This window comes from Hyperolius riggenbachi, chromosome 1, assembly GCF_040937935.1.
Source record: "Hyperolius riggenbachi isolate aHypRig1 chromosome 1, aHypRig1.pri, whole genome shotgun sequence".
Taxonomy (NCBI): domain Eukaryota; kingdom Metazoa; phylum Chordata; class Amphibia; order Anura; family Hyperoliidae; genus Hyperolius; species Hyperolius riggenbachi.
In genome coordinates this window covers 45,887,833-45,959,921 of record NC_090646.1, presented here as the reverse complement: position 1 = coordinate 45,959,921, position 72,089 = coordinate 45,887,833, and the positions used below count along the sequence as shown (strand labels likewise).

The 72,089-nt window shown below is 46.3% G+C and overlaps 1 protein-coding gene across 1 annotated transcript; it reads right to left on the bottom strand.

Annotated features, from left to right (window-relative positions):
• Window positions 1-22,254: 22,254 nt before the first annotated feature.
• LOC137548772 (vomeronasal type-2 receptor 26-like) lies at window positions 22,255-54,561 on the bottom strand. The gene is made up of 3 exons (XM_068271170.1): window positions 54,531-54,561; window positions 53,210-53,446; window positions 22,255-23,162 (listed from the first exon to the last, which is right to left on the bottom strand). The coding sequence occupies exons 1-3, from the start codon at window positions 54,559-54,561 to the stop codon at window positions 22,255-22,257; spliced, it is 1,176 nt and encodes a 391-aa protein (XP_068127271.1).
• Between the last annotated feature and the right edge of the window lie 17,528 nt (window positions 54,562-72,089).

Here is a 72,089-nt window from a genome sequence, read left to right as displayed (position 1 = left end):
GAGCAACAATCACGGATGCGGGGCTCCGGCCCCAAGCAGGAGATGCCAGCGCAGTCTGCGTGCGATCTCCTGCAAACTGCAGCCCCAGGACTTGATGCCAATTGATGTTAGGCGGTCCTGGGGCTGCCGCTGTGGCCATGCCCATTGGCGTGGATCGCTCTTGATGTAGTTAAAGTCATAAAAATACACTGCCAGTGAGGAACTTATTGACACTTTACTCAGGTGACAGATAGGTTTATACTTTGCAGGGCCGGATTTGTACTTTTTACCGCCCAAGACCGGCTGTCATCAGCTGCCCCCCCTACTCCACAACTATTAACATCCTCACCACTACCCCTGCCGAACTGAAACATTCCCCCACAATAAAAGCAGAGATATAATGCCCATTTGGAGGCCGCGGAAGTGTATCTCCCACAGGAGCACTAGAGGTAGCGGCACACTTTATTATAAGCTATGTTCCCTGTACAGCATAGGTCTCTATGCACCCCAGAGGGCTTACAGGATCCACTGTGACTGGCAACATGAATGGCACGTCAGTAATTGGTGCAAGCACTAGTGCTTAGGTCGAAGATGTGCAAATCATTAGAATGATACAATGTTGCCTCCTGGGGAATTCTGTTTTTCTCTGGGAGAATGTACTCTCCCAAAACTGCATTGTGATGTGTGCATATACTGTATATGCAGTATTAGTGTGATATTTGCATGTGCATGGAGTACTTGTGTGTGTGTGTGGAGTATGTGTGTGTATGATGTGTGCATATGTATGGTGTGTGTGTGATGGGAGGAGGAAAGAGAGTGAGGGGGGGGAGAGAGGGAGGGGCAGAGAGAGGGGGAGAAAGAGAGGGAGGGGGCAGAGAGAGAGGAGAAAGAGATGGAGGGAGGGAGCAGAGAGAGAGAGAGAGAGTGGGGGAGAAAGGGAGGGGGCAGAGAGAGAGAGAAAGAGAGGGAGGGGGCAGAGAGAGAGAGAGTGGGGAGAAAGAGAGACGGGGGGGCAGAGAGAGAGTGGGGGAGAAAGAGAGGGAGGGGGCAGAGAGAGAGAGGAGAAAGAGAGGGAGGGGACAGAGAGAGAGGAGAAAGAGAGGGAGGGAGCAGAGAGAGAGAGAGAGAGAGAGAGAGAGAGAGAGGAGAAAGAGAGGGAGGGGGCAGAGAGAGAGAGAGAGAGAGAGAGAGAGAGAGAGAGAGAGAGAGAAAGAGAGGGAGGGGGCAGAGAGAGAGAGAGGAGAAAGAGAGGGAGGGAGCAGAGAGAGAGAGAGAGAGTGGGGGAGAGAAGGAGGGGGCAGAGAGAGAGAAAGAGAGGGAGGGGGTCAGAGAGAGAGAGGGGGGAGAAAGAGAGTAAGGGGGCAGAGAGAGAGTGGGGGAGAAAGAGAGACGGGGGGCAGAGAGAGAGTGGGGGAGAAAGAAAGGGGGGGGGCAGATAGAGAGAGAGAAAGAGGAGAAAGAGAGGGAGGGGGGCAGAGAGAGAGAGAGAGAGAGTGGGGGAGAAAGAGAGGGAGGGGGCAGAGAGAGAGAGAGAGGAGAAAGAGAGGGAGGGGGGCAGAGAGAAAGAGAGAGAGGAGGGCAGAGAGAGAGAGAGAGTGGGGGAGAAAGAGGAAGGAGGGCAGATAGAGTGTGTGTGGGGGGGGAGAGAGACAGGGGGGCAGAGAGAGAGAGTGGGGAGAAAGAGAGGGAGGGGGGCAGAGAGAGAGAGAGAGAGAGAGAGAGAGTGTGGGAGAAAGAGAGAGAGAGGGCAGAGAGAGTGGGGGAGAAAGAGAGGGAGAGGGCAGAGAGAGTGGGGGAGAAAGAGGGAGGAGGGCAGATAGAGTGGGGGGAAAGAGAGACAGGGGGCAGAGAGAGAGAGGAGAAAGAGAGGGAGGGGGCAGAGAGAGTGGGGGAGAAATAGTGACAGGGGGGGAAGAAAGAGAGTGGGGGAGAAATAGAGACAGGGGGCAGAGAGAGTGGGGGAGAAATAGAGACAGGGGGGCGGAGAGAGTGGGGGAGAAATAGAGACAGGGGGGCAGAGAGAGAGAGAGAGAGTGGGGGAAAGAGAGGGAGGGGGGCAGAGAGAGAGTGGCAGAGAGAGTGGGGGGAGAAAGAGAGATGGGGGGCAGAGAGAGAGTGGGGAGAAAGAGAGGGAGGGGGTCAGAGAGAGAGAGAGAGTGAGAAAGAGAGGGAGGGGGGCAGAGAGAGAGAGAGGGGGGGGAGAGGGAGGGGGGCAGAGAGAGAGTGTGGGAGAAAGAGGGAGGGGGGCAGAGAGGGGGGGAGAGAGAGAGGGAGGGGGCAGAGAGTGTGGGAGAAAGAGAGGGAGGGAGGCAGAGAGAGAGGTGAGAAAGAGCAGGAGGTGGAAAAGAGAGTGTCTTACCAAAGCTATCTCCTTCCTCCACACGCTGACTCACTCACTCAACCCCAGCAGTACGGCAGCTTCAAGACCTTTTGACCTCCCCTTCTGACCTGGCAGGATTCTAAAACTTCAGCTGCCAGAGTCACGAAGGCTGCCAAGTGCTGAATTACAGGGAGATGGAGATCCAGCTGACACTGAAGCCAAAGGGGATGCAGGCAGAATGCTCTCCTGTGACTTGAGGGGGAGAGGAAGTTGGGCAGCATCGCAGGCACAGAAGATTGCAGCAGAGATGGATGCCTGTTCTTTATGTCACTCTCCCTGGACGGAAGTAGAATTAGGGAGTGGCATACATCGATCGGGGTGCCAATTTGCACCCAGGCAACATGTGTTTCCTCTTGTGTGTTCCGCTTCCTGCCGCCAGTGCCCCTTCGGGAATTTTTTTATCCTCTGCCAGCCACTGCCTGCCAAATGTGAGGAGTCCTAACATGACAGACCTGGCCACCCAGCCTGCTGCCCACTGCAATCTGTAAACTTTTGATGCAGGGCGGCCATGGAGGTACCAGTTGTGGCTTCCTGCATGTGTTGTGTATCGGAGGAGGACAGTGCAGGCAGCGGCTGCAACTGGGCTGCCTGGAGGATAGTGCGGTTGGGCACTTTGCCTCCTCATTGTTTGAATCTGGCCCTCAGCCGCCCTAAACAAGGTCAATTTATCTGGCACCCTAGGCCAGTGTCTAGGTTGGCCTTGCCAGAAATCCGGCCCTGATACTATGCACAACATTCATTTTACAATATAGGCCCTGTCTGTGAGGCCTTATACAGGGGGCTGTAGTGAATACTAGATGCCAGTAGTGGTTCTGGAAACTCGGCTGTTTTTATTTTTGGGAAACAGAATAACACTTCACAAAGGTCAGGTGACAGATGGGTTTATACTATCTGCAACCATTTATTCACAATATAGGCCCTGCCTGTGAGGCCTTATACAGGGAGCAGTAGTGGATAGTAGACAATCCTAGTAGTTGTGGTGAAAAATTATTGGGTTATCTAGTTGGTTCACTACTAGGAACAGTAGACCGGTCTCCAACGGCTAACGTGTGCACTGGACACAGAGAACAGCAATATAATAATAGCAAGAAAAACAATATACCAGCCCCTATGAAGGCTATTATGCAAGGTACTGTAGTTATATGTTCAGAGTGGGGGAAATTTCCCCCCAAAAAATGACGTGGGGTCCCCCCTTCTGAGCCCTCTGTAACCCCTTGTCCCCCATGCAGGCTGGGATAGCCAGAATGCGGAGCCCCGGCCGCGTGGGGCTTCGCACCCTGAGCTATACCAGCCCGCATGGTCCATGGTATAAGGGGGCTCCGGGGGAGAGGGGAAGGCTTGGATGCCCCTCTCCCCTCTCCCCCAGAGCCCTTGTCCAATCCATGGACAAGGGGCTCTTCCCCACCTTCGGTGACCCAGGAGGAGGTGGGGACGACGACTCCCGGGGTGTAGGGGGGGTTAAATGCCGATTCATACGATTCAATTCCTTAAAAAGAACCGGCTCGTTCATGAGCCGTTTAGTATAGCTGAGAATGCGTCCTGTGCAGACGCGTAGTTGCCGGCTCCCGCTGTCTCCCCACCTGACTTCACCTATCACCCCCACCTAGGCTGGAACCCGGTGCATCTATGGCTAGGCTAGGTGAGGGTGAGGGTGAGAGGTAAGGAGGCGGGGAGGACAGCGGGAGGGGCCAGCTCCCGCTGTCACATTCTCTGCTATGTGGTGGTGCAGCGGAGATCTACAATCAACTTAATTGAAAATTGCAAAAGAAGAGGATACTGTATTCATTGAATAATTTCTGAGGATATTGGCGTGGGAATTTTTTTTAAAAAGGTACAGGAAAGTATTTCTGGTTAATTAAGAAAATTAAAGGACTTTTTTCGTCGTTGTGTTTTTATTTCATTTAACCCTTTGTGGAAACGGGTAAGGGGTACTTTGTACCCCTATACTCATTTCTCCTGGGTGGGGGGTGGGCATCTGGGGCCCCTTCTTAAAGGGGACTCCCAGATGCCACCATGAACCTCCCCCAGAGAGTCGTTGCCAACATCTCCTCCTGGGGCACCGGAGGTGGGGAAGAGCCCCTTGTCCATGGATTGGACAAGGGCTCTGGGGGAGAGGGGAAGGCTTGGCCGCCCCTCTCCCCTATAGCCTCCCCATACCATGGACCATGCGGGCTGGTATAGCTCAGGGTGCGAAGCCCCATGTGGCCGGGGCTCCGCATTCTGGCTATCATAGCCTGCATGGGGACAAAGGGTTACAGAGAGCTCAGAAGGGGGGACCCCACGTCATTTTTGGGGGGAAATTTCCCACGCTCTGAACATATACATTTTTTTTAATATTGTTTCCCACTATCTTTTTAACATATCCTGCAAATTTGGTGTTGCTAGGATATAAGAGGCCTCTGCTAAAGTCGGCGGGAATTGTTTCCAGCAGAAATGTCTTTTATAGATTGAAATGTAAACTATTTTTCTTTGAACTTTTAAAATTGATTTTCTCAAAAAGTATAAGGTCTTTTTCCTCTTGTTCCCACTGTTCTTCTTAACCTTTCCATGCAAATTTGGTGTTTTTGGCATTTAAGGGGGCTTTGCTATTAACTGTTAAAGTTGGCGGCGGTGGGAACATTTCCCACATGCAGCAGGAGATCTTCAAAATCTATTTTCTCAAAAAGCATAAGGTCTTTTTGATTTTTTTTCCTCTTGTAGCCAATGACCCCCTCCACATACCCTGTAAATGTGGTGTTTCTACTATGTAAGAGGGCTTTGCAATTAACCGTTAAAATTGCGGTTCCTCTCAAATGCAAACCACTGAGGTTCGCGCAAACAAGTTCGCCGGCTAACCGTTCGGGCCATTTTTTTTTGTTACTCAATCACACAAAAATGACTGATTGGATTTGAATGAAATTTGGCGCACATATAGTACATTACCTGGAATAACATATAGGATACTTTTAATCCCCATAACCAAAAAGTGGGTGGAGACAAATACAAATTTCACAGTGAAAATGTAAATGGCACCCATTCTTACACTGTTAGGGCTCATTCACACTAGAGGCGCTTTTGCCTTTTTTTATGCACTGGCAATTTTTTTAAATCACCCTGAAAGCGCTTACAACATGCTTTAAAGAGAACCTGAACTGAAAATAAAAAAATCAAAATAACCATACATAGGTCATACTTACCTCCTGTGTAGTCTACTTCTCAATCTCTTTCTCCTCTCTTGCGTCCTGCTTGTCCACTGTGATCAATGGAATTCTCCATGCTCCATTTTGAAAATGCCCATTACCCCATAACAGCTTCCTGGTCAGCACACTGTTAAACTGTAATATCGCCCACTTGAGCAATAGGGAACCATGGACATTACCTTGCACATTCAGTTGTAACTGACAGCTGCTGATACATAACTGACAGCAACTGGAATATTTCAGTTCTGACAAAATTTTGTCAGAACTGGAAGGGATCACTGTAAGAAGAAAATGGTGAGCTTCTGAGAGGAATTGATGGCAAGATAAGTATGTAATAGTCATTTGCAGCTACGTCATGGGCTTATTGTAAATAATTTTACTCCCTTCAGGTTCCCTTTAAGATGAGATAGTTCTCATTGGGGTGTTTCGTTCACTTGCCATTCTGATTTGCACTGTATGGGCCATTTTTGAGGCGATTTACCTCAATGGAAAGTATAGGAAAAATGCAAAACGCTCACAAAATCACTTTGTGCACTGATTGAGTTCGTGTTTTTAAGAATAAATAAATTGTATTTATTATTTTCCAGATCAAAGAGTTCACTTCCTGACTTGCGTCAAGGAGTGAATTAAAAAAATGCTCAGGAAACCTGCTAACAAAAACACTTAATCAAAAATGCCCATTGCACAGCTAGCGTCGACAATCGCAAAAAAAAAAATGATTCAAAAAAGGCCAACGCGAACGGCCATGCGAACAGAGCACAATGTGAATGAGGCCTTAATGGTAGGGTTCTCAAACTTTGCACTGTTGGTCGCTGGGTGACTGGGATTAATATTCAGAAAAGTGGGTGGAGCCTACAAAAGCCAATCAAAATGTACTTATTGATTCTCAAGGGGAATATTTCATTGCTGCCATTCTTGCACTGTTAAAGGGCACTACAGCTAAAAAATGTAAAATTTAAAATATTTACAAACATATACAAATAAGAAGTACATTTTTTCCAGAGTAAAATGAGACATAAATTACTTTTCTACTATGTTGCTGTCACTTACAATAGGTTGTAGAAATCTGACAGAAGTGACAGGTTTTGGACTAGTCCATCTCTTTATAGGGGATTCTCAGGAATATATTTATTTTCAAAAGCACTTAGCGAATGGCAGTTACTCTGTCCAACTGCCAGAAAATTGTGTAGGGAGCAGGGAAGCCGGCCAGCATCTTTGTATGAATTCTTTTTAGGGAAAATCTTTATAAAGAATAAAAGCCTTGCTGAGAATCCCCTATGAAGAGATGGACTAGTCCAAAACCTGTCACTTATGTCAGATTTCTACTGCCTACTGTAAGTGACAGCAACATAGGAGAAAAGTAATTTATGGCTCATTTTACTCTGGAAAAAGTGTACTTCTTATTTGTCTATGTTTGCACATATTTAAAATTTTACAATTTTTCGCTGTAGTGCCCCTTCAAACCTGGTACAGTTGCTCATTGTACAGCAGGAGACATTGGCAGCACTTCCAAACAGAGGTTGTACCTGAATTAACTACCTTCAATAGATGTGCAGAGCTCCACAATGTGGACAAAATTGCACAACTTGCATTCAAAGCAGGTACAGCAAAGGAGGGTGTTAGCTTCAGTATAAATAATATGTGTGTGAGAAAACGCGGAAAAGCTGCCGCGTGTGCTCGGAACAAGGCGGCTGATTCCGCGTTCAACGCGGCGGTTTGCAAGCGTGGGCCTACATCTGATAGTATGGCTAAACGCGGAGAAACAGCTGCATGCTCTGATAGCGGTGCGACTGGTTCCGCGTCCAGCGCGGCGGGTGGTTCACAACACATGTCTGGTGTGGCTGGGACTGATAGTCCACACAGGTTCAGAAGGACACGCGCGCGCGCTGAGAGGCAAAAATTTTATGACAGCCAGAAGGGAGTCAGCTGACCAAGCCGGTCAGCTGACATTGCAACCAGTTCCCATTGGTCCAGCACTTAGGGAGGCGCTGGATAGCGCTGTACTATATATACTGGGTGCTGGTCATTCTGTCTGCCGTTGCGATCACTACGTGGAAGCACTCAGACCTTTTGTCAGAATCTGTGTTGTTATTCTGTTATACTTTAGACTAGTTCCAGGGTGTTGATGATCACAGACCTCACACCTAAGCCTAGGGACTTGTATTACCATTCTGTTATACTTCAGACTAGTTCCAGGGTGTTGATGATCAAGGAACTCACACCCAAGTCTATGAATCTGTATTACCATTCTGTTATACTTCAGACTAGTTCCAGGGTGTTGATGATCAAGGAACTCACACCCAAGTCTAGGAATCTGTATTACCATTCTGTTATACTTCAGACTAGTTCCAGGGTGTTGATGATCAAGGAACTCACACCCAAGTCTAGGAATCTGCATTACCATTCTGTTATACTTCAGACTAGTTCCAGGGTGTTGATGATCAAGGAACTCACACCCAAGTCTAGGAATCTGTATTACCATTCTGTTATATTTCCGACTAGTTCCAGGGTGTTGATGATCACGGAGCTCACACCCAAGACTAGGCATTGTTTATTATCTGTTATAACTTTCTGCTTTCCTGACCACTCTTCTGATCACTGATTCGGTACCTCGCTATTTCTGATACTCTGTTGCCAAACCCTGCGTGCCTTAGGATTACCGAATCAGTCTCCTGTCTTTGTACTTTGTCTGTCCGTGTGTTGCCGACCTGGCTTGCCCGACCTCGAGAACTATTTTCTCAGTTAAGAGAGTTAAGAGATAGTTCACAGATCAGTCAGTGACATCCTGCCTTTGGTGTCACTCACGCTCTGGTCCTTCCTACCCCTAGCCTGGCTCCTCCCTGCGGGAGAGTCCCAGGTTACTGGAAGGTACTTGTTCTCCAGGACAGTATTGACTACTGCCCTGATACCTGCTCCCCAGGTAATTTCCTCAAAGTATTACTGTTGCACCAAACACTCATATTACTCAGGTATCCAGAGGTTAGTGATATATCTGATTATCGGTGATACTGCAGATCATCAATAATCAGGTATATATCTGCATTTTTGGTGATACTGCAGATCACTAATAATCAGATTATCTCTGTGTTATCACCGATCGTTACAATATGCACAAATTATTCCCTACCAGACTTCCCCACAGTGATGATGGGCCCTCTCAGGAAAAACCTATCGCTATTCTAACAATAAAACATAACATAATTTTTTCCTAGTGCTGCTAATCATAAAATGGTATACACATTTCTTCAAACAGACATCAAACAAATAATACCGCTCATAGGCTTTAACTGAAATGAAGACCAACAGAGGCATGCAGAGCACCATAGGGGCTAAATACACGCCTTGAATACAAATCAGATGCAAATTATGTACTAACCCCTATTCTAAAATGTGAATGCAAATTAAAGCACATGGAGGCAGCTAGCCATAAGTATACCTACATTAGTTATGTACAGCAGGAGACATTGGAAGCGCTGCCAATGTTTCCTGCTGTACAAAATTCATGTAAGTATAGTCATGGCTAACTGCATCTATGTGCTTTAATTTGCATTCAAATTTTAGATTAGGGATTAGTACATAATTTGCATCTGATTTGTATTCAAGTCCTGTATTTAGCCCCTGTGGGGCCCTGCATGCCTGTGTTGGTCTTCATTTCAGTTGCACCCTATGAACGATGACAGTTGGTCATTGGGTGACTGGGGTTCTAATTCAGAAAAGGGGGTGGAGCCAAAAACAGCCAATCAGGTTTATTTCATTTCAATGCAAATTATTAATGCCAAAGACTGCAAAGACAAATAAAAATTTCACTGGGGAAAATGTAAACTGCAGCCAATCTTACACTGTTAATGGTAGGGTTCTCAAACTTTGCACAGTTGGTCATTGGGTGACTATAATTAATATTCATAAAAGTGGGTGGAGAAAACAAAAGCCAATTAAAATTCACCGATTGTCAAGGGGAATATGTAATTGCTGCCACTCTTTCACTGTTAATGGCACAAGCCTCAAACCTGATACAGTTGGTGATTGGGGGATTGGGGTTTAAATTCAGAAAAGGTGTGGAGCCACAGCTAATCAGATTTGTTTAATTTCAATTGAAATTATTGATGCCAAAGACCGCAAAGCTCACAAACTAGGCCATTAAGTAATTATGACTTAGGGTTAGAAATAGTGGGTGAAGCCAATACAAGCCAACTACATACCCAGGCAATACCATGCCATCAGCTACTTTAACATATTTGTGTACACATACATACTGTATAAGATGTGCATTTGTCCAAGAATAAAATGCACTACAAATCACTTTTCTATGTAGCTGTCACTTACAGTAGGTATAATGAATATGATGTATGTGAAAGTCTTAGGCCATTGTGCCTCAATTCACTAAACTTATCTCCTGTCTTTAATAAAATTTTTAGAGTTGTTACCATGGTGATAAGGCATGTAGTATTCAGGAAACATTTTACCTCAGGCAAACCTAAAGTTAACTCTTCTGTCTTTAAGTTAACTCTCCAATCCTTAAAATAACTCCAGAGGTAAAGACAGGCTGTTAATTAACTGTGTGTGAAAATAACTACAGAGGAGGTAAATTAACTACAGAGGAGGTAACTTAAGGAATGAAGAGATAAAATAGCTCTCTCACTGTGTGGAGGTAAGTTTTCTCTTGCCTTATTATCTCCAGCATGATCTTAGTGAATTGAGGCCATTGTGTTGTGTTCCCTGTATAACAGAAATACAACGCAATGGAATGGAAGAGTAGTACTGCACATTATGGACGTATTGTATCATGTTGTACTTTATGTAATACAGTAAAGCATACAGTTAGTGATAGCCTCAATAATTCACCGGCGGGCAGTTCACAGCGAACTTGGGCTGTTCTACATTTGCGTTCAATGTGAGGTTTTTGGGGGGTTTTGTGTGTGAAAGGTTTGTGTTTATATATTTTTTGCATTAAAGTCAATGGCAGCAAACTTTATCAGTTAATAGCAAAGCCCCTGTACATGCTAGAAACACTTGCAAAGTATCTTAAGGTGGACACTGGGAACAAGAGAAACAACTTTTTCAAAAGACCTTGTAGTTTTGGAGAAAATTTATTTAAAAGGAAAAAAGTCTATATTTAAATGCGGTAATTGACAGATAATGTATCAACAGTGTCGGACTGGCTGGTGGAAAAGTTGAGGAAATCCACCTGCTGGCCAAGCAGCAGTAACCCGGTGTTATCACTCCCAGAAACCTGAAGCAAGTCTTCACTGTGAGCAGCAACACATGATTACTGCTGATTGGCCAGCAAGTGGATTTCCTCAGCTTTTCCACCTCCCAGTCCAACACTGTGTAACCTATTGGCAGTGTACATTTCCATATATCAAAAGAAAGAGCATAGAATTTCATGATGGCGTTTTCACTGGGTCAGTACCCCTGGAAACCCCGTGGAAAATATGGCAATGCTTTGGCCAGAGATAGCTTTACAGCGGCAATATGGCTGTATTAGGATCCCTGGCAACTTTACCTATGTTTGGAGCTATTACATTTTTTTGTTCAGAGTTTAGGATATAAAAAAATGAGGGTCTGCCCTCCTGAGCCTCTTTAACCTCTTGTCCCCATGCAGGTAGGGGTAGTCAGACTACGGAGCCCTGGCCGAGTTGGGCCTTGTACCCTGAGCTATACCAGCTGGCATGGTCCATGGTATGGGATGGGCTCTGGTGGCGAGGGACGGCCAAGCCTCCCCATATTCCCAAACCCCTTGTATAGTCCATGGATAAAGGAATCTACCCAGGAAGAGGTAGGGGCTGATTCAGCTCTTTTTTTTGGGGCGGGGGGGGGGGGTTGTTTGGTGGAAGAAGAGGAACCCCAGATGCCAGTCCCCTCCCCAGGAGAAAGGAGTATAGGGATGCAGATTACCCCTTACCCATTTCCACAAAGGGTTAAAAAGAAATAAAAACACGAGAAGTCCTTTATTGTTCTTAATTAACAGTAAATACTTAACTTAAAAAAAAAACAGTTCCCATGCCAATATCCTCTGAAATGGTCCCACACCAATATCCTCTAATGTTGCCAGCTTCATTGAAGAACTCAGCCGGCCGCCGCTACACAGGACTCTTCCCACCTCAGCTTTCAACTATACTAAGTATAGCTGAGAGCTCTGTCCCTCCCGACGCTCAACAGCCAGCTCCCGCTGTTGTCCCTGTCCCCACACCAATGGGTGCACCAGGTGCCTGCTAGAGATGGCCCGAACCTCCGATTTTAGGTTCGCAAACCGCATGAACTTTCGCGAACTGCAATAGACTTCAATGGGGAGGCGAACTTTGAAAAATAGAAAAAATTATGCTGGTCACAAAAGTGATGGAAAAGATGTTTCAAGGGGTCTAACACCTGGAGGGGGGCATGACGGAGTAGGATACACGCCAAAAGTCCTGGGGAAAATCTGCATTTGACGCAAAGCAGCGTTTTAAGGGCAGAAATCACATTGAATGCTAAATTGCAGGCCTAAAGTGCTTTAAAACATCTTGCATGTGTATACATCAATCAGGGAGTGTAATTAGTGTACTGCTTCACACTGACACACCAAACTCACTGTGTAATGCACCACAAACAGCTGTTTGTGTAGTGACGGCCATGCTGGACTGATGCGCACCATGGCGAGATTGCAGGCGATGGCGGTTTTCAAGCCCATATGGTCGAGCTGAGGAAGCTGAATGACAGAACAACAGTGACTGAGTGTCCAGCTGATCGAATTTGGTCTGTCCACAATGAAGCAACGACCTTATTAACTTCTTGTATGTAGGTAGGCATAGGTAGATACCCCAGTATAGGTAGATAGGCATAGGTAGGTGTCCCAGTATAGGTAGGTAGGCCTAGGTAGGTTTCCTAGTAGTTAGCTAGGCATAGGTAGGTGTCACAGTATAGGTAGGTAGGCATAGGTAGGTGTCCCAGTATTGGTAGATAGGTATAGATAGGTGTCCAAGTAGTTAGCTAGGCATAGGTAGGTGCCTCAGTAGTTATCTAGGCATAGGTAGGAGTCCCAGTGTATGTAGTAAGCCATAGGTAGGTGTCCCAGTATAGGTAGATAGGCATAGGAAGGCTTCCAGTAGTTAGCTAGGCATAGGTTAGTGCCCTAGTATAGGTAGCTAGGCATAGGTAGGTTTCCCAGTAGTTAGCTAGGCATAGGTAGGTGTCACAGTATAGGTAGGTAGGCATAGGTAGATGCCCCAGTAGTTAGCTAGGCATAGGTAGGAGTCCTAGTATAGGTAGGTAGGCCTAGGTAGGTTTCCCAGTAGTTAGCTAGGCATAGGTAGGTGTCACAGTATAGGTAGGTAGGCATAGGTAGGTGCCCCAGTATTGGTAGATAGGCATAGGTAGGTGTCCAAGTAGTTATCTAGGCATAGGTAGGTGCCCCACTAGTTAGCTAGGCATAGGTAAGAGTCCCAGCGTAGGTAGTTAGGCATAGGTAGGTGTCCCAGTATAGGTAGATAGGCATAGGTAGTTGTCCCAGTAGTTAGCTAGGCATAGGTAGGTTCCCCAGTATAGGTAGGTAGGCATAGGTAGGTGCCCTAGTATAGGTACCTAGGCATAGGTAGGTTTCCCAGTAGTTAGCTAGGCATAGGTAGGTGTCACAGTATAGGTAGGTAGGCATAGGTAGATGCTCCAGTAGTTAGCTAGGCATAGGTAGGTGTCCCTGTATAGGTAAGTAGGCGCCCCAGTAGTTAGGTAGGCATAGGTAGGTGTCCTAGTATAGATAGTTAGGCAGGGCCTGGCTGGCACAGGAATAGCAATTACCAAGGTCCAGCTGCAACAGATAGGGCTGTATAATGCACTGTCAGTGGGCAACATACACAAAAAAAAAAAACCCCATCAGGAGAACATTACCTCTCAAAAGAGCTGTTGAGGGGTGCTATTTTAGCAATAAGAATCAGCCTGGAGGAAGCTAACAAGCCTACAAGAGCCTAACTAATCTTTCCCTATAAGAGTCTGCCAGCAACTGTCCCTTCTCTCACTATTGCAGGCACAGGAGTGAGTGTAATGGCCGGCGCCCCCTGCCTTATATAAGGGGGGGGGGAGTGGCTCCAGGAGTGAGTGTAGCCTGATTGGCTACAATGTGCCTGCTGACTGTGATGTAGAGGGTCAAAGTTGACCCTAATGGTGCATTATGGGGGCGAACCGAACTTCCGCAAAAGTTCCCCTTCGCTGGCGAACGTGAACCACCGAATGTTCGCCTGGAACCATTTGCCGGCGAGCCGTTCGGGTCATCTCTAGTGCCTGCATGGGTGGGTACGATAGGTGTGGGCAGGTGGGGAGGACAGCAGGAGCCAGCAGATGAACGTTCGCATAGCAAGACGGAGCTCTCAGCTATACTGAAATAGCTGAGAGCAAAAGCATCTTTGAATTTCCCTCCAGGGCTCCCCATTGGTTCATTAACAGACTAATGGGGATCAGGAGGAGTGTCCTGTATGGAGGCAGCCGGCAGAGATCTTCAATCAACCTCACAACATTAGAGGATATTGGTATGCAGTGGCGGACACAGCCAGCAGTGGGCCCCTGTGCAAAATTGTAATTGTGGGCCCCCTATGCGGCAAAATATGGGCGTGGCTACAACCTGCGGCGCGCGAAGCGCGCCGCGGCAAAAATTAGTGGATAGAACCTGCGGCGCGTAGCGCCGCGGCAAAAAAAATGGGCGTGGCAATGACCGGATGAGGGCGGAGCTAACTGTAACTTAAAGCGAACCCGGGGTGAGGGTTTATTTCCTTTTAAACAATACTAGTTGCCTGGCGGCCCTGCTGATCTATTTGGCTGCAGTAATAAACTGAATTACACCAGCAACAAGCATGCAGCTAATCTTCTCAGTTCTGACAATATTGTCAGAAACCCCTGACCTGCTGCATGCTTGTTCAGGGTCTATGGTTGAAAGAATAAGAGGCAGAGGACCAGCACGGCAGCCAGGCAACTGGTATTGCTTAAAAGGAGAGAAATATGGCAGCCTCAATATTATTCTCACCTCAGGTTCCCTTGAAAAGTGCAACGCAAAGACAGTGGGCCCAAGTTTTGGTGACCCTTTCCCCAGAAAATTCACATAATTGTGCAGGTTTTCTCAAGAAAATACACATATATGCCCAGAAAATACGTGCAATCATGTCGGCAGATATGCCCAGAAAATACGTGCAATCATGTCGGCAGATATGCCCAGAAAATATGTGCAATCAAGTCGGCAGATATGCCCAGAAAATACGTGCAATCAAGTCGGCAGATATGCCCAGAAAATACGTGCAATCAAGTCGGCAGATATGCCCAGAAAATACGTGCAATCAAGTCGGCAGATATGCCCAGAAAATACGTGCAAACAAGTCGGCAGATATGCCCAGAAAATACATGCAATCAAGTCGGCAGATATGCCCAGAAAATACGTGCAAACAAGTCGGCAGATATGCCCAGAAAATACGTGCAATCATGTCGGCAGATATGCCCAGAAAATACATGCAATCATGTCGGCAGATTTGCGAAGAAAATACATGCAATCATGTGGCAGACCTGCCCAGAACATACACCTGCTAATATAAATAAAACAAAAACATTTACTCACCTGCAGCAGCAGACCTCCTGTCCCAGCCTCCATCCGGCGCGCAGCTCCCATGGGTGGTTGGGTGGATAGGTAGCCTAGTGGGTGGGTGAGTGGGTGGGTGGGTTGGTAGCCTGGTGGGTGGGTGGGTGAGTGGGTGGGTTGGTAGCCTGGTGGGTGGGTAGGTAGCCTGGTGGGTGGGTGGGTAGGTAGCCGGGTGGGTAGGTAGCCTGGTGGGTGGGTGGGTAACTAGCCCGGTAGGTAGGTAGGTAGCCCGGTGGGTGGGTAGGTAGGTAGCCTGGTGGGTGCGTGGGTAGCCGGGTGGGTGGGTAGGTAGCCTGGTGGGTGGGTTGGTAACTAGCCCGGTAGGTAGCCGGGTGGGTGGTTAGGTAGGTAGCCGGGTGGGTGGTTAGGTAGGAAGCCTGGTGGGTGGGTAGCCGGGTGGGTGGGTAGGTAGGTAGCCGGGTGGGTGGTTAGGTAGGTAGCCGGGTGGGTAGGTAGGAAGCCTGGTGGGTGGGTAGGTAGCCGGGTGGGTAGGTAGGTAGCTGGGTGGGTAGGTAGGAAGCCTGGTGGGTGGGTAGGTAGCCTGGTGGGTGGGTAGGTAGGTAGCCTGGTGGGTGGGTAGGTAGCCTGGTGGGTAGGTAGGTAGCCGGGTGGGTAGGTAGGAAGCCTGGTGGGTGGGTAGGTAGCCTGGTGGGTGGGTAGGTAGGTAGCCTGGTGGGTGGGTAGGTAGCCTGGTGGGTGGGTTGGTAACTAGCCCGGTAGGTAGCCGGGTGGGTGGTTAGGTAGGTAGCCAGGTGGGTGGTTAGGTAGGTAGCCGGGTGGGTGGTTAGGTAAGTAGCCGGGTAGCCGGGTGGGTGGGTAGGTAGCCTGGTGGGTGGGTTGGTAACTAGCCCGGTAGGTAGCCGGGTGGGTGGTTAGGTAGGTAGCCGGGTGGGTGGTTAGGTAGGTAGCCGGGTGGGTGGTTAGGTAGGTAGCCGGGTAGGTAGGTAGGTAGCCGGGTGGGTAGGTAGCCGGGTGGGTAGGTAGCCGGGTGGGTGGTTAGGTAGTTGGGTGGGTGGTTAGGTAGGAAGCCTGGTGGGTGGGTAGGTAGCCGGGTGGGTAGGTAGCCGGGTGGGTGGTTAGGTAGTTGGGTGGGTGGTTAGGTAGGAAGCCTGGTGGGTGGGTAGGTAGCCGGGTGGGTAGGTAGGTAGGAAGCCTGGTGGGTGGTTAGGTAGTCGGGTGGGTAGGTAGGAAGCCTGGTGGGTGGGTAGGTAGGTAGCCGGGTGGGTAGGTGGTTAGGTAGCCGGGTGGGTAGCTATCCGGGTGGGGGGCCCGACTCCTATCCTCCCTCCCTCCCTTCCTTCCTCACCTCGGGGGGCCCCCTCCCGATATGCGCGGCGGGAGAGCGAGCGGCAAATGCAGGAAGTCTTCAGGGCTCTCCAGGCATCCGCTAGAGGCCCAGCCGCTGAGTCTCCAATATGTCTCCAACTGGAGACATATTGGAGACCAAGCGGCTGGGCCTCTAGCGGATGCCTGGAGAGCCCTTCCTGCATTTGCCGCTCGCTCGCTCTCCCGCCGCGCATATCGGGAGGGGGCCCCCCGAGGTGAGGGAGGGAGGGAGGATAGGAGTCGGGGGGCCCCCCGGGAATAAAATAATAAAAAAAAAAAAATATAAAAAAAAATACTTAATGGGCCCCTGAAGAAAACGGAACTTCAGGGGCCCTCGTGCGGCGGCACGGCCTGCACGGCCGTATGTCCGCCCCTGTTGGTATGGGACTATTTCTGAGGATATTGGCATGGAAACTTTTTTTTTGCAAATGCAAAATTTTGATGTTCGCCCATCACTAGTTGACTCTAATAAGGGCTTCCAGGGGCTTGACGGCAAGCAAAGGGGGGAGAGAGGATACTCCTGCCTTGTACCTTTATTCAACAGCACCTTATCTGATATTCTCCAATAATCCTAAATCTAGGTGATGGGCCGCTATAGATTAGCTTCACCCAAATAAGAAATGTATTCCAAAGTCATTCTTCTTAAAACTTCCCAGAGATATTGCCACTGTCAAAAGTTTTAGTAGTGTCAAGCAACACAATGATTCTATTACCAATATTATCAGGAGGTAACTGAAAAGAAGACTCACCCAGCATTACTGGCCCTGGATCTGGATGACATAAAAACTAATTGGTTGGACATAATTAATTTCTCATTGACCGTGGAAAGTCAAGTCTGTTAGACAAAACCTTGGCCAACAGCTTCATGTCCATGGTCAGCAAACAAATTGGCCTATACGATTAAGACAGTACAGGATCTTTTCCAGTTTTTGGAATCAACACAATCAAGGCCTGTAGCAGTGAGTCTGGGAGTATGCTTTGATTGAAGGCTGATTCATACATTTTTAGCAGCTTTGTTTATATCCTATACTGATATAGTTTAAAAAGAAAAATCATAGGGAGGCCTTCCAGACCTTGTTGTTAGGAAAAGAGGCATTCACAGCTTTTAGCTTATCTATAGTTAGGAGAACATCGAATGTCTACCTATCTTTATCATCCGAACAGGTCAAAGAGACCAAAATATATATATTTTTTTACCCCTTAAACTTTGATCTAGCGACACATTTGAAGAGGTCCTGACTGAATGGGCCCAGGAAAAGAAAGGCACGCTTCAAATTTGTAACTGTTATAAGTGTAATCCCTACCTAGGCCCTCTCATACATTATAATGTTCAATCTAGTCAACTTTTCTTTTCTATGTTTTATGTTCGATTTTATTTGCCTTTGTTGTAATTTGAATTTACACTTGCTTGTACTTCACTGACTGCATTGAAACACCAATTCCTAGATGTTATCTTGATGTGATGCATTCTCTTATGATTATGACAATAAAATGTTGTAACTTTGTTTCCTATATGTCTCAATATTTGTTTCCTATCTGTCCCAGGAAATTAAACATCCAGAAAATGGGGAGGAGGGAAAGAAATTAGGCAACATTCCCCAAAAAAAACTACTGAAAAGTAGGGGAGAGAAAAGATACACATTTAAAATAAATAAAAAAAAAAACATAATTACAGTGGGGTGCAAAAGTTTCGGCAACCTTGTTAATCGTCATGATTTTCCTGTATAAATTGTTGATTGATATGACAAAAAATGTCAGTTAAATATATCATATAGGAGACACACACATTGATATTTGAGAAGTGAAATGAAGTTTATTGGATTTACAGAAAGTGCACAATAATTGTTTAAATACAATTAGGCAGGTGCATACATTTGGACACTCTTGTTATTTTATTGATTCCAAAACCTTTAGAACATATTATTGGAACTCAAATTGGCTTGGTAAGCTCAGTGACCCCTGGCCTACATACACAGGTGAATCCAATTATGAGAAAGAGTAGTTAAGGGGGTCAATTGTAAGTGTCCCTCCTCTTTTAATTTTCTCTGAAAAGTAGCAACATGGGGGTCTCAAAACAACTCTCAAATAACCTGAAGACAAAGATTGTTCACCATCATGGTTACGGAGAAGGATACAGAAAGCTGTCTATGAGATTTCAGCTGTCTGTTTCCACAGTTAGGAACATACTGAGGAAATGGAAGACCATGGGCTCAGTTCAAGTTAAGGCTCGAAGTGGCAGACCAAGATAAATCTCAGATAGAAAGAAGCGACGAATGGTGAGAACAGTCAGAGTCAACCCACAGACCAGCACCAAAGACCTACAAAATCAGCTTGCCGCAGATGGAGTCACTGTGCATCGTTCAACCATTCACCACACTTTACACAAGGAGATGCTGTATGCGATAGTGATACAGAGGAAGCCTTTTCTCTGCCCACAGCACAAACAGAGCTGCTTGAGGTATGCTAAAGCACATTTGGACAAGCCAGCTTCATTTTAGAATAATGTGCTTTGGACGATGAAACTAAAATTGAGTTATTTGGGCATAACAAGGGATGTTATGCATGGAGGAAAAAGAGAACAGCATTCCAAGAAAAACACCTGCAACCTACAGTAAAATATGGTGGTGATTCCATCATGTTGTGGGGCTGTGTGGCCAGAGCAGGGACTGGGAATCTTGTCAAAGTTGAGGCATGCATGGATTCCACTCAGTATCAGCAGACTCTGGAGACCAATGTCCAGGAATCAGTGACAAAGCTGAAGCTGCGCAGGGGCTGGATCTTTCAACAAGACAAAGACCCTAAACACTGCTCAAAATCCACTAAGGCATTCATGCAGAGGAACCAGTACAACATTCTGGAATGGCCATCTTAGTCCCCAGACCTGAATATAACTGGAAATCTGTGGTGTGAGTTAAAAAGAGCAGGCCATGCTCAGAAGCCATCAAACCTGAATGAACTAGTGATGTTTTGTAAAGAGGGATGGTCCAAAATACCTTCAACCAGAATCCAGACTCTCATTGGAACCTACAGGAAGTGTTTAGAGGCTGACATTTCTTCAAAAGGAAGATCTACTGAATATTGATTCCATTTCTTTTTTGTGGTGCCTAAATTTATCCACCTGCCTAATTTTGTTTAAACAATTATTGCACACTTTCTGTAAATCCAATAAACTTCATTTCACTTCTCAAATATCACTGTGCATGTCTCCTATATGATATATTTAACTGACATTTTTTGTCGTAACAACCAATCATTTATACAGGAAAATCATGACGGTTGACAAGGTTGCCCAAACTTTTGACCTTGAGGTGACTACACACCCCAGCGAAAATTCTTGCAGGTTCACTAACAACCAATTTACGGTAAGTTCATGGTCTTTCAATGGACTGTAGTTCCCCAGTGTCAGCAGCACTTATACAGCCCCAAACTATGACACTCTTACAACCATATGTGACTGTAGGCAAGATACTCTTGTCTTTGTACTCCTCACCTGGCTGCCACCAAACACCATCTGAACCAAATAAGTCTATCTTGGTCTCATCCAACCACAGGACACAGTTTTAGTAAGCCATGTCATTAGTGTCACTGTTTGGGGTCTTTCTTATCCATTATCTCCAGAAGTGGCTTCTTTCTGGAATGACAGCCATGCAGATCAATCTGTTGCAGTGTGTGGTGAATGGCTGATTTCCCATCCCTTCAACCTCTACAGCAATGCAGCCGCTACTCATACATCTATTTGCAAAAGACAACCTCTGGATATGATGCTCAGCTTTTGGCTTGTTCTGAGTGGAATTTGTCTTGTTAAACCACTGTATGGTCTTGGTAGCCATGCTGCAGCTCAGTTTCAGGTTGTTGGGAATCTTCTTATAACACAGACTATTTTTATGTAGAGCAACAATTCTTTTTTTAAGATCCTTTGGGAGCTCTCTGCCATGAGGTGCTATGTGGAACTTCCAGTGACCAGTATGAGAGAGGTTGAGAGCGATAAAACTACATTTAACACTCTTACTTCTCATTCCCACCTGAGATCTTTTAAGAGTAACAAGTAACATGATTACATTGAGGCAATGGGCTTGATTCACAAAAGACTGCTAACAGTTAGCAAGCTTGTGAAAAGCCCCTTATCACGTCTAAACTCAGTTTGGGCGTGATAAGTGAGATCTCGCGCAAAGTCCCATCGTGTTGCGACCTTAACGCCTCACCCCATGCGACCTTATAGGCGCAGCTGGTGCACTGTTAAAGTCGCATGGCGATGCGACGTTTTGCGCTCACCAGGACTTTGCGTGCGATCATATTTGCAAAACGGTGCTAACCTACTTAGGGCTTGATTCACAAAGCCGTGCTAACTGTTTAGCAAGGGTGTTCTAAACAGTTAGCACCTGAAGTGCCATTCTCGGACTTTTGCCGCGATTCGCGCAAAGGTGCTAAATAGGTTAGCACCGCTTTGTGAATCAAGCCCAATATGTCTAATCGGGCAGCATTTTTACATCATTCACTTAGAGATGTAATCACTATTGTTGTCAGCGATTTAGACATTAATGTCTGAGTATTTGGTTATGTTGATGGGGCAGCAAATTTTACTCTGTTATACAAGCTGTACACTAACTTTACATTGTATCAAAGTGTCCTTTTTTTTAACAATACATTTTTATTGTAGTTTTAAACATACAGAAAGTTATGTGTATATGTAGATAGGTATTATCTTATATTCATAGTAATCAACATTTAACATTATCTTGGAATACATCAGGTATTATCCTTTAGACACATACCAAGGTAGGAATAAGATCTATGCAATAGAAATGATCTAGGTTTTTTCCAAGAGAGTGTTGTGGGTGACTTGTAGTAGGCACTACTGGAAGAGTCACAGAGTAGATTGTTCAGCTCAAGCCATAGTGTGGTGAACCTTGGTGTGTCTAAGGAGTTAAAGATATAAAACTTATGGGATTGTCAGAAAACCAAGGAAAAAGCAAAAGAAAGAGAAAGAAAGAGAGAAAAGAAAAGGAGAAAGTTGTTTTCCTCAATAACGATAGTTTTATATGGTTTAAGTTTACCTACATTGACCTAGGTCGACCACAACCTTTGTCCCATTTTCTAGTCTTTTCATGTGCTTCATAGTCTAGTGGTTGTATTTTCGTGCTAGTTCACGTTATAGCGGAAGCTAGTTCGTAGATAGTGCTATTCTGTTAAGATTCGTTTAGCAAATGGATGGCCAAATTATTGGAATACCATAGGATGTAGCAGGTGGGTTAGTAATAGGTTTCAATTTGGTTTCCATAGTTAGGTTAAATTCTACACTTTGTTGAAGATGAATTAAGGATGGAGGGTCTTCTAAACCCCAATGAGAGGCAATTAGGGTTCTTTCTGTGTTTAGCAGTATAGAGATTCCTGTTCGAGAGCAGACAGGGAACTCTTCTAAGCCTATATGCAGAAGGGCAAGTTTAGCTGATGTTTTTGTGGGGATTTTGGATGTTAGCTGGATTGTTTTGGATATATATTTGTATCAAAGTGTCTTACCTTCAGTGTTGTCCCATGAAAAAGATGCAGTAAAATATTTACGAGAATGTGAGCAGGGTACTCACTTTTGTGAGATAATATATATAATGTTTGATCATTTTTCCACAAATCTCATCGGCTTTAGTTTAAATATATTATATAAAGGTTTATATGCAGGCTTATTTGTGAAAACATAAGTCAGAAGCATAAATAATATTTGAACATACTAAGTTAAACTTTTAAACTTTTCTAAACACCAGAAATGACTACTCTCTTTGCCTATACATACATATATGGTAAGATTATCATTTCAGTTTACTTCCAAGCAAGTGAGCTTTTGTATTCTGGTCAGGCTTCACAAGAATTATGTAACATTTTGGAATGAATATACAGCCAAGAAGTCCGGCACTAGATGTCATAATAGCAAAAACCTGCACAGCCACCATGTATTTCCCTTTGGTGCTCAGATAGGCCGGGATCATGGCAATCCAGACACTGCAGAACACCAGCATGCTGAACGTGATGTACTTGGCTTCATTAAAGCTGTCCGGTAATGACCTGGCTAAGAAAGCAGTAATGAAACTAACAGCTGCCAGAATCCCCATATATCCCAGCACAGAGTAGAACCCGATAACTGACCCTTCATTACACTGAATGACAATCTTTTCTTGATAAGAGTGAGTGTCTCGTTCTTGGAAGGGAGGAGAAATAGACACCCAGGTGACGCAGATTATGATTTGTACAGATGAACACACAAGCATTATACTGTAGGGCAGTTTGAATCCCATCCATTTCTTCCAGGAATTCCCAGGTTTGCTGGCTTTAAAAGCAATGAAAACCATGAAAGTCTTGGCAAGTAGACAAGACACAGCAACTGAGAAGATGATCCCAAAAGATGTCACACGCAGCCTGCAGGTTACATCTACTGGAGGTCCAAGGAAGAAGAAGACACAGAGGAAGCTCATCATGATGGAGACCAGGAGAACATAGCTCAGGTTTCTGTTATTAGCTTTAACAATGGGGGTGTCCCGGTGATATACAAAGATTCCAAATATGAAAGAGGTCAGAAGACAACAGTAAATGGAGAGAGCTGAAAATACTGCAGTAATTGTGTCATCGGTATAAGAGAGAAATTCCTCAGGTTTTGGAAGACACCGATCCTTTCTCTCATTTGGCCATTCTTCATCAGGACATTTCATACAACTCTCACTGTCTGCAAGCAATGATAAAAAAAAAAAAAATCAAGAATGACATGTTAGAGAGAGCAGCAGAATGACTAGAAATTGGAGAATTCTCCATCAAAACTTAGCAGCAGACCCCCTCCTCCTCCATTAGTGTTCAGAAATGTGGCATAGAAACTATCACAAAGCTCGGCCAGCTATAAAGATATGAAATAGGGACTTAAAAAGCATGTATCAATGATTAGTGATCATAATCTACTAATTACAGTTATGTGAAATTTCAAGTACATTTTCACAATTACGCCCATATGTAATTACAATTTGGACACTTCATTTATTTTGAGTAATCAATTTATAATTTCCTGTAATTACCCCATCATTTTTACAAAATTATGTGCCGACTTTAGCGGTTAATAGCAAAGCCACCATACCTGATAATGGCCTCAATTCACTACGCTTATCTCCTGTCTTTAATAACCTTTCTGAGCTGTTTCTAGAGTTGTTACCATGGTGATGAGGCATGTAGTATTCAGGAAACATTTTACCTCAGGCAAACCTAAAGTTAACTCTTCTGTCTTTAAGTTAAGGTGAGATCTCTAAACTTAACATTTCAATCCTTAATATAACTACAGAATTCTAACGTTAAATTAATGAAGTTAATTAACAGCATGGGAAAATAACTACAGAGGAGGTAACTTGAGGACTGAAGTGATAACTCTCCCATTGTGAAAACGCATCTCTACACCTTAATAAGGCAAGCTTCTTTAGTGAATTAACTCTGAACATACCGATTGATATGTGGTGATAAGTTTTTTTTCTTGCCTTATTATCACCAGCATGATCTTAGTGAATTGAGACCATTGTCACCAAAATGGCTATGTATGTTAAGGAGAACAGTGGAAATAAGGAAAAAAAAAAAAAAACGACTGTAGTTTTTAAAAAAACATTTTTACTTTGCATTTTTAAAATTGATTTTCTCGAAAAAAAAACACAAAATCTTTGAAAAATGATTTATTATCTTGTTCTCACCCTCCTCCTTAACCACTTGAGAACCGCAGTGTTAACCCCCCCCCCCCCCTAAAGACCAGGCCATTTTTTACCTAATTGACCACTGCAGCTTTAAGGCATAGGTGCAGGGTTGCACAACTCAGCACACAAGTGATTCCCCCCCCCCTTTTCTCCCCACTAACAGAGCTTCCTGTGTTCTCACAGTGTTTATTTATTGTTTTACAAATATTTACATTATTTTTTTATCAATACATTTTTCTATTTTTACTTTTTGTTTCTAAAACCCCTCCCTCGCCCCAGCTGGCCAATCTTGGGGATCAGCTGTCATAGGCTTCTACCTATGAGAGCCGATTGCTCCTTTGTGCCCCAGGGAGACAGCTGTGTCACACGGCTGTCCACAGTACAGCACTGCTGCAGATCACAGCGCTGTACTTAGTCAAAAGATGGCGGTTTCACCGTCTAACAGTCTCCTGAGCGGCGACGGCTGCTCGGAGACTGAAGGTGGGGCGGAGCTCCGCCCCCCAAGCAGGAGATATGTGCGTAGTTTCCTGCAGTAGCCAGCCCCGGTCCTGGGGCTGCCGCCGCGGCCATGCCCATTGGCGTGGGCCAGTGTCTTTAAACAGATTAAATGGTATAATCTTGGTGCATTTGTGGTTTGTTAAATAAAGCCTTTGAATCTCACAGATTAATAAAATATGGCAAAGTACAGTACCTTCTGACAGACGTTGCTGACCAACTTTTAGAGATGGCCTGAATAAAATTTCCACTGCTTGCGTTCTCCGCGAACTGCGAACATATGGCATGTTTGACCGCCTCCTTATACATCATCATCGAGCCAAACTTTGATCCCTTACCTGGCAGTCAGCAGACACATGGCAGCCAGTCAGCTAGCACCTCCTCCTGGACCCCCCATCAAAAAGCAGTTGCAGTGGCTATATCAGTTTCATTGTCTGCTGGCTGCTGACTGTTAGTGAGAGCAGGGTCAGACTTGCTGCAGATAGGTAGGGAAAGCATTAGATAGGCCTGTGTTCTTGTTCCTCACTTGCTGTGAAAGCACCCCAAGCAGCCCTTTTGAGGGCTAGCACATTGGTCCCCTGTGGGGTTTTTTTACGTGTGACACTCCACAGCCCACTAACACCAACAGCTGTGTGACACTATTGCTGTTGCAACATTAAGTGGCATGTACAGTACCACTCCAGTGCATTATTATTTCACTGTATTCTGATAGTACTATCGCATTTCTCTGTTTGTGACACTCCACAGCCCACTGACACCCAGAGCTGTGCATAATGGGATTTCTGACTTTGTGTCAACTCCATAATTTTTGGTGAGACTTTTGGCATGGATTACAATCAATAGCTTATGTTTTTATTGAGCAATTTTAACAGTGAGAATAAAGGAAAGTCCTTGCAAGAGGCTTTTGTAAGCTATTGAGGATCGTGGATTTGATTGGATACAATATAGAGCACAGTTTCCACCCTTGTATAGAGGTGGGCTACATCTGGTGAGCAGTGTGGCATGCAATGAGTTGGAGTGGCACGGTTAATGGGTGTTGATACACAGGCACGATGTCTGCAGCACTTGAATTGTTTCGCTATTTGAACTGTACTACCCTATGTGGAGTTTTTTCTTCTCTACAGAAGCAAGTGAAGTTGGCCATAACGTTCTGCTTAAGACCCACCTGAGAGCTGAGGTGGTTATAATCTGGTGAGCATCTAGTGAGAGGGGACGAGGGATATATATTTGTTTGACACCTGGGGAGCACAAGACACTGGTGGCATCGAGGAGTTGGAACAGTGTACTACAAAGTTTGAACAATATTGCCCTATGTGGAGTTTGCTTCTTATTACAGGATTGGAGAGTGCAGCAGTACAATTTAACTTTATTACCCAGTGACTGGACTTTTTGCAGCGATCACACTGACTGTTGATTGTAAAAAGTGGTAATCACTGTATGAACTGTGGTGCACTGGGTGACTGGAATTAATATTCAAAAAAGTAGGTGGAGCCTACAAAAGCCAATCAAAATTAACCTATTGATTTTCAAGTGGAATATTTAATTGTTGCCATTCTTGCACTGTTAATGGCACAAGCCTCAAACCTGGTACAGTTGGTCATGGGGTGACCGGGGTTAAGATTCAGAAAAGGGGTTGGAGCAACAAACAACCAATCATATTTGTTTAATTTCAACGCAAATTATTAATGCCAAACACTGCAAAGCTAACAAACTTGGTCATTGTCAATCAAGGAAGAGAGAAGGGCACTGCTGCATAAAAATACCCTTTATTGTGACCGGGTCGACACACAGGTTACAGCAGTGGGGGGAGGAAAGTTGTCTGACAGCTGTTTCGCAAGGATTAACCTTGCTTCATCAGAGACTCTCTGATGAAGCAAGGTTAATCCTTGCGAAACAGCTGTCAGACAACTTTCCTCCCCCCACTGCTGTAACCTGTGTGTCGACCCGGTCACAATAAAGGGTATTTTTATGCAGCAGTGCCCTTCTCTCTTCCTTGATTGACTTGGACTTTGCACTGCTTGGGAGCACGCTGCAGGTAAGCCCAGTGTGACCTGGTATCCATCCCTGCCGCATTTAGTGCCAGTTTTTGTTCTCCTTTCATTTAAACTTGGTCATTGGTCAGCCAACACCAGACAAATACATACCAGGGTAATGCCAGGTCATTAACTCCTCCTACTGAACAGATTAACCCATACAGCCGGTAGGGTATGATGAAATGTATAGAAATTCAATAAATGAAAATATGAATGCAAAATTATGCAAAATAAATAATTTCTATAAAATATTATAATAGCTATAATATAGCTATGATAAATGCTATTAAATAGCAATTGTTGATTTTGCATAATTTAGCATTTATTGAATTTTCCATTATACCCTACCGGCTTTAAGGCTTAGTCTGTTGAGTAGGGGGAGATTATTTTATATATTCTGTCTTCTCGTTGGTAGCCGCAGCCCCTGAGGAAGGGTAATGCCTAAACTCGAATTGGGAGAGCAACTACCCCACTTTACTATATGCAAATAAAAAAGAGGATTTTATTGTAAGTGTGTCCCCCTGCACAGTTTTTTTTCTTAAAAACAGCAATTGTTCCCCTTTTGTAATCTAGATGCCAGGAGTGACAGCCGGCACCCTGGTGCAAAGAGGTGATAACGGGTATTGGAACGCACGGGACCACTGGGAGGAAACCGGAATCCATGTAACCAGGAAGCGGCAGTACCGCTGCATTGGCTTGTCCTCACCATTATCGTTCATTGAGTGGTGTGTCGCTCAGGCTTTCAGGATTACATCAAACTCCTTCATATTGGGATTACAGCAAGTTACTTCAAATCTCTGTTATGGTAAAATCAGTCAGTGACGTCTGAGAGAAGGTGTCAGGAACCGTGATGTACTACTGACAGATTTTATTCATCTGTGAGATTCAGTGGTTTTATTTAACAAACCACATATGCTCCAAGACTATACCATTTCATCTCTCTGGGCCCATGTGTAATTCACTTTTTCTCCTGAGTTTTCTCCTGGGAGATACTTTTTCATCTTCAGTTTAAATTAACTTTTTAGCACTTTGCAATGGAAAAAGTACCAAATAGTAGGTGAAAATTACTGTGAAAATTATTTTGAGTATTTATTTGCTTGCTGGTGATTTAAAAAGCATTTTATGGACACGTTTGAAAAAATCACCTAGGAGAAAACTCAGAAGAAAAAGTTAATTGCATATGGGCCTCTGTCTCTTATTGGGACGTGGGTCTGGCCCCTGTCTCAGGCTGCATGAGTCCATCTTGCTCGATCCTATCTTTGTTTGTGTGACCTTTGCTATAAACCACTAACATCAGGAAAACATTATTACTCAGAAATTACATGTAATTGCAAAATTACAGTTTCTGATTACTTTACAAAATAATAATAATAATAATAATAATGATTTTTCACAATTTTACATTGTAAATGAGAATTAAAATCCAAAATTACAATTATGCTACATTTGTGCTCATCAGTATGATGGATTATTTTAAGTTCAAATTGTTCTTTCATTTGTACTTTGAAATGGCCTTTCAGAGCCTCAACAATCAGGTTTTCAATCAAAGGATTTTACTGGGAAAGTGATGACCCTAGTGTTGGGCGAATACCTAGATGTTCGGGTTCGAGAACGTTCGCCGAACATCGCCGCGATGTTCGGGTGTTCGTGCCGAACTCCGAACATAATGGAAGTCAATGGGGACCCGAACTTTCGTGCTTTGTAAAGCTTCCTTACATGCTACATACCCCAAATTTGCAGGGTATGTGCACCTTGGGAGTGGGTACAAGAGGAAAAATTTTTTTGAAAAAGAGCTTATAGTTTTTGAGAAAATTGATTGTAAAGTTTCAAAGGAAAAACTGTCTTTAAATGCGGAAAATGTCATGTTTCTTTGCACAGGTAACATGCTTTTTACCGCCATGCAGTCATAAATGTAATAAAGAGAAGAGGTTCCATAAACAGGGACCGGTAACGCTAACCCAGCAGCAGCAGCAGCACACGTGATGGAACAGGAGGAGGCGCAGGAGGAGAAGGCCATGCTTTGAGACACAACAACCCAGGCCTTGCATGAGGACAAGAAGCGTGCGGATAGCATGCTTTTTACCGCCATGCAGTCATAAATGTAATAAAGATGAGAGGTTCCATAAACAGGGACCGGTAATGCTAACCCAGCAGCAGCAGCAGCACACGTGATGGAACAGGAGGAGGCGCAGGAGGAGAAGGCCACGCTTTGAGACACAACAACCCAGGCCTTGCATGAGGACAAGAAGCGTGCGGATAGCATGCTTTTTGCCGCCATGCAGTCATACATGTAATAAAGAGAAGAGGTTCCATAAACAGGGACCGGTAACGCTAACCCAGCAGCAGCAGCAGCACACGTGATGGAACAGGAGGAGGCGCAGGAGGAGAAGGCCACGCTTTGAGACACAACAACCCAGGCCTTGCATGAGGACAAGAAGCGTGCTGATAGCATGCTTTTTACCGCCATGCAGTCATAAATGTAATAAAGATGAGAGGTTCCATAAACAGGGACCGGTAACGCTAACCCAGCAGCAGCAGCAGCACATGTGATGGAACAGGAGGAGGCGCAGGAGGAGAAGGCCACGCTTTGAGACACAACAACCCAGGCCTTACATGAGGACAAGAAGCATGCGGATAGCATGCTTTTTACCGCCATGCAGTCATAAATGTAATAAAGAAAAGAGGTTCCATAAACAGGGACCGGTAACGCTAACCCAGCAGCAGCAGCAGCACACGTGATGGAACAGGAGGAGGCGCAGGAGGAGAAGGCCACGCTTTGAGACACAACAACCCAGGCCTTGCATGAGGACAAGAAGCGTGCGGATAGCATGCTTTTTACCGCCATGCAGTCATAAATGTAATAAAGAGAAGAGGTTCCATAAACAGGGACCGGTAACGCTAACCCAGCAGCAGCAGCAGCACACGTGATGGAACAGGAGGAGGCGCAGGAGGAGAAGGCCACGCTTTGAGACACAACAACCCAGGCCTTGCATGAGGACAAGAAGCGTGCGGATAGCATGCTTTTTACCGCCATGCAGTCATAAATGAAATAAAGAGAAGAGGTTCCATAAACAGGGACCGGCAACGCTAACCCAGCAGCAGCAGCACACGTGATGGAACAGGAGGAGGCGCAGGAGGAGAAGGCCACGCTTTGAAACACAACAACCCAGGCCTTGCATGAGGACAAGCAGCGTGCGGATAGCATGCTTTTTACCGCCATGCAGTCATAAATGAAATAAAGAGAAGAGGTTCCATAAACAGGGACCGGCAACGCTAACCCAGCAGCAGCAGCACACGTGATGGAACAGGAGCAGGCGCAGGAGGAGAAGGCCACGCTTTTTGAGACACAACAACTCAGGCCTTGCATGAGGACAAAAAGCGTGTGGATATAGCAGCAATGCTTTTTGCCGCCATGCAGTCATAAATGTAATACAGATGAGAGGTTCAATAAACAGGGACCGGAAACGCTAAACCATCCCAGATGTTCATTGGTCATGTTACTTGGTTGTAGTGTTGGGCGAACAGTGTTCGCCACTGTTCGGGTTCTGCAGAACATCACCCTGTTCGGGTGATGTTCGAGTTCGGCCGAACACCTGACGGTACTCGGCCAAACCGTTCGGCCATATGGCCGAACTAAGAGCGCATGGCCGAACGTTCCCCGAACGTTCGGCTAGCGCTGTGATTGGCCGAACGGGTCACGTGGTTCGGCCCGAACGCGCTCTGATTGGCCGAACGGTCACGTGGTTCGGGTAAATAAATACCCGAACCACGTCATATCTCCGCCATTTGTCTGTGGGTTTAGCTTTGGGTAGGCAGGCAGGGTAGTTCGCGCTCCAGCCACGCTAGCCAGGGTCCCCCCTGTCATTGTGTCACTGCTGGGAACAGTAGTACACCGCTTGCTCAGCCACACTATATAGCATTCTGTTTACTGCCACTCTGTGTACCTCGCTCAGCCACACTATATAGCATTCTGTTTACTGCCACTCTGTGTCTGCTGGGAATAGTAGTACACCGCTTGCTCAGCCACACTATATAGCATTCTGTTTACTGCCACTCTGTGTACCTCGCTCAGCCACACTATATAGCATTCTGTTTACTGCCACTCTGTGTCTGCTGGGAATAGTGGTACACCGCTCGCTCAGCCACACTATATAGCATTCTGTTCACTGTTCTGTGTCTGCTTGGAATAGTGGTACACCGCTCGCTCAGCCACACTATATAGCATTCTGTTTACTGTTCTGTGTCTGCTGGGAATAGTGGTACACCGCTCGCTCAGCCACACTATATAGCATTCTGTTTACTGTTCTGTGTCTGCTGGGAATAGTGGTACACCGCTCGCTCAGCCACACTATATAGCATTCTGTTCACTGTTCTGTGTCTGCTGGGAATAGTGGTACACCGCTCGCTCAGCCACACTATATAGCATTCTGTTCACTGTTCTGTGTCTGCTGGGAATAGTGGTACACCGCTCGCTCAGCCACACTATATAGCATTCTGTTTACTGTTCTGTGTCTGCTGGGAATAGTGGTACACCGCTCGCTCATCCACACTATATAGCATTCTGTTCACTGTTCTGTGTCTGCTGGGAATAGTGGTACACCGCTCGCTCAGCCACACTATATAGCATTCTGTTCACTGTTCTGTGTCTGCTGGGAATAGTGGTACACCGCTCGCTCAGCCACACTAATATAGCATTCTGTTCACTGTTCTGTGTCTGCTGGGAATAGTGGTACACCGCTCGCTCAGCCACACTATATAGCATTCTGTTTACTGTTCTGTGTCTGCTGGGAATAGTGGTACACCGCTCGCTCAGCCACACTATATAGCATTCTGTTTACTGTTCTGTGTCTGCTGGGAATAGTGGTACACCGCTCGCTCAGCCACACTATATAGCATTCTGTTTACTGTTCTGTGTCTGCTGGGAACAGTAGTACACCGCTCGCTCAGCCAGAGTATATAGCATTGTGTTTACTGCCACTCTGTGTACACCGCTCAGCCAGACTATATACCATTGTTTACTGACACTCTGTGTACACCGCTCAGCCAGACTATATACCATTGTTTACTGACACTCTGTGTACACCGCTCAGCCAGACTATATACCATTGTTTACTGCCACTCTGATTCTGCTGGGAACAGTAGTACACCGCTCGCTCAGCCAGACTATATAGCATTGTGTTTACTGCCACTCTGTGTACACCGCTCAGCCAGACTATATACCAGATGTTCATTGGTCATGTTACTTGGTTGTAGTGTTGGGCGAACAGTGTTCGCCACTGTTCGGGTTCTGCAGAACATCACCCTGTTCGGGTGATGTTCGAGTTCGGCCGAACACCTGACGGTACTCGGCCAAACCGTTCGGCCATATGGCCGAACTAAGAGCGCATGGCCGAACGTTCCCCGAACGTTCGGCTAGCGCTGTGATTGGCCGAACGGGTCACGTGGTTCGGCCCGAACGCGCTCTGATTGGCCGAACGGTCACGTGGTTCGGGTAAATAAATACCCGAACCACGTCATATCTCCGCCATTTGTCTGTGGGTTTAGCTTTGGGTAGGCAGGCAGGGTAGTTCGCGCTCCAGCCACGCTAGCCAGGGTCCCCCCTGTCATTGTGTCACTGCTGGGAACAGTAGTACACCGCTTGCTCAGCCACACTATATAGCATTCTGTTTACTGCCACTCTGTGTACCTCGCTCAGCCACACTATATAGCATTCTGTTTACTGCCACTCTGTGTCTGCTGGGAATAGTAGTACACCGCTTGCTCAGCCACACTATATAGCATTCTGTTTACTGCCACTCTGTGTACCTCGCTCAGCCACACTATATAGCATTCTGTTTACTGCCACTCTGTGTCTGCTGGGAATAGTGGTACACCGCTCGCTCAGCCACACTATATAGCATTCTGTTCACTGTTCTGTGTCTGCTTGGAATAGTGGTACACCGCTCGCTCAGCCACACTATATAGCATTCTGTTTACTGTTCTGTGTCTGCTGGGAATAGTGGTACACCGCTCGCTCAGCCACACTATATAGCATTCTGTTTACTGTTCTGTGTCTGCTGGGAATAGTGGTACACCGCTCGCTCAGCCACACTATATAGCATTCTGTTCACTGTTCTGTGTCTGCTGGGAATAGTGGTACACCGCTCGCTCAGCCACACTATATAGCATTCTGTTCACTGTTCTGTGTCTGCTGGGAATAGTGGTACACCGCTCGCTCAGCCACACTATATAGCATTCTGTTTACTGTTCTGTGTCTGCTGGGAATAGTGGTACACCGCTCGCTCATCCACACTATATAGCATTCTGTTCACTGTTCTGTGTCTGCTGGGAATAGTGGTACACCGCTCGCTCAGCCACACTATATAGCATTCTGTTCACTGTTCTGTGTCTGCTGGGAATAGTGGTACACCGCTCGCTCAGCCACACTAATATAGCATTCTGTTCACTGTTCTGTGTCTGCTGGGAATAGTGGTACACCGCTCGCTCAGCCACACTATATAGCATTCTGTTTACTGTTCTGTGTCTGCTGGGAATAGTGGTACACCGCTCGCTCAGCCACACTATATAGCATTCTGTTTACTGTTCTGTGTCTGCTGGGAATAGTGGTACACCGCTCGCTCAGCCACACTATATAGCATTCTGTTTACTGTTCTGTGTCTGCTGGGAACAGTAGTACACCGCTCGCTCAGCCAGAGTATATAGCATTGTGTTTACTGCCACTCTGTGTACACCGCTCAGCCAGACTATATACCATTGTTTACTGACACTCTATGTACACCGCTCAGCCAGACTATATACCATTGTTTACTGACACTCTGTGTACACCGCTCAGCCAGACTATATACCATTGTTTACTGCCACTCTGATTCTGCTGGGAACAGTAGTACACCGCTCGCTCAGCCAGACTATATAGCATTGTGTTTACTGCCACTCTGTGTACACCGCTCAGCCAGACTATATACCATTGTTTACTGACACTCTGTGTACACCGCTCAGCCAGACTATATACCATTGTTTACTGAAACTCTGTGTACACCGCTCAGCCAGACTATATACCATTGTTTACTGCCACTCTGATTCTGCTGGGAACAGTAGTACACCGCTCGCTCAGCCAGACTATATACCATTGTTTACTGACACTATATAGCAGACTATATTGCATTGTGTGTACACCGCTCAGCCAGACTATATACCATTGTTTACTGACACTCTGTGTACACCGCTCAGCCAGACTATATACCATTGTTTACTGCCACTCTGATTCTGCTGGGAACAGTAGTACACCGCTCGCTCAGCCAGACTATATACCATTGTTTACTGACACTCTGTGTACACCGCTCAGCCAGACTATATACCATTGTTTACTGCCACTCTGATTCTGCTGGGAACAGTAGTACACCGCTCGCTCAGCCAGACTATATAGCATTGTGTTTACTGCCACTCTGTGTACACCGCTCAGCCACACTATATAGCATTGCGTACTCTGCCAGTCAGTGTGTATATTGCTGGGATCAGTAATACTCCACTCACCGTCAACCACTATATGAGCTCAACATGAGTTCCCCAGAGACCTCCGCTGTGAGCAGCACTCCCAACAACAGCAACAGCCAACGCCCCACGCAAGCTATAACATCCACCCCAGCAGCCAGTGGTCAGCAGCAGCCCTCCCCGGAGGAGAACGTTGTGTCCATCAGTCCGTCGCCAGAGCGATTAATGAGGGCTGCCATTGAGGAGATGATGGGGCCTGATGTGGAGGAGGAGGTCTGGCTCAGGCCAGCATCCCAAGTTAATGTTGAGGACGATGAGGGGTCTGTGTCTGGGGATGTTGGGGTGGCAGAGGTGGTGGGTGGGTCAGACTCAGGAGAAGAGTTGTATGATGAGGATGATGATCGGGACCATCTGTATGTGCCTCAGAGTCCGACCCCGGAAAACATGTTGTATCGTGTGTTTAGGTACTAAAATCTGCGTTCCCTCCCAGTAGTGTTGGGCGAACAGTGTTTGCCACTGTTCGGGTTCTGCAGAACATCACCCTGTTCGGGGTGACTATATAGCAGACTATATAGCATTGTGTTTAATGCCACTCTGTGTACACGGCTCAGCCACACTATATAGCATTGTGTTTACTTCCACTCTGTGTCTGCTGGGAACAGTAGTACACCGCTCACCCGCCACTGTATAGCATTGTGCTCTGTGTCACTGCTGACAATAGTGGTACACCGCTCACCCACCACTGTATAGCATTTCTGTACTGCCACTGTACTGCTGCCAGTCAGCGTGTACTTTAAGGATAAGTGAAATGAGGAAGAAATCCGGTGAAAGAGGGAGGGGCAAGGGAAGAGGTGTTTTCCCTGACGGTTCACGTACAGGCCACAGGGGAGCACCCAAGAAAACCCACTCAATACTGCCCATGTTGTCCAGGACAACAACCCTCACAGATCCAAAAGAACAGGACCAGATAATTACTTGGATGACCTCTCAAGCGTCCAGCAGTGGGTTAAGCAGCACCAGCACATCACGCACGAGGTCCGAGTCCTCAGCCAGTTAAAGTCTGGGCTTTCTTTGAAGACTGCACTGAGGATGTTACCATGGCGATTTGCAAGGTGTGCAAGACCCGCCTGAGCAGGGGGAAAAGTATTAACAACCTCTCCACCACCAGCATGAGCCGCCACATTCTATCCAAACATCCCACTCTGTGGGCAAACGCGGCAGGACAGGGTACCACCAGCAACACTGCCTCCCTTGGGTTCACCAGACTCACCACCAGACCCGCCTCAGCAGCAGCAGTAGCCCAGCCATTGCGTGGTTCACAACATTCACAAACATCAGACGATGCTGACACTGTCACTTTCCGGACTAGTGCTCTTGAGGTCTCCCAGTGTTCATCAAACACAACAACCAACAGCCCTTCGGTGTGCAGCGCTACGGTTGAGTTGTCTGTCTCTGAGATGTTTGAGCACAAGAGGAAATTGCCAGCAAATGACCCCCGGGCCGTGGCAGTAACAGCCAGCCAGCATAGCCAAGCTTCTGGCCTGCGAAATGCTGCCATATCGAGTGGTGGAGACAAACAGCTTCAAGGGCATGATGTCAGTGGCCATCCCACGTTACGTGGTTCCCAGCCGCTACCACTTTGCGCGCTCTGCAGTGCCTGAGTTGCATGAGCACGTGGTCAGCTAAATAACCCGAAGCTTGAAGAATGCCGTTGCCTGCAAGGTTCACCTCACCACTGACACCTGGACGAGTGCGTTCGGCCAGGGTCGATACATCTCCCTTACCGCGCACTGGGTGAACCTTGTGGAGCCTGGCAGCGATTCCTCACCTGCTACGGCGCGGGTGTTGCCCACGCCGCAAACAGCTGGATAACAACAGCAGCACCTACCTCTCTGACTCCTTCTCCTCCAACGCATCTCAAAGCTGTACCTCATCCGGAAATGCTAACCCAGCACCAGCAGCAGTAGGATCGTGGAAGCAGTGCAGCACAGCTGTTGGCATGCGTCAGCAAGCGTTGCTGAAGCTGATCTGCCTTGGGGATAAGCAGCACACAGGGGAGGAAATTTGGAGGGGAATAAAGGAACAGACGGATTTGTGGCTGGCACCGCTGGACCTGAAACCGGGCATGAAGCTAGACACCTGGCACGAACTGGCAATGTACGCAATAGAGGTGCTGGCTTGCCCGGCAGCCAGTGTTATGTCGGAACGCTGTTTCAGTGCTGCCGGAGGCATCATCACAGATCGGCGTATCCGCCTCTCCACAGAAAATGCAGACCGTCTGACTCAAATTAAAATGAATCAATCCTGGATTGGAAACGACTACGCAACACTCCTGGACCCCAACCAAGTAACATGACCGATGAACATCTGGGATGGTTTAGCGTTTCCGGTCCCTGTTTATTGAACCTCTCATCTGTATTACATTTATGACTGCATGGCGGCAAAAAGCATTGCTGCTATATCCGCACGCTTTTTGTCCTCATGCAAGGCCTGGGTTGTTGTGTCTCACAAAGCATGGCCTTCTCCTCCTGCGCCTCCTCCTGTTCCATCACGTGTGCTGCTGCTGCTGCTGCTGCTGCTGGGTTACCGTTGCCGGTCCCTGTTTATGGAACCTCTTATCTTTATTACATTTATGACTACATGGCGGTACAAAGCATGCTATCCGCACGCTTTTTGTCCTCATGCAAGGCCTGGGTTGTTGTGTCTCACAAAGCGTGGCCTTCTCCTCCTGCGCCTCCTCCTGTTCCATCACGTGTGCTGCTGCTGCTGCTGCTGCTGCTGGGTTAGCGTTGCCGCGTGGTCCCTGTTTATTGAACCTCTTATCTTTATTACATTTATGACTACATGGCGGTACAAAGCATGCTATCCGCACGCTTTTTGTCCTCATGCAAGGCCTGGGTTGTTGTGTCTCACAAAGCGTGGCCTTCTCCTCCTGCGCCTCCTCCTGTTCCATCACGTGTGCTGCTGCTGGGTTAGCGTTGCCGCGTGGTCCCTGTTTATTGAACCACTTATCTTTATTACATTTATGACTGCATGGTGGTACAAAGCATGCTATCCGCACGCTTCTTGTCCTCATGCAAGGCCTGGGTTGTTGTGTCTCAAAGCGTGGCCTTCTCCTCCTGCGCCACCCTCCTCCTGTTCCATCACGTGTGCTGCTGCTGGGTTAGCATTACCGGTCCCTTTTCCTGGAACCTCTTATATGTATTACATTTATGACTGCATGCCGACAAAAAGCATGTTACCTGTGCAAAGAAAACAGACATTTCCCGCATTTAAAAGACAGTTTTCCCTTTGAAACTTTAAAATCGATTTTCTCAAAAACTATAAGCTCTTTTTGCTAATTTTTTTTTCCTCTTGTACCCACTCCCAAGGTGCACATACCCTGTAAATTTGGGGTATGTAGCATGTGAGGAGGCTTTACAAACCACAAAAGTTCGGGTCCCCATTGACTTCCATTATGTTCGGAGTTCGGGTCGAACACCCGAACATCGCGGCCATGTTCGGCCTGTTCGGCCCGAACCCGAACATCTAGATGTTCGCCCAACACTACTTGGTTGGGGTCCTGGAGTGTTGCGTACTCGTTTCCAATCCAGGATTGATTCATTTTAAATTGAGTCAGACGGTCTGCATTTTCTGTGGAGAGGCGGATACGCTGATCTGTGACGATGCCTCCGGCAGCGCTGAAACAGCGTTCCGACATAACGCTGGCTGCCGGGAAAGCCAGCACCTCTATTGCGTACATTGCCAGTTCGTGCCAGGTGTCTAGCTTCGATACCCAATAGTTGAAGGGTGCAGATGGATTGTTCAACACAGCTACGCCATCTGACATGTAGTCCTTGACCATCTTCTCCAGGCGATCGGTGTTGGAGGTGGATCTGCACGCTTGCTGTTCAGTGGGCTGCTGCTGCATGGGTGTCAGAAAATTTTCCCACTCCAAGGACACTGCCGATACCATTCCCTTTTGGGCACTAGCTGCGGCTTGTGTTGTTTGCTGCCCTCCTGGTCGTCCTGGGTTTGCGGAAGTCAGTCTGTCGGCGTACAACTGGCTAGAGGAGGGGGAGGATGTCAATCTCCTCTCTAAAGTCTCCACAAGGGCCTGCTGGTATTTTTCCATTTTGACCTGTCTGACTCTTTCTTCAAGCAGTTTTGGAACATTGTGTTTGTACCGTGGATCCAGAAGGGTATAAACCCAGTAATTGGTGTTGTCCAGAATGCGCACAATGCGTGGGTCGCGTTCAATGCAGTCTAGCAGGAATTGAGCCATGTGTGCCAGAGTCCTGCCAGAATCGGCATCATCCTCTTGTGAGCGTTGTGATAGTTGTTGTGATGCATCATAGTCGTCACCTTCTTCCTGGTCTGCTTCTGCTGACCATTCGCGCTGAATTGTGGAAGTCTAACGTGCACCGCTCTGGCCCTCGTCAGTGGTGGCAGGAAATTCCTGCTCCAACTCCAGCTGTTCCTCCTCCTCTTCTTCGTCATAGCTGCTGGGGCCAGCGTTTCCTGAGGCGGATGGCCTGATGTTGGTACCATCACGCTGATTGTTTTCTCCTTCAGATTCCCCCAGTTGCATCATGACAGCTGTTTCCTTGATTTTCAACATTGACCTCTTCAGTAAACACAGCAGTGGTATGGTAATGCTGACTGAAGAGTTGTCACTGCTCACAAGCAACGTGGATTGCTCAACATTTTGGAGGACTTGGCAGAGGTCCAACATGTTGGCCCAATCGGATCCACAGAAGCTTGGAAGCTGGCCGGATGCGCCTCGGTACTGCGCCGTCATGTACTGGACCACTGCACTCTTCTGCTCGCAAAAGTGGGCTAGTGGGCTAGCATGTGCAGCGTAGAATTCCAGCGCGTAGGGACATCACACAGCAAGCGATGGTGGGGGAGATTGAAGCGCTCCTGCATCTTGGCGAGTGCCCCCGAAGCAGTACTTGAATTTCTACAATGTTTGGCCACTCGTCGCACCTTCAATAGAAGATCGGCCACGCCTGGGTATGTCTTCAGGAACCGCTGAACTACTAGGTTCATCACGTGCGCCAGGCAAGGGATGTATCAGCTTAGCCAACCTTAAAGCGCGAATGAGATTACTCCCATTATCACACACAACCATGCCCGGTTTCAGGTCCAGCGGTGCCAGCCACAAATCCGTCTGTTCCTTTATTCCCCTCCAAATTTCCTCCCCTGTGTGCTGCTTATCCCCAAGGCAGATCAGCTTCAGCAATGCTTGCTGACACATGCCAACAGCTGTGCTGCACTGCTTCCACGATCCTACTGCTGCTGGTGCTGGGTTTGCGTTTCTGGATGAGGTACAGCTTTGAGATGCGTTGGAGGAGAAGGAGTCAGAGAGGTAGCTGCTGCTGTTGTTATCCAGTGGGAGGGACGGCGGTGCAGCTGTTTGCGGCGTGGGCAACACCCGCGCCGTAGCAGGTGAGGAATCGCTGCCAGGCTCCACAAGGTTCACCCAGTGCGCGGTAAGGGAGATGTATCGACCCTGGCCGAACGCACCCGTCCAGGTGTCAGTGGTGAGGTGAACCTTGCAGGCAACGGCATTCTTCAAGCTTCAGGTTATTTTGCTGACCACGTGCTCATGCAACTCAGGCACTGCAGAGCGCGCAAAGTGGTAGCGGCTGGGAACCACGTAACGTGGGATGGCCACTGACATCATGCCCTTGAAGCTGTTTGTCTCCACCACTCGATATGGCAGCATTTCGCAGGCCAGAAGCTTGGCTATGCTGGCTGTTACTGCCACGGCCCGGGGGTCATTTGCTGGCAATTTCCTCTTGCGCTCAAACATCTCCGAGACAGACAACTGAACCGTAGGGCTGCACACTGAAGGGCTGTTGGTTGTTGTGTTTGATGAAGACTGGGAGACCTCAAGAGCACTGCTCCGGAAAGTGACAGTGTCAGCGTCGTCTGATGTTTGTGAATGTTGTGAACCGCGCAATGGCTGGGCTACTGCTGCTGCTGAGGCGGGTCTGGTGGTGAGTCTGGTGAACCCAAGGGAGGCAGTGTTGCTGGTACCCTGTCCTGTCGAGTTTGCCCACAGAGTGGGATGTTTGGATAGCATGTGGCGGCTCATGCTGGTGGTGGAGAGGTTGTTAATACTTTTCCCCCTGCTCAGGCGGGTCTTGCACACCTTGCAAATTGCCATGGTAACATCCTCAGTGCAGTCTTCAAAGAAAGCCCAGACTTTGGAGCACCTGCCTTGCTGGCGATTTCTGTTTGCGCCTCTTTTGCCTCTCACTTGAACTTCCACGCTTGTGGTGCCTGAAATTTCGCGCCGCCTACCTTGTGGCACAAGGCGAACTCGTGCAGCAGTGGGTTCTTCAACAGACTCATCTGTGCTGCTGCTACGACGGCGATGTTCTCGTTCACAAACAAAATCTGGGTCTCTGTCCACATTGTCCATACCCTCCTCTTCCATCTCCTCAAACTCGTCATATGTCATTGTGGGGGGCCGCCGCCGTGGAGTAGAGCTCCCCAGAACAACCTCTGCGCAGCTCACTCCAACATTGTCTTCCAGAGTTTCTCGGCCGACCTCCTGCAATTGCAACCCCTCCTGCCCAACTTGCTCTGGGATTTGGGTTTCAAAGTCCTCGGACTCGCCTTGTTGTATTTCAGTGCCCGGTGCATTTCCCACAGTTAATGGTTGTGAATCCGGGCACAACATTTCTGGCTGTTCCTCCATTGACCTTTCAAAGGTGGAAGTTTGTTGGCCTGGGAATAGCTCCTGCGAATACCCCATTGTGTCCTGAGGTAATTCATCGGACTGGTTATCTGGCAATTGTGTGTGTGGTGTCGCTGCCGGTTGTGTCAGCTTTGTGCCCACTGGCTCCTTGTAACTGGCTGAGGACTCGGACCTCGTGCGTGATGTGCAGGTGCTGCTTAACCCACTGCTGGACGGTTTAGAGGTCATCCACGTAATTATCTGGTCCTGTTCTTTTGGATCTGTGAGGGTTGTTGTCCTGGACAACATGGGCGGTATTGAGTGGGTTTTCTTGGGTGCTCCCCTGTGGCCTGTACGTGAACCGTCAGGGGAAACACCTCTTCCCTTGCCCCTCCCTCTTTCACCGTATTTCTTCCTCATTTCACTTATCCTTAAAGTACACGCTGACTGGCAGCAGTACAGTGGCAGTACAGAAATGCTATACAGTGGTGGGTGAGCGGTGTACCACTATTGCCAGCAGCGACACAGAGCACAATGCTATACAGTGGCGGGTGAGCGGTGTACTACTGTTCCCAGCAGACACAGAGTGGCAGTAAACACAATGCTATATAGTCTGGCTGAGCGGTGTACACAGAGTGGCAGTAAACAATGCTATATAGTCTGGCTGAGTGGTGTACACAGAGTGGCAGTACACACAATGCTATATAGTCTGGCTGAGCAGTGTACACAGAGTGGCAGTAAACAATGCTATATAGTCTGGCTGAGCGGTGTACACACAGTGGCAGTACACACAATGCTATATAGTCTGGCTGAGCGGTGTACACAGAGTGGCAGTAAACAATGCTATATAGTCTGGCTGAGCGGTGTACACAGAGTGGCAGTAAACAATGCTATATAGTCTGGCTGAGCGGTGTACACAGAGTGGCAGTAAACACAATGCTATATAGTCTGGCTGAGCGGTGTACACAGAGTGGCAGTAAACAATGCTATATAGTCTGGCTGAGCGGTGTACACAGAGTGACTGTACACACAATGCTATATAGTCTGGCTGAGCCGTGTACACACAGTGGCAGTAAACAATGCTATATAGTCTGGCTGAGCCGTGTACACACAGTGGCAGTAAACAATGCTATATAGTCTGGCTGAGCGGTGTACACACAGTGGCAGTACACACAATGCTTTATAGTCTGGCTGAGCGGTGTACACACAGTGGCAGTACACACAATGCTATATAGTCTGGCTGAGCGGTGTACACAGAGTGGCAGTACACACAATGCTATATAGTCTGGCTGAGCGGTGTACACAGAGTGGCAGTAAACAATGCTATATAGTCTGGCTGAGCTGTGTACACAGAGTGGCAGTAAACAATGCTATATAGTCTGGCTGAGCGGTGTACACAGAGTGGCAGTAAACAATGCTATATAGTCTGGCTGAGCGGTGTACACAGAGTGGCAGTACACACAATGCTATATAGTCTGGCTGAGCGGTGTACACAGAGTGGCAGTAAACAATGCTATATAGTCTGGCTGAGCGGTGTACACAGAGTGGCAGTACACACAATGCTATATAGTCTGGCTGAGCGGTGTACACACAGTGGCAGTACACACAATGCTATATAGTCTGGCTGAGCGGTGTACACAGAGTGGCAGTACACACAATGCTATATAGTCTGGCTGAGCGGTGTACACAGAGTGGCAGTAAACAATGTTATATAGTCTGGCTGAGCGGTGTACACAGAGTGGCAGTACACACAATGCTATATAATCTGGCTGAGCCGTGTACACACAGTGGCAGTAAACAATGCTATATAGTCTAGTAAAAAATGCAAAAACCGCGCTGATATTAGACTCAGGTGTATTCTATACGGTGGTGCGCCAGCTAACAATACAAATACAAAGTCCACTTTCCAAATCCAATAAAAAGCTGCGCACTAATGTTCCCACAATTAGATTCCTCTCATGTAAACATAAGTTCAATCCTAGTGTCCAATCAAGGGTACTATCTTGCTCTTGCAGTTGGTGATCACTGTCTCCGCTTCGGTTTTACACCACCACCACACCCCAAGCAGTGGGCACTCACCAAATCGTATTGACCCTCTATTAGATGGGTCTCCAGCGCCTATGGGGTCATATGGCCACCCCCTGCCTTCTCGAGCTCTCTCTTCCACTTGTTTCAACTTTTCTTATGGGATCATCACACCTCAAAAGACATTGATCGGAATAGCCATAGCGTAAAACCATAAAACCATTTATTAATAAAAGAAAAATGCACTCACAAGCATGGAGGTATTCGTGGAGCACAGAGTTTTTGTGGGCTCTACCCCAATCGGTGGCCGCTGGATGGGCTTCGTTGCGCTGAAGTAGTCAGCTCCTTCCTGCGTCCCCCTCTGTCTCCAGGTCCCTCCGTGGCCACTAGCTTTACTAGTTTCGTCGCTATATGCGACTCATCAGAAGCATAGGTGGCCATTTGTAATTCCTTCTAATATACCCTTCACCTTCACTCCTTCCGCTTGCCTTCCCCTCCCCTCTTCCGTATACTGGGGCATTTCCGTCACGCGTCAAGTGACGCCTATCCTCCCCGCCTCCTCCCATTGGCTGGGTAACATGTCCGGCAAGCGTCACATGACGCCTATCTCTCCCACGCGTCTAGCGACGCCTATCTTTCCCGCCTCCTCCCATTGGCTCGGTGACATGTCAAGCAAGCGTCACATGACGCCTATCTCTCCCACCCCCTCCCACTAGCTGAATAGCCGTAGCTTCACCCCGGGCTTACGTGCGCATCCTAACTGACGCCTATCTCGGGCCGCATAATCGTCCCATCCGCGGTTTCCCCGCGTCTGTTATCCATACTGCACGCTCGCCATTTGTATTCTCCGCCATGGTAACAACCATGGTAAATACGCGTGAAGCCTTCCCACTGGCCACCTCTGGGGTATCACCCTCACACACATCGTAATAAACCTTTACACATTCTTTCTCTGACAGTCAACACTTCTTGCAGGTATGCTTTCAATTTACCCTTCTTCATAAAACATTCCTTATGTTTACTATGGAGTGCTATTTCACCCGCCTTTCAGCCTTTAACCATGCAGATAAATATATATATAACTCGTGATATTAACACATACTTTTAACAGTGATAAAACCCCTTAAAAAGTCTCAAATATCCCCTCCCTCACCCTTACATCCCCAAAAAGATTATAACAACTTGTGGCTTCTAGGCATGGGTGTTTTTACACTCCACTTACATTTTCCAAAGTTAGTCATTGCTCAGAAAACATACCAGGTCTATATCCGCATTAAGCCCCCCAGGCTTTAATGTGTTAAACAAATATATCCACTTTGTCTCCCTCTGTGATATTTCCCTTACCATGTTACCCCCCCTCCATGGTCTGCCGACCTTTTCTACTCCACAAAAGGACAACAATGCTGGATTTCTATTATGTACTTTTTGAAAATGTGCAGACAAAGTATGATTCATAAATCCTTTTCTAATATTTCTGATATGCTCCCCTATTCTCTCTTTTAAGGGTCTGGTGGTTCTCCTAATGTATTGTAGCCCGCACGGGCACCAGGCCAGATAGATCACATATCTATCATTACATGTTATAAAATCTCTTAGTTTCACCTGTTTGTTATTTGAATAGCCCGTCACCTTATTAGTTCTTTTTGCTTTGGCCTCCCAGCATCCCTTGCAATCCCTGCATGGGAAAAACCCCGGTTTCTGCCACCCTTCAAATCTGGGTGGTCCTTTTTTGGGTTCCACACAGCTTGGGGCCAGATGGTTTTTTAGGTTTGGGGCCTTCCTATATATAAAATTAGGTCTAGGAGGTAAAATCTTACTCAACTCTGAATCTGATAATAGTATTTTCCAATATTTCTGGACTATTCGCTCTACATGTTTATACTGTGAATTGAATTCTGTGATAAACGCAAAATTGTGTTCACTTCCCCTTGCATTTACATTCCTCTCTCTGTTAATAAGCTCTACCCTATCTTGCTCCCTCACCCTTCTAATTTCTTCATCTAGAAAGTGTTCATCATACCCTTTTTCCAAAAACCTTTCCTTTAGAATAAGTGACTGTGCATCAAAATCACCCATATCCGTGCAATTCCTCCTCATTCTCATGAGTTGGCCTCTAGGGACACCCTTTATCCACCGTGGATGATGCCCACTTCGTGTGGATATATATCCATTTCTGTCTGTACCCTTAAAGAACGTCTTAGTTCTAATCTCCCCCTCCTTCACCATTAAATCCAAATCCAAAAAGTGTATACTTTCTAAGCTGCTTTCATACGTTAATTTAATATTTAAATCATTTTCATTCAATTTTATAAAAAATTCCTGTAATTGTGCCCCCGTACCCCTCCAAAATATAAGCAAATCGTCAATATACCTTTTCCAAATTATGACCCCCTTCGAAAATTCTTGTGCCAATACTTCTTCTTCCCATTTCCCCATATACAAATTTGCGAGGCTAGGGGCAAACCCCGCCCCCATTGCACATCCCCTGTGTTGTCTATAGAATCCCCCTTTGTGCCAAAAATAATTCTTCTGTAGAGCGAACTCCAATACTTCCATCAAAAATTCCACTTGTTCATTTTTTATCTCTCCACCCCTTTTCATGTAGTACCTAACCGCCTCTATGCCCTTTTTCTGCGGAATGCTGGTGTAGAGTGATGAAACGTCCGCCGTAACCAGCAGCGTCCCATCCTCCACACTCATTCCCTCAACCTGTTGGATGGTATGTTTGGTATCTTTTAGGATATGGGGCAATCTTCCCACCATGGGTTGAAGAAAAGAGTCCAGATACTGTCCCAATCTATGGGTCACTGATCCTATGCCGCTCAATATTGGTCTCCCTGGGGGTTGGGTTAAACTTTTGTGAATTTTAGGGACCTGGTAGATGACTGGGATTTTTGGTGCGCTTGGGATCAGATATCTAAACTCCGCATCTCCCAATATCCCATTATCCAGCCCTTTTTTCAACAACTTTCTTAATTGGCTTAGATACTCCTGGGTGGGGTCACCTCTCAGCTTTTCATAAGTATCCTCATCTTTTACCAATCGGTCCAATTCTTCACCGTATTGGGCCTTATTTAGCACCACTACCCCTCCCCCCTTGTCCGCTGGTCGAACCACCAGACCCTTTTTATCAAGCAAATCCCTTGCCATGTTTTTTACACCAGGGTATTTCATATCTGGCAGTTCCCGAATTTCATTTCCTACCAGTTTCTTAAAGGCTCCAATTGCATGAAACCCAGTTTCTTGGGGGTGAAAGGTGGAATTATTTTTAAGATTCGTATGTTTATATTGCGCTTTACCAGTTGTGTCTCTTAGGGGGTTTACTCTATTGTTCGGACCTTCCCTTTTCATGAAATATTTTTTAAGGTTCAATTTCCTGGTGAATTTTTCCAAGTCAATATAAGTGCCAAATTTATTGAGTCCCTGTTTGGGGGCAAATTTTAATCCCTCGTCCAATACCTTTAATTCCTTCCCGGACAGGGCCACACCGCTTAGGTTAAAGATGCCCTTCCCTTCTATTTTCTCTTCTTTTTGGCACTTCCTTCTCCCTCCCCTTGTACCCCTTCTACTCCTCTTTTTCCTACTCCATATATGTTTTCTCCCACCCAGTCTGTTTGATGGTACCTCGTCCCCCCCTCTAAAAAAGGTTCAAATTGATTCTGATGATTGAGGGGGTCATATCGATTGCTTAAGGGTACCGTATATCCTTGGTTTTGAATGGGATTATTCCCATATTGTGGGCCACCTCGTCCCCTACCCCTATTAGGTATCCCCCCATATGGTCTCCAGTTTGATCTATTTTGGGGTGATCTTGGTCCCATAGGTTGGGGACCCATTGGGCCCTGTGCATTTATTAGATAAGTTGGTCTAGGGTTTTCTCTTGGGGGTGGGCCTCCTCTTCCCCCTCTCCCACCCCCTCCGCTCCCCCCACTTCCCCCCTCTACCCCCTGGTTCCCGGCATCTAGGTTTGCTCCCTGGGTTTGACCCTGGGGTACCTGGTTATGGGGGTTTCCCACTCCCGTCTCTGCCACACTTTGTTGGTTTTGCTTTTTCTTTATCTGCCACCTATACGCTTCTTTTCCTCTATGTGCCTGGTAGTCTCTAAGAAATTTCTGTCTTTTTGTGACTATGATTTCCTTTTCAGCTTTCTGTAAAATTTCACCAATTCGTTGAGTCTTTCTGATATATTCCTCCGTCCCTTTGTAAATTTCTAATCTTACTCTTATCTCCTCAATCTCTCTTTCTATTCGGGCTAACTTTCTTTTCTTTCTTTTCATTAGAATTTTGACTAAACCCACCCCACATTTGTCAAAATATTCTTCTCACTCTGCATCATTCTCCTCATCATCCTCACCATCGTTGGCTGTCAGGTCCCATCTTAATCTTTTAGGAACAATCCCTTCCTTCTCATATTTCCCCAGTGTGACTATGTCCCACCAGGAGGAATTGCACGGATATGGGTGATTTTGATGCACAGTCACTTATTCTAAAGGAAAGGTTTTTGGAAAAAGGGTATGATGAACACTTTCTAGATGAAGAAATTAGAAGGGTGAGGGAGCAAGATAGGGTAGAGCTTATTAACAGAGAGAGGAATGTAAATGCAAGGGGAAGTGAACACAATTTTGCGTTTATCACAGAATTCAATTCACAGTATAAACATGTAGAGCGAATAGTCCAGAAATATTGGGAAATACTATTATCAGATTCAGAGTTGAGTAAGATTTTACCTCCTAGACCTAATTTTATATATAGGAAGGCCCCAAACCTAAAAAACCATCTGGCCCCAAGCTGTGTGGAACCCAAAAAAGGACCGCCCAGATTTGAAGGGTGGCAGAAACCGGGGTTTTTCCCATGCAGGGATTGCAAGGGATGCTGGGAGGCCAAAGCAAAAAGAACTAATAAGGTGACGGGCTATTCAAATAACAAACAGGTGAAACTAAGAGATTTCATAACATGTAATGATAGATATGTGATCTATCTGGCCTGGTGCCCGTGCGGGCTACAATACATTAGGAGAACCACCAGACCCTTAAAAGAGAGAATAGGGGAGCATATCAGAAATATTAGAAAAGGATTTATGAATCATACTTTGTCTGCACATTTTCAAAAAGTACATAATAGAAATCCAGCATTGTTGTCCTTTTGTGGAGTAGAAAAGGTCGGCAGACCATGGAGGGGGGGTAACATGGTAAGGGAAATATCACAGAGGGAGACAAAGTGGATATATTTGTTTAACACATTAAAGCCTGGGGGGCTTAATGCGGATATAGACCTGGTATGTTTTCTGAGCAATGACTAACTTTGGAAAATGTAAGTGGAGTGTAGAAACACCCATGCCTAGAAGCCACAAGTTGTTATAATCTTTTTGGGGATGTAAGGGTGAGGGAGGGGATATTTGAGACTTTTTAAGGGGTTTTATCACTGTTAAAAGTATGTGTTAATATCACGAGTTATATATATATTTATCTGCATGGTTAAAGGCTGAAAGGCGGGTGAAATAGCACTCCATAGTAAACATAAGGAATGTTTTATGAAGAAGGGTAAATTGAAAGCATACCTGCAAGAAGTGTTGACTGTCAGAGAAAGAATGTGTAAAGGTTTATTACGATGTGTGTGAGGGTGATACCCCAGAGGTGGCCAGTGGGAAGGCTTCACGCGTATTTACCATGGTTGTTACCATGGCGGAGAATACAAATGGCGAGCGTGCAGTATGGATAACAGACGCGGGGAAACCGCGGATGGGACGATTATGCGGCCCGAGATAGGCGTCAGTTAGGATGCGCACGTAAGCCCGGGGTAAAGCTACGGCTATTCAGCGTCATGTGACGCTTGCTTGACATGTCACCGAGCCAATGGGAGGAGGCGGGAAAGATAGGCGTCGCCAGACGCGTGGGAGAGATAGGCGTCATGTGACGCTTGCCGGACATGTTACCCAGCCAATGGGAGGAGGCGGGGAGGATAGGCGTCACTTGACGCGTGACGGAAATGCCCCAGTATACGGAAGAGGGGAGGGGAAGGCAAGCGGAAGGAGTGAAGGTGAAGGGTATATTAGAAGGAATTACAAATGGCCACCTATGCTTCTGATGAGTCGCATATAGCGACGAAACTAGTAAAGCTAGTGGCCACGGAGGGACCTGGAGACAGAGGGGGACGCAGGAAGGAGCTGACTACTTCAGCGCAACGAAGCCCATCCAGCGGCCACCGATTGGGGTAGAGCCCACAAAAACTCTGTGCTCCACGAATACCTCCATGCTTGTGAGTGCATTTTTCTTTTATTAATAAATGGTTTTATGGTTTTACGCTATGGCTATTCCGATCAATGTCTTTTGAGGTGTGATGATCCCATAAGAAAAGTTGAAACAAGTGGAAGAGAGAGCTCGAGAAGGCAGGGGGTGGCCATATGACCCCATAGGCGCTGGAGACCCATCTAATAGAGGGTCAATACGATTTGGTGAGTGCCCACTGCTTGGGGTGTGGTGGTGGTGTAAAACCGAAGCGGAGACAGTGATCACCAACTGCAAGAGCAAGATAGTACCCTTGATTGAACACTAGGATTGAACTTATGTTTACATGAGAGGAATCTAATTGTGGGAACATTAGTGCGCAGCTTTTTATTGGATTTGGAATGCTATATAGTCTGGCTGAGCGGTGTACACACAGTGGCAGTACACACAATGCTATATAGTCTGGCTGAGCGGTGTACACACAGTGGCAGTACACACAATGCTATATAGTCTGGCTGAGCGGTGTACACAGAGTGGCAGTACACACAATGCTATATAGTCTGGCTGAGCGGTGTACACAGAGTGGCAGTAAACAATGCTATATAGTCTGGCTGAGCGGTGTACACAGAGTGGCAGTACACACAATGCTATATAGTCTGGCTGAGCGGTGTACACACAGTGGCAGTACACACAATGCTATATAGTCTGGCTGAGCGGTGTACACAGAGTGGCAGTACACACAATGCTATATAGTCTGGCTGAGCGGTGTACACAGAGTGGCAGTAAACAATGTTATATAGTCTGGCTGAGCGGTGTACACAGAGTGGCAGTACACACAATGCTATATAATCTGGCTGAGCCGTGTACACACAGTGGCAGTAAACAATGCTATATAGTCTAGTAAAAAATGCAAAAACCGCGCTGATATTAGACTCAGGTGTATTCTATACGGTGGTGCGCCAGCTAACAATACAAATACAAAGTCCACTTTCCAAATCCAATAAAAAGCTGCGCACTAATGTTCCCACAATTAGATTCCTCTCATGTAAACATAAGTTCAATCCTAGTGTTCAATCAAGGGTACTATCTTGCTCTTGCAGTTGGTGATCACTGTCTCCGCTTCGGTTTTACACCACCACCACACCCCAAGCAGTGGGCACTCACCAAATCGTATTGACCCTCTATTAGATGGGTCTCCAGCGCCTATGGGGTCATATGGCCACCCCCTGCCTTCTCGAGCTCTCTCTTCCACTTGTTTCAACTTTTCTTATGGGATCATCACACCTCAAAAGACATTGATCGGAATAGCCATAGCGTAAAACCATAAAACCATTTATTAATAAAAGAAAAATGCACTCACAAGCATGGAGGTATTCGTGGAGCACAGAGTTTTTGTGGGCTCTACCCCAATCGGTGGCCGCTGGATGGGCTTCGTTGCGCTGAAGTAGTCAGCTCCTTCCTGCGTCCCCCTCTGTCTCCAGGTCCCTCCGTGGCCACTAGCTTTACTAGTTTCGTCGCTATATGCGACTCATCAGAAGCATAGGTGGCCATTTGTAATTCCTTCTAATATACCCTTCACCTTCACTCCTTCCGCTTGCCTTCCCCTCCCCTCTTCCGTATACTGGGGCATTTCCGTCACGCGTCAAGTGACGCCTATCCTCCCCGCCTCCTCCCATTGGCTGGGTAACATGTCCGGCAAGCGTCACATGACGCCTATCTCTCCCACGCGTCTAGCGACGCCTATCTTTCCCGCCTCCTCCCATTGGCTCGGTGACATGTCAAGCAAGCGTCACATGACGCCTATCTCTCCCACCCCCTCCCACTAGCTGAATAGCCGTAGCTTCACCCCGGGCTTACGTGCGCATCCTAACTGACGCCTATCTCGGGCCGCATAATCGTCCCATCCGCGGTTTCCCCGCGTCTGTTATCCATACTGCACGCTCGCCATTTGTATTCTCCGCCATGGTAACAACCATGGTAAATACGCGTGAAGCCTTCCCACTGGCCACCTCTGGGGTATCACCCTCACACACATCGTAATAAACCTTTACACATTCTTTCTCTGACAGTCAACACTTCTTGCAGGTATGCTTTCAATTTACCCTTCTTCATAAAACATTCCTTATGTTTACTATGGAGTGCTATTTCACCCGCCTTTCAGCCTTTAACCATGCAGATAAATATATATATAACTCGTGATATTAACACATACTTTTAACAGTGATAAAACCCCTTAAAAAGTCTCAAATATCCCCTCCCTCACCCTTACATCCCCAAAAAGATTATAACAACTTGTGGCTTCTAGGCATGGGTGTTTTTACACTCCACTTACATTTTCCAAAGTTAGTCATTGCTCAGAAAACATACCAGGTCTATATCCGCATTAAGCCCCCCAGGCTTTAATGTGTTAAACAAATATATCCACTTTGTCTCCCTCTGTGATATTTCCCTTACCATGTTACCCCCCCTCCATGGTCTGCCGACCTTTTCTACTCCACAAAAGGACAACAATGCTGGATTTCTATTATGTACTTTTTGAAAATGTGCAGACAAAGTATGATTCATAAATCCTTTTCTAATATTTCTGATATGCTCCCCTATTCTCTCTTTTAAGGGTCTGGTGGTTCTCCTAATGTATTGTAGCCCGCACGGGCACCAGGCCAGATAGATCACATATCTATCATTACATGTTATAAAATCTCTTAGTTTCACCTGTTTGTTATTTGAATAGCCCGTCACCTTATTAGTTCTTTTTGCTTTGGCCTCCCAGCATCCCTTGCAATCCCTGCATGGGAAAAACCCCGGTTTCTGCCACCCTTCAAATCTGGGTGGTCCTTTTTTGGGTTCCACACAGCTTGGGGCCAGATGGTTTTTTAGGTTTGGGGCCTTCCTATATATAAAATTAGGTCTAGGAGGTAAAATCTTACTCAACTCTGAATCTGATAATAGTATTTTCCAATATTTCTGGACTATTCGCTCTACATGTTTATACTGTGAATTGAATTCTGTGATAAACGCAAAATTGTGTTCACTTCCCCTTGCATTTACATTCCTCTCTCTGTTAATAAGCTCTACCCTATCTTGCTCCCTCACCCTTCTAATTTCTTCATCTAGAAAGTGTTCATCATACCCTTTTTCCAAAAACCTTTCCTTTAGAATAAGTGACTGTGCATCAAAATCACCCATATCCGTGCAATTCCTCCTCATTCTCATGAGTTGGCCTCTAGGGACACCCTTTATCCACCGTGGATGATGCCCACTTCGTGTGGATATATATCCATTTCTGTCTGTACCCTTAAAGAACGTCTTAGTTCTAATCTCCCCCTCCTTCACCATTAAATCCAAATCCAAAAAGTGTATACTTTCTAAGCTGCTTTCATACGTTAATTTAATATTTAAATCATTTTCATTCAATTTTATAAAAAATTCCTGTAATTGTGCCCCCGTACCCCTCCAAAATATAAGCAAATCGTCAATATACCTTTTCCAAATTATGACCCCCTTCGAAAATTCTTGTGCCAATACTTCTTCTTCCCATTTCCCCATATACAAATTTGCGAGGCTAGGGGCAAACCCCGCCCCCATTGCACATCCCCTGTGTTGTCTATAGAATCCCCCTTTGTGCCAAAAATAATTCTTCTGTAGAGCGAACTCCAATACTTCCATCAAAAATTCCACTTGTTCATTTTTTATCTCTCCACCCCTTTTCATGTAGTACCTAACCGCCTCTATGCCCTTTTTCTGCGGAATGCTGGTGTAGAGTGATGAAACGTCCGCCGTAACCAGCAGCGTCCCATCCTCCACACTCATTCCCTCAACCTGTTGGATGGTATGTTTGGTATCTTTTAGGATATGGGGCAATCTTCCCACCATGGGTTGAAGAAAAGAGTCCAGATACTGTCCCAATCTATGGGTCACTGATCCTATGCCGCTCAATATTGGTCTCCCTGGGGGTTGGGTTAAACTTTTGTGAATTTTAGGGACCTGGTAGATGACTGGGATTTTTGGTGCGCTTGGGATCAGATATCTAAACTCCGCATCTCCCAATATCCCATTATCCAGCCCTTTTTTCAACAACTTTCTTAATTGGCTTAGATACTCCTGGGTGGGGTCACCTCTCAGCTTTTCATAAGTATCCTCATCTTTTACCAATCGGTCCAATTCTTCACCGTATTGGGCCTTATTTAGCACCACTACCCCTCCCCCCTTGTCCGCTGGTCGAACCACCAGACCCTTTTTATCAAGCAAATCCCTTGCCATGTTTTTTACACCAGGGTATTTCATATCTGGCAGTTCCCGAATTTCATTTCCTACCAGTTTCTTAAAGGCTCCAATTGCATGAAACCCAGTTTCTTGGGGGTGAAAGGTGGAATTATTTTTAAGATTCGTATGTTTATATTGCGCTTTACCAGTTGTGTCTCTTAGGGGGTTTACTCTATTGTTCGGACCTTCCCTTTTCATGAAATATTTTTTAAGGTTCAATTTCCTGGTGAATTTTTCCAAGTCAATATAAGTGCCAAATTTATTGAGTCCCTGTTTGGGGGCAAATTTTAATCCCTCGTCCAATACCTTTAATTCCTTCCCGGACAGGGCCACACCGCTTAGGTTAAAGATGCCCTTCCCTTCTATTTTCTCTTCTTTTTGGCACTTCCTTCTCCCTCCCCTTGTACCCCTTCTACTCCTCTTTTTCCTACTCCATATATGTTTTCTCCCACCCAGTCTGTTTGATGGTACCTCGTCCCCCCCTCTAAAAAAGGTTCAAATTGATTCTGATGATTGAGGGGGTCATATCGATTGCTTAAGGGTACCGTATATCCTTGGTTTTGAATGGGATTATTCCCATATTGTGGGCCACCTCGTCCCCTACCCCTATTAGGTATCCCCCCATATGGTCTCCAGTTTGATCTATTTTGGGGTGATCTTGGTCCCATAGGTTGGGGACCCATTGGGCCCTGTGCATTTATTAGATAAGTTGGTCTAGGGTTTTCTCTTGGGGGTGGGCCTCCTCTTCCCCCTCTCCCACCCCCTCCGCTCCCCCCACTTCCCCCCTCTACCCCCTGGTTCCCGGCATCTAGGTTTGCTCCCTGGGTTTGACCCTGGGGTACCTGGTTATGGGGGTTTCCCACTCCCGTCTCTGCCACACTTTGTTGGTTTTGCTTTTTCTTTATCTGCCACCTATACGCTTCTTTTCCTCTATGTGCCTGGTAGTCTCTAAGAAATTTCTGTCTTTTTGTGACTATGATTTCCTTTTCAGCTTTCTGTAAAATTTCACCAATTCGTTGAGTCTTTCTGATATATTCCTCCGTCCCTTTGTAAATTTCTAATCTTACTCTTATCTCCTCAATCTCTCTTTCTATTCGGGCTAACTTTCTTTTCTTTCTTTTCATTAGAATTTTGACTAAACCCACCCCACATTTGTCAAAATATTCTTCTCACTCTGCATCATTCTCCTCATCATCCTCACCATCGTTGGCTGTCAGGTCCCATCTTAATCTTTTAGGAACAATCCCTTCCTTCTCATATTTCCCCAGTGTGACTATGTCCCACCAGGAGGAATTGCACGGATATGGGTGATTTTGATGCACAGTCACTTATTCTAAAGGAAAGGTTTTTGGAAAAAGGGTATGATGAACACTTTCTAGATGAAGAAATTAGAAGGGTGAGGGAGCAAGATAGGGTAGAGCTTATTAACAGAGAGAGGAATGTAAATGCAAGGGGAAGTGAACACAATTTTGCGTTTATCACAGAATTCAATTCACAGTATAAACATGTAGAGCGAATAGTCCAGAAATATTGGGAAATACTATTATCAGATTCAGAGTTGAGTAAGATTTTACCTCCTAGACCTAATTTTATATATAGGAAGGCCCCAAACCTAAAAAACCATCTGGCCCCAAGCTGTGTGGAACCCAAAAAAGGACCGCCCAGATTTGAAGGGTGGCAGAAACCGGGGTTTTTCCCATGCAGGGATTGCAAGGGATGCTGGGAGGCCAAAGCAAAAAGAACTAATAAGGTGACGGGCTATTCAAATAACAAACAGGTGAAACTAAGAGATTTCATAACATGTAATGATAGATATGTGATCTATCTGGCCTGGTGCCCGTGCGGGCTACAATACATTAGGAGAACCACCAGACCCTTAAAAGAGAGAATAGGGGAGCATATCAGAAATATTAGAAAAGGATTTATGAATCATACTTTGTCTGCACATTTTCAAAAAGTACATAATAGAAATCCAGTATTGTTGTCCTTTTGTGGAGTAGAAAAGGTCGGCAGACCATGGAGGGGGGGTAACATGGTAAGGGAAATATCACAGAGGGAGACAAAGTGGATATATTTGTTTAACACATTAAAGCCTGGGGGGCTTAATGCGGATATAGACCTGGTATGTTTTCTGAGCAATGACTAACTTTGGAAAATGTAAGTGGAGTGTAGAAACACCCATGCCTAGAAGCCACAAGTTGTTATAATCTTTTTGGGGATGTAAGGGTGAGGGAGGGGATATTTGAGACTTTTTAAGGGGTTTTATCACTGTTAAAAGTATGTGTTAATATCACGAGTTATATATATATTTATCTGCATGGTTAAAGGCTGAAAGGCGGGTGAAATAGCACTCCATAGTAAACATAAGGAATGTTTTATGAAGAAGGGTAAATTGAAAGCATACCTGCAAGAAGTGTTGACTGTCAGAGAAAGAATGTGTAAAGGTTTATTACGATGTGTGTGAGGGTGATACCCCAGAGGTGGCCAGTGGGAAGGCTTCACGCGTATTTACCATGGTTGTTACCATGGCGGAGAATACAAATGGCGAGCGTGCAGTATGGATAACAGACGCGGGGAAACCGCGGATGGGACGATTATGCGGCCCGAGATAGGCGTCAGTTAGGATGCGCACGTAAGCCCGGGGTAAAGCTACGGCTATTCAGCGTCATGTGACGCTTGCTTGACATGTCACCGAGCCAATGGGAGGAGGCGGGAAAGATAGGCGTCGCCAGACGCGTGGGAGAGATAGGCGTCATGTGACGCTTGCCGGACATGTTACCCAGCCAATGGGAGGAGGCGGGGAGGATAGGCGTCACTTGACGCGTGACGGAAATGCCCCAGTATACGGAAGAGGGGAGGGGAAGGCAAGCGGAAGGAGTGAAGGTGAAGGGTATATTAGAAGGAATTACAAATGGCCACCTATGCTTCTGATGAGTCGCATATAGCGACGAAACTAGTAAAGCTAGTGGCCACGGAGGGACCTGGAGACAGAGGGGGACGCAGGAAGGAGCTGACTACTTCAGCGCAACGAAGCCCATCCAGCGGCCACCGATTGGGGTAGAGCCCACAAAAACTCTGTGCTCCACGAATACCTCCATGCTTGTGAGTGCATTTTTCTTTTATTAATAAATGGTTTTATGGTTTTACGCTATGGCTATTCCGATCAATGTCTTTTGAGGTGTGATGATCCCATAAGAAAAGTTGAAACAAGTGGAAGAGAGAGCTCGAGAAGGCAGGGGGTGGCCATATGACCCCATAGGCGCTGGAGACCCATCTAATAGAGGGTCAATACGATTTGGTGAGTGCCCACTGCTTGGGGTGTGGTGGTGGTGTAAAACCGAAGCGGAGACAGTGATCACCAACTGCAAGAGCAAGATAGTACCCTTGATTGAACACTAGGATTGAACTTATGTTTACATGAGAGGAATCTAATTGTGGGAACATTAGTGCGCAGCTTTTTATTGGATTTGGAATGCTATATAGTCTGGCTGAGCGGTGTACACACAGTGGCAGTACACACAATGCTATATAGTCTGGCTGAGCGGTGTACACACAGTGGCAGTACACACAATGCTATATAGTCTGGCTGAGCGGTGTACACAGAGTGGCAGTACACACAATGCTATATAGTCTGGCTGAGCGGTGTACACAGAGTGGCAGTAAACAATGCTATATAGTCTGGCTGAGCGGTGTACACAGAGTGGCAGTAAACAATGCTATATAGTCTGGCTGAGCGGTGTACACAGAGTGGCAGTACACACAATGCTATATAGTCTGGCTGAGCCGTGTACACACAGTGGCAGTACACAATGCTATATATAGCGTGGCTGAGCGAGGTACACAGTGGCAGTACACACAATGCTATATAGTGTGGCTGAGCGAGCGGTGTACTACTGTTCCCAGCAGCGACACACAATGACTGGGGGGACCCTGGCTAGCGTGGCTGGAGCGCGAACTACCCTGCCTGCCTACCCAAAGCTAAACCCACAGACAAATAGCGGAGATATGACGTGGTTCGGGTATTTATTTACCCGAACCACGTAACCGTTCGGCCAATCAGAGCGCGTTCGGGCCGAACCACGTGACCCGTTCGGCCAATCAGAGCGCGTTCGGGGGCCGAACCACGTGACCCATTCGGCCAATCACAGCGCTAGCCGAACGTTCGGGGAACGTTCGGCCATGCGCTCTTAGTTCGGCCATGTGGCCGAACGGTTTGGCCGAGCACCATCAGGTGTTCAGCCGAACTCGAACATCACCCGAACAGGGTGATGTTCTGCAGAACCCGAACAGTTGCGAACACTGTTCGCCCAACACTATGACCAACACTAAAATAATAGTTTTTACAATGAAGATTTCCCCAGTATATCTACGCAAATCCCAATTTGAGCAACAGTTTTATCCTGTGACAACCATGCATATTACAATCTACATACTGTCTTTGAATGCTTATTTCTGACACATTGTAGATTTTTACTCCACCATTCTTGTTTACTTTGACAGCTGGTTTCTTCTGGAATGAATGAGGAGCGATTTTGATTGGCTCCTGATTACCTGATCACTAGGATCGCATCATTATCGCTTTTTCGCTCTTAAAATACTAATTTCCACCTTTATTTAGTGCCCCTGAAGTGTACCTAAAAATAAATAATCTACATCATTTTGATATCTCTGCATAGGCAACATCTCACTAATATTAAAATTGTGAATGTTTGGATGTTTGGATGGATGTTACGCAATCACACAACAATGGCAGAACAGATTTGAATGGAATTTGGCACACACATAGTACATTACCTGGAATAACATATAGAATAATTGTTATCCCCATAACCAAAAAGTGGGTGGAGACAATTACAAATTTCACTGGGAAAATGTAAACTGCAGCCATTCTTACACTGTTCATGGTAGAGTTCTCAAACTTTGCACAGTTGGTCACTGAATGACTGGGATTAATATTCAGAAAAGTGGGTGGAGCCTACAAATGCCAATAAAAATTCACCTATTGAGTTTCAAGGGGAATATTTATTGTTGCAATGAATTATTTAATTGTTGCCATTGTTGCACTGTTAATGGCACAAGCATCAAACCTGGTACAGTTGATCATTGGGTGACTGAGGGTTAAATTTCAGAAAAAGGGGGTGGAAACCCATCCAATCAGATTTATTTCATTTCAATGCAAATTATTGATGCCGAAGACCACAAAGCTCACAAACTAAGTCATTGAGTAATTGAATAAGAAGGTTAGAAAAGTGGGCGGAGCCAAAACCAGCCAAATAAATACCCGGGCAATTCTGGGCCATCATTTCAATGCAAATTATTGATGCCAAAGACTGTAAATCTCTCAAACTTGGTCATTGAGTAATTGTGTGTTAGGGTTACAAAAAGGGGGCACTTTGACTGCCGCAATTTGAGATATTTGCATATTTTTGGTTGAAAATTTCAGAAAATTCCCTTATTTTATTTTTGAAGCATATTATCTCTTTAAAACACAAACAAATTCCACATTTACTATAATTATGTAGTAACAAAAGACAGCCCTATTTGTCCTGAAGAAAAAAAAAACTGAGACAAAATATGTTTGACAGAGTAACCAAGCAGCTCGGGGTGACCCAAACTACTAGTAATGCATAGGGGCATAAAAGGGACCAAAAAGACCTCCTACTAAAAAAAGTAAAGCTTGGTGTATTTACCTTCTTAAAACAGAAGGAAATGTGCAATAATTCAGCTATAAGTGAACATTTGTGGTTACCCACAATTCACTACTACTGAATATGCAAATTATCCCTTTTTGCCCTTGGTAAGCAAAGCAAGCATCCAGAACCACTGGTGTATAACAATCCTATAGCTTTAAATTTTACACAGCCATATCACACCCACATGTAGACAGCCTGTTTCATACATTTGGTCCTCATCAGTACATGGCAGGGATTGATATGGCTGTATGAGATAGGGCTTGGACCAGTACAACAGAGTAACCAAGCATCCCAGAGTGCTTGGGTAGACTAAAAATTGCCCAAGATCTACCAAGTTAAGCAATGGCATAGCAAAATAATAAAAATTGGCTTGGACCTGAAGTGGATAAGCTTCCCTTTACTGTGTTACCCTGTAGAAATGCAACAACTTAAACAGTCCTGCATTATTTCTTAATTAAAAAGTCCCCATGATAATATCCTCAGAAATGGTCCCACGCCAACAGCCTCTAATCATGTGACCTTAAATGAAAATCTCCACTTGCCGCCAGCACACATGATGCCCCAAGCCACACCCCACACACCACACACATGCAGATCTCAGCCGTAATAAGTATAGCTAAGCATGTTTTCCTCTCAACGCTCTACTGCCAGCTTCTGATGTCCTTCATGCCCCTCACCTATCACCCCCACCCATACTGACACCTAGAACAGCCATGGGTCCACTAGGTGCTAGCATGGATGGGTGCAAAAGGTGTGGGCAGGAGGGCAGGACAGCTGGAGTGGGTGGAGGAGCATCCACATAGGATGGAGTTCTCAGCTATGCTAAGTATAGCTGAGAACAAAACATCTTTGAATTGCCCTCCCCATTGCTTCCTTAACAAACCAATGGGGATCCTCCTGATTCCCCACAGGCATACATTTTCTGGTATGATGTTATAATTAATATATTTTTTCTGTAATATGGAATGTGCAAAACAATTTCATTATAAAAATAATAATTAACCCTCTGCACACAAATTACACACTCAAAGCAAGCTGGAACTCTGGTAACAACAAAACAACTGGGTTGCATAAAAATTGCATTGGCCTCAGTTCACTAATCAGTTTAGTCTAGTCTACTGATGGTTTTTAGTCTACTGATGGTTTGGTGTAAATCAGTTGCATCAAAAGGGAATTCACTAATAATTACAAAATGTTTTAGACCTCTGGCCCATATGCAATTAACTTCTTCTCCTTAGTTTTCTCCTAGGTGATATTTACAGAATTGTCAATAAAATGATTTTTAAGCCACCAGCAAGCAAGAAAATGCTCAGAATAATTTTGACAGTACCCTTTCAACTAATTTTTGGTACTTTTCATTAACAAAGTGTTTGCAAACTATTTTAAACTAGCTATCTCCTGTCTATTGGCCCAAAATATGATTATTTACATTGATTTTAAAGCCATCAAACCTGGAAGTTTCTTGAAAAAATGGATAGGAGTAAAATTGTCCAACTTTGTAGTGTCTATATTTTCATTGGTTCAAGTAATAACTAGTGTTGGGCGAACACCTGGATGTTCGGATTCGGGAAAGTTCGCCGAACATGGCCGCAATGTTCGGCATGTTCGGGCCGAACCCCGAACTCCCCGAACATCCCGCTTTTGGGGGCCCTATGGGGTCGCAGGCATAAGGGGGGAGCATGCCCCGATCGCGGGGGGGGGGGGGGGTCGGAAATTCCCCCCACCCCCTCCGCTAGTGCTCCCCCCTCTGCCCGCTTCCCATACAAAAGTTTCAGGAAGTACCGGTCCGGTGGTAGTGGGTGGCTGGCAGTGGGCGGCACTGTGAAGTGAGTGACTGAGGAGGAGGAGTCCGGAGAGTGACGCGTTGAGGGAGGCCGGGCAGTGGGCGGTTCAGCAGTAGTACGGTACTACTGCTGAACCGCCCGCTGCCCGGCCTCCCTCAACGCGTCACTCTCCGGACTCCTCCTCCTCAGTCACTCACTTCACAGTGCCGCCCACTGCCAGCCACCCACTACCACCGGACCGGTACTTCCTGAAACTTTTGTATGGGGAAGCGGGCAGAGGGGGGAGTGCTAGCGGAGGGGGTGGGGGGAATTTCTGACCCCCCCCCACGATCGGGGCATGCTCCCCCCTTATGCCTGCGACCCCATAGGGGGGCAGTATTCGGCCGAACAGGGCCCTGTTCGGCGGCCATTTAGTAGTTCGGGGCGAACCCGAACTTAAAAGGCCGAACACCAACAGGTGTTCGGCCGAACGCGAACATCACCCGAACAGGGTGATGTTCTGCAGAACCCGAACAGTGGCGAACACTGTTCGCCCAACACTAGTAATAACCTGTGTCACTTGGTTATCTATTTGTCCACCTTTTCAGGAACGAGACTTTCACTCTTTTCAAGAAAAGATTGTCATTCAGTGTAATGAAGGGTCAGTTATCGGGTTCTTCTCTGTCCTGGGATATATGGGAATTCTGGCTGCTGTTAATTTCATTACAGCTTTTTTAGCCAGGACATTACCGGACAGTTTTAATGAGGCCAAGTACATCACGTTCAGCATGCTGGTGTTCTGCAGTGTCTGGATTGCCATGATCCCGGCCTATCTGAGCACCAAATACATGGTGGCTGTGCGGGTGTTTGCTATTATGACATCTAGTGCTGGACTTCTTGGTTGTATATAGAGTTGAGCCGAAATTTTCGTAATTTCGCATTACTATAATTACGCATGCGAAATTTGCGATTACGATGCGAAATTAGCGTAGCGAAATTGCCATTAAAATCGTAATTGAAAATACCGTAAGCGTAATTTTCAACGCGAAATTTCGCGTTTCGTTCATGCCGTAATTTCGCATTAAACGCTACCGTAATTTCGCTTTAAACCGTAACGCTCCGTATAATATAAAAAAGCCGCCGACTTTAAGGGTTAATAGCAAAGCCCCCTTAAACGCTAAAAGCCTCAAATTTGGAGAATATATTAAGGAGTTCAGGAGGAATAAGAGGAAATTTTTTTTTTCAAAAAGACCTGTTAGTTTTTGAGAAAATCGATGTTAAAGTTTCAAAGTAAAAATGTATACATTTAAAAACCCGCCGACTTTAACGGTTAATAGCAAAGCCTGCTTAAAGTTTAGGAACACCAAATTCCTAGGGTATATTAAGGGGATCAGTGGGAATAAGAGGAAAAATTTTTTTTTCAAAAAGACCTTATAGTTTTTGAGAAAATCGATTTTTAAGTTTCAAGGGCAAAAATGTCTTTTAAATGCGGAAAATGTCAGTTTTTTTTGCACAGGTAACAATAGTGTATTATTTTCATAGATTCCCCCAAGTGGGAAGAGTTTTACTTACTTCGTTCTGAGTGTGGGAAATATAAAAAAAACGACGTGGGGTCCCCCCTCCCAGACCTCTTTAACCCCTTGTCCCCCATGCAGGCTGGGATAGCCAGAATGCGGAGCACCGGCCGCGTGGGGCTCCGCACCCTGACTATACCAGCCCGCATGGTCCATGGATTGGGGGGTCTCGGAAGGGGAGGGGCAGCCAAGCTTTCCCCTCCCCCTCCGAGCCCTTGTCCAATCCAAGGACAAGGGGCTCTTCTCCACCTCCGATGGGCGGTGGAGGTGGAGGCCGTGATTTCCTGGGTGGGGAGTTCATGGTGGAATCTGGGAGTCCCCTTTAAAAAGGGGTCCCCCAGATGCCCACCCCCCCTCCCAGGAGAAATGAGTATAGAGGTACTTGTACCCCTTACCCATTTCCTTTAAGAGTTAAAAGTAAATAAACACACAAACACTTAGAAAAAGTATTTTAATTGAACAAAAGACATAACCACGAAAAAAGTCCTTTAATATTCTTAATTAACCATTAATACTTACCTGTCCCTTTAAATAAATGATCCCACGCAATATCCTCGGAAATGTTCTATCAGTTACAATGTAACAAAGTTATTACAATGTAACAACTTTGTTACATTGTAACTACGCCGCACCCGACGTCACTCGCCGCTCAGCCGCCGCATACACTTACACGTCCTTGCAGGACGCTAAGTCCCCGCCGGCTCCCGCTGTTCACCCCGCTCACATCTGTCACCCACATGTCACCCACATGTGGGTGACATGTGGGTGACATGTGGGAGAGGCGGGGAGGGCAGCGGAGCCGGCGGGGACTTAGCGTCCTGCACGGACCCGACAGAGCTCTGAGCTATAAGCATCTTTGTATTTTGGCTTCAAGGAGCCCCATTGGTCCTTAGCAGACCAATGGGGTTCCTTTTGATTTGAAGGAACCCCATTGGTCTGCTAAGGACCGATGGGGCTCCTTGGAGCCAAAATACAAAGATGCTTAGAGAGCTCTGAGCTATATAGCTCAGAGCTCTGTCGGGTCCGTGCGGCGGGTGAGCGGCGAGTGACGTCGGGTGCGGCGTAGTTACAATGTAACAAAGTTGTTACATTGTAATAACTTTGTTACATTGTAACTGATAGAACATTTCCGAGGATATTGCGTGGGATCATTTATTTAAAGGGACAGGTAAGTATTAATGGTTAATTAAGAATATTAAAGGACTTTTTTCGTGGTTATGTTTTTTGTTCAATTAAAATACTTTTTCTATGTGTTTGTGTGTTTATTTACTTTTAACTCTTAAAGGAAATGGGTAAGGGGTACAAGTACCTCTATACTCATTTCTCCTGGGAGGGGGGGTGGGCATCTGGGGGACCCCTTTTTAAAGGGGACTCCCAGATTCCACCATGAACCCCCCACCCAGGAAATCGCGGCCTCCACCTCCACCGCCCATCGGAGGTGGAGAAGAGCCCCTTGTCCTTGGATTGGACAAGGGCTCGGAGGGGGGGGGAAAGCTTGGCTGCCCCTCCCCTTCCGAGACCCCCCAATCCATGGACCATGCGGGCTGGTATAGTCAGGGTGCGGAGCCCCACGCGGCCGGTGCTCCGCATTCTGGCTATCCCAGCCTGCATGGGGGACAAGGGGTTAAAGAGGTCTGGGAGGGGGGACCCCACGTCGTTTTTTTTTTATATTTCCCACACTCAGAACGAAGTAAGTAAAACTCTTCCCACTTGGGGCAATCTATGAAAATAATACACTATTGTTACCTGTGCAAAAAAAACCTGACATTTTCCGCATTTAAAAGACATTTTTGCCCTTGAAACTTAAAAATCGATTTTCTCAAAAACTATAAGGTCTTTTTGAAAAAAAAAATTCCCTCTTATTCCCACTGATCCCCTTAATATACCCTAGGAATTTGGTGTTCCTAAACTGTAAGCAGGCTTTGCTATTAACCGTTAAAGTCAGCGGGTTTTTAAATGTATACATTTTTACTTTGAAACTTTAACATCGATTTTCTCAAAAACTATAAGGTCTTTTTGAAAAAACATTTTTCCTCTTATTCCTCCTGATCTCCTTAATATATTCTCCAAATTTGAGGCTCTTAGCATTTAAGGGGGCTTTGCTATTAACCCTTAAAGTTGGCGGCTTTTTTTAAATTATACGGAGCGTTACGGATTAACGCGAAATTACGGTAGCATTTAATGCGAAATTACGGCATGAACAAATACCCACTGTAATGCGAAAATTACGCGAAAATTACGCTGACGCGAAATTTCGCGAAATCCTTCTTCATTACGATTATGTACTTACGGCCATAATCGTAATTACACTAATTACGCGAAATTTTGCGAAATCGTAATTAGGTCATTACGCTCATCTCTAGTTGTATATTTTTTCCAAAATCCTACTAATATAATAAATGGGAAAGTTTGGATGTTTGGATGTTTGTTACTCGATCATGCAAAAATGGCTGAACGGATTTGAATGAAATTTGGCACACACATAGTACATTACCTGGAATAAAGTATAGGATACTTTTTATTCCCATAACCGAAAAGGGGGCATAGACAAATACAAATTTCACTGGGAAAATGTAAACTGCAGCCATTCTTACACTGTTAATGGTAGGGTTCTCAAACTTGCACAGTTGGTCACTGGGTGACTGGGATTAATATTCAGAAAGGTGGGAGAAGCCTACAAAATCCAATCATAATTCACCTATTGATTTTCAAGGGGACTATTTACATTGCTGCCATTCTTGCACTGTTAATGGCACAAGCCTCAAACCTGGTACAGTTGATCATTGGGTGACTGGGGTTCAATTTGAGAAAGGGGGGTGGAGCCACAAACAGCCAATTATATTTGTTTCATTCCAATGCAAATTATTGATGCCAAACACCGCAAAGCTCGCAAACTTAGTAATTGAGTAATTGAGTAATTGTGTGTGAGGGTTAGAGAAGTGGAGACAGCCAACACCAGCCAAATACATAAGCAGGTAACATGGGGTCATAAGTGGGCCGAGACAAATACACATTTTACTGGGAAAATGTAAACTGCAGCCATTCTTACACTATTAATGGTAGGGTTCTCAAACTTTGCACAGTTAATTACTGGGTGACTGGGATTCATATTCAGAAAAGTGGGTGGAGCCTACAAAAGCCAATCAAAAATTACCTATTGATTTTTCAGGGGAATATTTAATTGCTGCCATTCTTGCACTGGTAATGGCACAAGCCTCAAACCTGGTACAGTTGATCATTGGGTGACTGGGATTTAAATTGATAAAAGGGGTGGAGCCACAAACAGACAATCTTATTTGTTTCATTTTAATGCAGGTTATGGATGCCAAAAACCACAAAGCTCACAAACTTGGTCATTGAGTAGCTGAGTAATTGTGTGTTAAGGTTAGGAAAAGTGGGCGCAGCCAACACCAGCCAAATACATAATCGGGCAATACCGGGTCATCAGTGGGCGGAGACAAATACACATTTCACTGAGAAAAAGTAAACTGCAGCCATTCTTACACTGTTAATGGCAGGGTTCTCTAACTTTGCATAGTTGGTCACTGGGTGACTGGGATTGATATTCAGAAAAGTGGGTGGAGCCTACAAAAGACAATCAAAATGCACCTATTGATTTTCAAGGGGAATATGTAATTGCTGCTATTCTTGCACTGTTAATGGCACAAGCTTTAAACCTGGTACAGTTGGTCATTGGGTGACTGGGGTTCAAATTTAGACAAAGGGGTGGAGCCACAAAGCCAATCAGATTTGTTTAATCTCAATGCAAATTATTGATGCGAAAGACCGCAAAGCACACAAACTTGGTCATTGAGTAATTGTGTGTTAGGGTTAGAAAAAGTAGGCGGAGCCAACACCAGCCAAATACATATCCGAACAATGTCAGGAAATCAGTGGGTGGAGAAAAATAAAAATTTCATTGGGAAAATGTAAACTGCAGCCATTCTTGCACTGTTAATGGTAAGGTTCTCAAACTTTGAACAGTTGGTCACTGGGTGACTGGAATTAATATTCAGAAAGGTGGGTGTAGCGTACAAAGCCAATCAAAAGCCACCTATTGATTTTTAAGGGGAATATTTAATTGCTGCCATTCTTGCATTGCTAATGGCGCAGGTCTCTTGCACTGTTAATCACCTGTACCTGTTACAGTTGGCCATTGGGTGACTGGGGTTCAAATTCACAGTCAATTCACAGAGCCACAGTCAATCAGATTTATTTTATCTCAATGCAAATGATTTAAGTAATTAAGTAATTGTGTTTTAGGGTTAGGAAAAGGGGGCGGGGCCACTGGCATAACAATAGGGGATGTGACCCCCTGCCACCGGGGGGGGGGGGCACCTAGGGCCCACTCAGGGACTTTTGTGTGGGCAGGAGGGGTTGCAGCATAAAAGGAGAGCATGGCCACAGATTGGTGGGGAGGGGGGACACCCCCCCCCTCCCCACCGATCTGCGGCCACACTCTTCTCTTATGCTGCGACCCCTCCTGCCCCACAAAATTTCATGAGCGGGCCCTAGGGAGGTGGTGGGGGGAGTCCGGATTTTTTTTTCTATGTACGCCCCTGGGCAGGGCCAATACCAGCCAAGTTCATACCCGGGCAACGCCGGGCGTCCAGCTAGTGTTTTATAATTCTACTTAGACCAGATTTTAACACAAAGACAGGGTTGCTTAGAAACATAAGAAAATAATTAATCTTAATAATAAAAACTGAATATTATCAAGAGTAATCTCAAATTTTTAGGAGTTTGATTTCAGAATGCAAGCATATAATTGTAGTGGCTTGAATTCTACTAATCCTACTAATATTATAAACTAGCTGGATGCCCGGCTTTGCCCGGGTATGTATTTGGCTGGTTTTTGCCCTTTTCCTAACCCTAACACACAATTACTTAATTACTTAATGACCAAGTTTGTGAGCTTTGTGGTCTTTGGCATCAATAATTTGCATTGAAATAAAATAAATATGATTGGCTGTGGCTCCATCCCTTTTCTGAATTTGAACCCAAATCACCAAATGGCCAAGTGTACCAGGTACAGGTGATTAAGGCTGCTTTCACAGTAAGACTTTACAGGCGCACATTAGAGCAGCCTGTAATGCAGCCCACCGCACAGCAATGAAAAATCAATGGGCTGTTCATAGTGCCCACGTTGCGTTACATTGTAACGCAGCACGTTTAAATAAAGTGCTGCATGCTGTGCGTTCTATGCGGCTAAGCCGCATTAGACTGTTTGCACATGCTCAGTGATGTTGGAGGAGGAGGTCTCCCCTCCTCCTCCGCGGCCAGCCAAATGGCTAATTAATATTCACTGCACTGTGACGTTCAGTGTTTACTTCCTGGAATGGCCGCTCTGTGCAGCGATTGGCTGACGGACCACGTGATGCGGATCACATGGTCTCCGCATCGCACAGCACAAAAAAGGCACACCAAGAGCTGCATAACTCGGCTCTTGGTAGCTTCCTTCTCTAGCACCACCAGGCGTCGCATTGGGGGCATGTTATGCGACCTATAGCGTCCCCTAAAACACAACGTCCTGGTGGGAAAGAAGCCTTACAGTGCAAGAGGCTTGTGCCATTAACTGTACAAGAATGGCAGCAATTAAATATTCCCCTTAAAATTCAATAGGTGGATTTTGATTGGCTTTTGTATGCTCCACCCACTTTCTGAATATTAATCCAAGTCACCCAGTGGCCAACTGTGCAAAGTTTGAGAACCTTACCATTAACAGTGTAAGAATGGCTGCAGTTTACATTTTCCCAATGAAATTTGTATTTTTCTCCACCCACTGATTTCCTGGCATTGTTCGGGTATGTATTTGGCTGGTGTTGGCTCCGCCTACTTTTTCTAACCCTAACACACAATTACTCAATGACCAAGTTTGTGCGCTTTGTGGTCTTTGGCATCAATAATTTACATTGAGATTAAAAAAATCTGATTGCCTGTTTGTGGCTCCACCCCTTTGTCTAAATTTGAACCCCAGTCACCCAATGACCAACTGTACCAAGTTTAAGGCTTGTGCCATTAACAGTGCAAGAATGGCAGCAATTACATATTCCCCTTGAAAATCAATAGGTGAATTTTGATTGTCTTTTGTAGGCTCCACCCACTTTTCTGAATATTAATCCCAGTCACCCAGTGACCAACTATGCAAAGTTTGAGAACCCTGCCATTAACAATGTAAGAATGGCTGCAGTTTACATTTTTCAGTGAAATGTGTATTTGTTTTCGCCCACTGATGACCTGGTATTGCCCGATTATGTATTTGGCTGGTGTTGGCTGTGCCAACTTTTCCTAACCTTAACACACAATTACTCAATTACTTAATGACCAAGTTTGTGAGCTTTGCGGTTTTTGGCGTCCATAACCTGCATTAAAATTAAACAAATATGATTGTCTGTTTGTGGCTCCACCCCCTTTTAGCAATTTAAACCCCGGTCACCCAATGATCATCTGTAGCAGGTTTGAGGCTTGTGCCATTAACAGTGCAAGAATGGCAGCAATTAAATATTCCCCTGAAAAATCAATAGGTAATTTTTGATTGGCTTTTGTAGGCTCCACCCACTTTTCTGAATATTAATCCCAGTCACCCAGTAATTAACTGTGCAAAGTTTGAGAACTCTACCATTAACAGTGTAAGAATGGCTGCTGTTTACATTTTCCCAGTAAAATTTGTATTTGTCTCCGCCCACTTATGACCCCGTGTTGCCCGCTTATGTATTTGGCTGGTGTTGGCTGTGCCCACTTTTCTAACCCTCACACACAATTAATCAATTATTCAATTACCAAGTTTGTGAGCTTTGCAGTGTTTGGCATGAATAATTTGCATTGGAATTAAACAAATCTAATTGGCTTTTTGTGGCTCCACCCCCTTTCTCAAATTGAACCCCAGTCACCCAATGACCAACTGTGCCAGGTTTGAGACTTGTGCCATTAACAGTGCAAGAATGGCAGCAATGTAAATATTCGCCTTGAAAATCAATAAGTGATTTATGATTGTTTTTTGTAGGCTCCTCCCACTTTTCTGAATATTAACCCCAGTCACCCAGTAACCAACTGTGCAAAGTTTGAGAACCCTACCATTAACAGTGTAAGAATGGCTGCTGTTTACATTTTCCAGTCAAATTTGGATTTGTCTCCACCCACTTTTTGGTTGTCGGGATAAAAATTATCCTATACTTTATTCCAGGTAATGTACTATGTGTGTGCCAAATTTCATTCAAATCCGTTCAGCCGTTTTTGCGTGATCGAGTAACAAACATCCAAACATCCATACATTTCCTCCAGCCGGGTCGGAAACGTCCCATTGAGGAAAAGGATGCAGACACTGTGGTGCAACTGATGACGGAGGATGAGCAGCCCGCCATCAGCTCTGCATCCGAGGCCTCCACCCTCACCACCACCACCCCTGTTCGCAGCAGCCGCCCCCAGCAGGGCCTGGGGAGGAGGCCAGTTCACCGTCAGTCGCCGACCTGTCACTCAGCACTCTTTTGACCCCAGGCATGATGAGTCAATTGTCTGCTGTTGTTGGCGATTTGGAGGAGGAGATGCTGATGGGCACTTTAGGGGATGAGGGATTGGACAGCAAGACTGTGGCGACAGTCAAGCAGCCCATCCATGCATCAGGAGAGGAGTTTGGGGGGTCATCATCCCAGCAGGACATGTTTCAGGAGGGGGAGGATGATGATGACACGGTGACAGACAGAGACTGGGTGCCACCAGCTCCAGGGGATGTCGTCATCAGCATCTCTGAGGAGGAGGAGGAGGATGCACTTGTGGGCCTTGCAAGGAGGCGCATCATTGCAAGCATTGGCAGCAGTAGGCAGGTCCCCCAGCCTGCTGGTGTCTCAGGCTCAGCAGCAGCAGCAGCAGCAGCAGCATCTGCCAGTACCACCACCAGCTGCACCCAAGCCCCCCCCCCCAACCACCACAGGGAGACAGGCAGCAGCGGTTCCATGCCGTAGGGGGTTGTTTTTGTCACCAATCTGGCGCTTTTTCACCATGCCCACAGTGTACAGCAAGTACGCCACTTGCAACCACTGTCAGCGGAAGTTGAGCAGAGGTGCAGACCCCTTAAAGTTCAGCACCAGCTCGCTCATCAACCACCTTGCTGCGAAACATTTCCACCAGCATGAGGAGTTCCAGAGGCTGAAGGCATCTGGTGCTGGCAGTGGCACCACACCCATCACTGCACAGCCTTCAGCAGCAGCAGCAGCAACAGCAGCCACCCGCCCTCCTGCTCCTCCAGCAGCACCAGCAGGAGTGCGGAAACGCACTGCTCCTCCCCCCTCTGCAACTCCTGCCGCCGACACTGTGGCCTGTTCTGGCAGCCAGTCCTCAGTGGCCTCCTCTGCTGTGTCTGCTGATTCCTGTGCCAGCAAAAGGCCACGCCAGAGCCTTTTGAGCGAGTCCTTCCAGGGGGTGGTTAGGGCTCTGCCTCCCAGCAGCCGTCGCGTGCGGCAGCTGAACGGCTTGCTGGCATGGGCCATGTGCTCCCAACTCCTGCCGTACACGCTCGTGCAGGAGGGGAGCGACATTCGTGCGCTGCTTGCTTGCGCAGCCCCAGACTGGCAGCTCCCCAGCAGACACTTCTTCGCCCGCAAGGCCATTCCTGCACTGCACCGCTTTGTGATGGCCAATGTGGAGCGAGGGCTGGAGCACGCGGTTGGTGAAAGGGTCCACGTCACCATGGACTCCTGGAGCAGCCGCTTCGGGACAGGCCGCTACCTGTCCTTCACTGTCCACTGGGTCAGCTTGGTGGAAGGGGGTGAGGATGGGAGAGCAGCAGTGGGCACAGCAGCAGCAGCAACACAGTGGGTGGTGCCACCCCGCAGGGTCGGGGGAACTGCAGCAGGTTCCTCCGATCCTCTGCCATCCTCCGGCACACCTGGCCAAACCCCCCGCCTCAGCAGCAGTGTGAAGGCCCGCCACTGCCAAGCGCTGCTGCACTTGGTCAGCCTTGGGAAGACCAAGCTGACGGCAACCCATGTGTTGGCCAAACTCTAGGAGCAGGAGAGGATTTGGCTGACCCCCAGAGGCCTCAGAGTCGGAGAGGTGGTGGCCGACAATGGGGCCAATCTGGTTGCCGTAATAGACAGGGGAAACCTGACCCACATCCCCTGTCTTGCCCACGTGCTGAACCTGGTGGTGCAGAAGTTCTTGCGCACCTACCAGGGGATGGGCGAACTGCTGGAAACGGCAAGGAACGTTGTGCGTCACTTCCGGCGCTCGGCTGCAGCCTGTGCGAGCCTGGAAGACGTGCAAAAGGAGCTGGAGCTGCCACGCCATCGGCTGATCCTTGACGTTCCGACTCGCTGGAACTCCACCCTGGCAATGTTGGAGCATCTGGTTGAACAGAAGCACGCTGTCAACCAGTACCTTGCCCTGGCCACTGTTTCCGCCGCTCAGAGAAGGGACAAGACCAGCAACATCCCGTCCATCATCCCCGATGATGACTGGAGGCACATGCAGCAGGTGTGCTTAGTGCTGGCTCCCTTTCTGCAGGCCACTAACATGGTGAGCAGGGACCATGCTATGGTCTGCGAGTGGGTGCCCCTGGTTTGTCTGCTGAACAGGGCCCTCGATGCTTTGCTGGAACAGGGAGCGGCAGCCTTGGACCAGCAGGAGCGGCAAGCAGCTGCACAGTCCACCTCTGAGGGGGAGGAGGAGGAGGACTTGGTGGAGGTCCCTGACCTTGCTGCTGATGAG

Bases quoted from the DNA above. Each gene is read 5' to 3' on its own strand.
- LOC137548772 (XM_068271170.1), bottom strand. From the start codon at position 54,561: ATGGTGAGGATGATGAGGAGAATGATGCAGA. The intron at 53,447-54,530 runs GTGAGAAGAATA...TTCACCCCCAAG, and splicing joins GATGAGGAGAATGATGCAGA to AAACTGGGTTTCATGCAATT. The intron at 23,163-53,209 runs GTGACCCCACCC...CATTGCTTGCAG, and splicing joins TACTTATGAAAAGCTGAGAG to ACAGTGAGAGTTGTATGAAA.